Source organism: Astatotilapia calliptera, chromosome 15, assembly GCF_900246225.1.
Source record: "Astatotilapia calliptera chromosome 15, fAstCal1.2, whole genome shotgun sequence".
Lineage (NCBI taxonomy): Eukaryota > Metazoa > Chordata > Actinopteri > Cichliformes > Cichlidae > Astatotilapia > Astatotilapia calliptera.
This window is the reverse complement of record NC_039316.1, coordinates 30,153,081-30,225,169: the sequence shown is the minus strand read 5'-3', so window position 1 is coordinate 30,225,169 and position 72,089 is coordinate 30,153,081. Positions and strand designations below refer to the sequence as shown.

The 72,089-nt window shown below is 39.7% G+C and overlaps 2 protein-coding genes and 4 long non-coding RNA genes across 6 annotated transcripts; 3 read left to right on the top strand and 3 right to left on the bottom strand.

Annotated features, from left to right (window-relative positions):
• The first annotated feature begins 19,926 nt into the window (after nucleotides 1-19,926).
• On the top strand, nucleotides 19,927-21,093 carry LOC113006937 (uncharacterized). The gene is made up of 3 exons (XR_003269829.1): nucleotides 19,927-20,091; nucleotides 20,776-20,864; nucleotides 21,063-21,093. It is a non-coding gene; the product is annotated as an uncharacterized LOC113006937 (long non-coding RNA).
• A 1,058-nt stretch (nucleotides 21,094-22,151) lies between these two features.
• On the bottom strand, nucleotides 22,152-23,721 carry LOC113006982 (uncharacterized). The gene is made up of 3 exons (XR_003269832.1): nucleotides 23,604-23,721; nucleotides 22,346-22,440; nucleotides 22,152-22,226 (listed from the first exon to the last, which is right to left on the bottom strand). It is a non-coding gene; the product is annotated as an uncharacterized LOC113006982 (long non-coding RNA).
• Nucleotides 23,722-29,910: 6,189 nt separating this feature from the next.
• LOC113007031 (uncharacterized) lies at nucleotides 29,911-33,790 on the top strand. The gene is made up of 10 exons (XM_026143352.1): nucleotides 29,911-30,067; nucleotides 30,266-30,383; nucleotides 30,480-30,541; nucleotides 30,694-31,068; nucleotides 31,195-31,296; nucleotides 31,515-31,747; nucleotides 31,845-32,023; nucleotides 32,119-32,212; nucleotides 32,621-33,014; nucleotides 33,665-33,790. The coding sequence occupies exons 4-9, from the start codon at nucleotides 30,762-30,764 to the stop codon at nucleotides 32,993-32,995; spliced, it is 1,290 nt and encodes a 429-aa protein (XP_025999137.1). The 5' UTR covers nucleotides 29,911-30,067; nucleotides 30,266-30,383; nucleotides 30,480-30,541; nucleotides 30,694-30,761; the 3' UTR covers nucleotides 32,996-33,014; nucleotides 33,665-33,790.
• LOC113006958 (uncharacterized) lies at nucleotides 33,748-35,841 on the top strand. The gene is made up of 7 exons (XM_026143238.1): nucleotides 33,748-33,785; nucleotides 33,915-33,993; nucleotides 34,108-34,222; nucleotides 34,593-34,694; nucleotides 34,896-35,063; nucleotides 35,189-35,344; nucleotides 35,579-35,841. The coding sequence occupies exons 1-7, from the start codon at nucleotides 33,748-33,750 to the stop codon at nucleotides 35,791-35,793; spliced, it is 873 nt and encodes a 290-aa protein (XP_025999023.1). The 3' UTR covers nucleotides 35,794-35,841.
• A 2,670-nt stretch (nucleotides 35,842-38,511) lies between these two features.
• LOC113006676 (uncharacterized) lies at nucleotides 38,512-40,160 on the bottom strand. Its single transcript, XR_003269792.1, has 3 exons — nucleotides 40,142-40,160; nucleotides 39,938-40,005; nucleotides 38,512-39,427 (listed from the first exon to the last, which is right to left on the bottom strand). It is a non-coding gene; the product is annotated as an uncharacterized LOC113006676 (long non-coding RNA).
• A 1,503-nt stretch (nucleotides 40,161-41,663) lies between these two features.
• Nucleotides 41,664-42,978, bottom strand: LOC113006759 (uncharacterized). The gene is made up of 3 exons (XR_003269801.1): nucleotides 42,915-42,978; nucleotides 42,271-42,477; nucleotides 41,664-41,820 (listed from the first exon to the last, which is right to left on the bottom strand). It is a non-coding gene; the product is annotated as an uncharacterized LOC113006759 (long non-coding RNA).
• Nucleotides 42,979-72,089: the final 29,111 nt, after the last annotated feature.

Here is a 72,089-nt window from a genome sequence, read left to right as displayed (position 1 = left end):
TGACAGTTTAAAATATTTTACCTATAAGTAGTAAAAATTTACTTTGAGAAACACACAAGCTTTTGAAAGAAGTTTAACCCTTTGGGGTCGACCGACGCGCCGGCTCTTCAAATTGATGTCAGCAATTAAAGATGAATTATCGATTAATTATATTCGGCATACTTTTTCCCGTGCACTGCTGTAACGTTTACTGCAAGACGAGCCGATAAACACCGGATTTTCTAAAGAAAGCGCTCGCATTGCAAGTGAATCCGCACCCACCCACACCCCACCCAACAACACAGCATCCCCTTTCCTATTGGTGGAAAAATTAACCACATCAACCAATCAAAAAAAGATATGGCAACATTTGGTTGCTGAGGCTGAGAGGAAGATTGTGGGAGTTAAGGCGGCAAGCGATTGACAGCGATATTGATTTTGAGTTGTGAAAATTTGAGAAATTTAGGATATTTAGCGGTTTGGGAGTGTGTAGTTAGTGTCTTCTGTAGTTGTTTATTTGTTGTTGTTTGACGTGTCACGTATCAAAACAATGAGATGGCTACTAAATGTTGATCAGGCACTGAAACTCTTTTTTGAGCTGGAAGAAAATGTGGAGGCACTCTGAGCCGGAGAGTGACGAGTGTGACGATGAAGTGGATGATCCACTTTTTGTTCTAGAAGAGGTAAAGAGAGAAGGAGAGGAAGAGCAGCCTCTGACATCTACACAGAGTGTTAGTAGGAGGTCTGCAGAGAGATAGCGAAGGCGTGACACGCCCACCAGGTCCAGATCTCCACTGCCTCAGGCAGCGGAGCCACATCTCAGCTCTGAGCCCTGGAAGTCAGAGGGGGATGCTGACATTACCCCAGAATGTAGCAGGTTTCAGCCACGGAGAACACCAGGAGTCCAGATAGAGACACTTTGTCCCCAAAGCCCAAAATATCTTTTCTTATTGTTTTTTGTTACTGACACAGTCAGTACAATTTGTGCAAACACAAACAAAAATGCTACCAAAACAATCAGCATTTAGGCAAAAAATACAAATGGACTGGTGTAGAGACAGAACATCTCTATCAGTTTTTTGGTCTCCTGATTTACATGTCACTTGTGTCACTTCCAAGTCTCAGAGATCATATCTTGTCTGTGCCCCTTCCATCCAAAGTGATGACGAGAAACAGGTTCCACGGCATATTTTGGAACATCCACCTCAGTGATCCTGAGGAGGATCTAAAAAATGACGCAAAGAAGGGAACACCAGGCCATGACAAGCTTTTTAGAATCAGGCCTCTGTATGATGAGATCCTCAGTGCCTGCCAGGCTTATTACCACCCAAGGAGGGAGTTGTCAGTAGATGAAAGGATAGTGGCAACCAAAGCAAAAACTGGGATGACACAATATATGAAAGACAAACCGACTAAATGGGGGATGAAAATGTTTATATTGGCTGAATCGAGAAGTGGCTACACCATCAGCTTTACCATATACACTGGCAAGAATCAAGCTGCAAGTGAGCATGGGCTGGCCTATGATGTAGTGATGAATCTTATTCAGCCTTCCTGTCTTGGCACTGGATACCATATTTACATGGACAATTTTTATACAAGTCCCAGACTGTTCCTGGACCTGACAAGCGTGAGATTTGGTGCATGTGGCACCTACAGGGAAAACAGAAAAGGGTGTCCCAAAGACAGGGCAAATGCTCTGAACAGAAAATGTCCAAGGGGATCTATGAGATGGATCAGTGAGGGCCCACTTGTTTTTGTGAAGTGGATAGACACACGGGAGGTGTCTGTGTGCTCCACCATCCATCCTGCATTTTCAGGGGAGACGGTGAGGAGAAAGGTGAAGGATAGAGATGGACACTGGGCTACGAGAGAAATCCCCTGTCCCACTCCAATCATGGCATATAACAAAAATATAGGTGGGGTTGACCTGTCTGACCAGCTCATTCAGTATTATTCCACTCACAGAAAAACTGCCCGCTGGTACAGGACCATGTTGCTGCATTTTTTGGACATTGCAACCACAAATGCATTTATCATGCATCATGAGATGTGCAGTGCCAAGCAGGTTCAGCCCATGGCACACAAAGATTTCATGGTGGAGCTGGTGTGTGAGCTTTGTGGCATGGATAAGACAGGTGTTCGCCACAGCAGGAGAGCTGAACACATTCCTGTTCCCATTCTCACAGACACATATGCTGTCCAGAAAGCCACTAAAGGCAGACTCAAATGTAAGCGCTGTCTCCAGGAGGACAACAGGAGGAGTGACACACCCTGGAAGTGTCAAACCTGTGGTGTGCCCCTGTGTCTTGTGGTGGACAGGAACTGTTTTCTTGAATGGCACAAATTATTTGTGTGAAGTCTTTTTGTGACACCTGGTCATCTTGTAAATAGATGGACAAAAACACCTGAGGCATTGGCTGCATTTTTAGGCAAATAGTTCCATATAAGTTTGTTGTTTCAAAAATTGTACATAGGTTTTTTAAAGTTTACTATTTATATTTGCATTTTAAGTTCTGTTTGTGGTTTTTACAATAAAAAATATCACTTTTTTCCTACTCTGATTTTATTTTATTTTTTGTCTGATTTTATATCAATTGTGCCAATACAGTTATTCAAAATGAAAAACTAACTGTAAATTCAGACACGTGAGGTTGTGCTGAAAAAAAGATGCCAAACAAGGCAAAGTAAATAGTTAAAGGTGAAATATAGAGGTAAAATCAAAAGTAGGTAAAAACGGCCAATTATACCCTGGACCCCAGAGGGTTAAGAAAAGACCTCAATGTAACCTATATTAACATAATAAATAATAAATGTCAAGCATTTCTCTATATATGTTATTTTCTTTATTTATTCTCCACTACAGTCTTATAGTCAGTATATGACAATAAAATACATACATGAACAAGATTTGGAGTTTTTAAAATGGTAAATGGCCTGTATTTGTATAGCGCTTTTCTAGTCCCTAAGGACCCCAAAGCGCTTTACACAACCTGTCATCCACACACACATTCACACACTGGTGATGGCAAGCTACATTGTAGCCACAGCCACCCTGGGGCGCACTGACAGAGGCAAGGCTGCCGGACACTGGCGCCACCGGGCCCTCTGACCACCACCAGTAGGCAATGGGTGAAGTGTCTTGCCCAAGGACACAACGACCGAGACTGTCCAAGCCGGGGCTCGAACCGGCAACCTTCCGATTACAAGGCGAACTCCCAACTCTTGAGCCACGATCGCCCTTTTAAAACTTTTTAAAACTAAACTGTGGTGGTGTATAGAGACAACGTAAAAATGTGTTTCACTTTCCAAATACTCAGGTACCCACAACTGTAATTTTATTTATTTATTTATTGTTCTAGTTGTTTGTTCTTCACTGAAAACATGAGTGCCTATCCACAAAACTGCTGAGTGATGCTGAAGATGCAACAGAATGACCTGAATGTCAGCAGACTGAACTGAACTTTACAGCTATATGGATGAGACATCTCTACTGGAATTAGTGTGTTTCCAATCTCTTCTGGGTGAATTCTCTCCCGGGACAAAATTGGGCCACGTTTCACAACTCTGAAAACAAATGTCATGCCTCCCCAGTTTTAAGCAAGAAAGCAATTATAAATAAAAGCAATTCAAAAATATTAATGTAGGGAGCATTTTAAGAAGTGACTGTATATCTCACAGTCAAATTTAGATTTAATCTTCACCTTTTGGATCAAATCTACCCATATGGAAAAGAAATAGTAAAAACTTATATGATTTACTCATGAAAGCGGCCACTTTCATGAGTAAATCATATAAGGCTTACATGATTTACTCATGAAAGTGGCCACTTTCTCATTACTTTCATATATTGTTTCATTAAGTATCCAAAACATACAAGTTTCCTTATATAAGTTTTGTAGGGATCTTATATCTGTTTTCCCTCTTGTATGCTTTTCATACAAGTTTCACACAAGACAGATACAAACTTTATAAGATTTATATATATCTTTTCCATATGGGTAAGCTTGAGCACACTTTGACTGGTGACTCCAAAGAGCGCTGTTTGCAGCACAGTATCACACAGTCACATGGCAAAAGAAACTAGCTGAGACAAAGCCTTAAAATAAATAACCACAACCAAAATATGGACATTGTCTACGATACCTGTGTGTATTTGGTTGTTGGCTGTCGTGCTCCACTGCTCATTTGCATAGCTGAATGACTCTAGAGGACTTCAGGATTTATACTGTGGTCAACCAAAACTTTCTGCTGCAGGCTTCACTGCACTGTACTTGTGTATTTGCAGCCAAGGCAACCATCCAAGAGCTGTTGTACTGCAGCAGAGCAGATCCTCTCAAACATACTGTAAATATAATTCTAAAAAACAACAACAGATAGCACTTAACTGTACTCTGATATATTATTATTATTATTTGTACAAAAACTAAGTTTGCTGAGCACAAACTTCTGATTTATTTTCTTCAGATACTCACTTTGCAGTACAAATTACACCAGGGTACTGGCTGCCATAGCCACTGCTTTAGAGTTTCCCTATTTTATAGTTTTCACCGGAGCAGTTGGAGGCTTATTTTCTTTTTATAAAGGAGAACTCCTTCACAACCCAGATTGTGATCCTAGGGAATTAAACCAGCAATCATTTGATCAGATACTACTTAATCTTCAAGCTTCTGCTGCTTTAGGAAATTAAAAATGATGCATTATACAATCATTGTCCTATAAGATATTTCTGGTTTACAAATATTGCCCTAGTGCATGCAAATAACACTTGGGGTACACAGTCTGCCATCAGGGAATGTTCTGTGGCAAACTTTTCTAATCAAAAGCAGGCAGGTAAAAAAACAACAACTAACAAATAGAAAGAAGTTACACATTACTAAGTGATGAAAATGTGGAACTGTGATGTTTGCAGCACTGTCATAAAAACTGCTATGTATCAGTTCTGTATCTGTCGCACATGAGTTAATTATAACAGCCTTTGAGGAGGCTGTGGGGTCCACTCCCCTTTCCTCTCATTGTGTCACATTCAATTTCACTTTACCAAACATTTAAATGGGTAATATTCTTGTTGTCTTTGTAGCTTTGGATCACTGTCGTCTTGCCAAACAAGCACAACAAATGCACTCTTCTCCCAGTCCCGTCCAGCCAAAGCTGTGTTTCGCATCGACACAAACTCAATTATTGTCAGTAATTACAAGTATCTTGGGGTGTTTGAGTGGAAGCTGAATTACAAAAGCTACAAAACAAGGATTAAATTGCTTGAGCTCTTGATAGGAGCAAAGGGAGCCATAAAACTGTCTCTCAGATACAACTGGCCCAATCTGTCTAAAGCTGCTGGTATAATCAGTAGTGTTTGGTTTATTGTAAGTGCTCTTGTGGTCAGTTTGTACAAATATCCCTTTTCTTCTTCACCCAGGGGTCATGAGAAAAGTCAAGTGTGGATGACATTAGCTTCATGCTCCATATGCCCCTTATGCATACATAAGAATCCAGCCAACCATTATCCAGCCAACATACTTTCTCCCGTTTAGCTACGACAGGTTATGAGGTGCTTTTAATGTCTCTCTGTTAATTTGATTTTCCATGAAACCATGATAAACAGGTTGTTGTTGCTCTTTATTACTATACCAACCCTTTTTTAGCTATGTAAGTATTGGTTATATTGAGAGGTCGCATTTTATTCTTACTTCATTTTGCAAATTTATTTGAATATTCCATCCAATTGAGATAGATTTTATATTGTTGGTTGTAAAGATCTGGATGGATATTTTCTTTTATTGTTTATTTCTATTTTTCAGTTTTATTTTTCAAGACTTTGTAAATTCTCATTTTTAAATAACTGGGCCTACTCTTTTTTAGTTTTGTTAATATTTGCAATAGTGAGAAGTGTTATTGTTGGTTTTGAATATATCCGATATAGGCTATCCAATTAAGGTAAATGTTCTGTTTTTAATTGTTAGAATGTGATTAGCAATATTTCATTTTATTATTTGTATGTTTAGTTTTTTTTGCTTTTCTGTTTTCCCCCTGAGGGATTGCCATTGGTCAGGGGGTTTGCCTGCCTTGGTGACCATAAAAGCTAGACCAGAAGAAGCCTAGCCTTCAGGTGGGATACCGAAGTTTGTCAGGTCTTAGGGTAGTGGCCTAAAAAATTGCAATCCAGTTACATGACAAAAACAGTTATCCAGAGTAGGGCAGCCACAATTAGTCCAATATTCATGATTACGTCGACTATAAAAATCATCAATGGCTAATTTAATAGACGGCGCGTCGTTTGAAGCTTAGTAAGATCCTGAAAGATGAGGAATAAGCAGTAGGATTTAAGAGTGTAATAAGGGACAAAAAAAAAAAAAAGACGGCAGCAATGCATGTACAAGGATGCCAACTGCCGTTAAATGCCAAAGAAGAAGAAGCGGTCTCCGGTATCGTAGCTATGTCCAAATTTAGGGGCTGCATCAACATTACTCTTTCTGGTTCACAAAATAAACTTTCAAGATATTTTCAGGCAAGAATGTAACTGTGTAAATGTCAAATATCTGCTTGATTTATCAAGACATCACATATGTGCAACAGTGCTCCGACGTTTTCAGAGACGTCTGTTACCCACCAGCTCAATAGCTAGCCGGGGGTTCAAGGCTCACTAGAGCCGGCAAGAACAGTGAACTCCTGGCACATTGTTTTCAGACCTCCGCGGTCTTTGGCTACTCAGGTTAAACATGATATATAAGTCACTTAGATAACTTAAACATGTTATTGTTTGCCTTTTTTCTGTGTTTTATTTGTTTCTGAGTAAATCGGTTTGGGTGATATTAAAGTTATTGTTTTCACACAGCTGAATAAACGTCACACAGAAAACTGACTAAACATAAGTCTGAGATGGTCGAGAATTTACTCCAGTGTCCTGTATGTTATATTTTAGATAGCAAGGAGCGGACGGCTGTGTTTATTAAACTCCAGCGAGACAATCTACAAATTTTATTAAAAATTTAATAAACTATCATCTTGTCTTTATTTTTAGTTAGCACATACCTTAAACACTTCAAGCTGTAAGCTAATGATATTTATACAAGTACAGATGCATGCTAGTGCAATAAGGTGTACGTTTTACGTCCAATGGATGCATGATCTGATTAGTCGACTAATCGCAAAAATAATCGGTGACTAGTCAACTATCAAAATAATCATTTGTGGCACCCCTAATCCAGAGCACCTCATCCAACCCCCACACCTTTCTCGCTTCCATTGCCAAAGCAAGTCATAAATATACTAAATGAAAATGCTTCCTTGGTTATCTGTCCTAGAATATGTCACTTTACCAGACTTTACCAGACAGATTTTTAGTTACTTGTCTCCAAAGTACGGGCCAATGCTCGGTATCACAAGAACAGTTGACAAGGTCTACTACAAGCTTCTAACGCATAAATCTCATACAGGTTAAAAACAACCCTCAGTATCAAAGTCCACATTGACCAAAGTAAAATATTTTTCTCTAGGTGGATGTCTCTTCAAGAGGGGGCTACGACACTGATCGTTACAATCTGCCTTTAGAAAAAAAAAGGTTCAGTACACCACTCTGCAGGAACTGCCACACACAGTTTGATGTTCAATCAAAAAGAAGAGATAATTACCTGCACCTGTGCTGATAAATATAAAAAAAAACCCCACCTGACTCTGCCTACAAGAAACAGCAGTTAGACCCATGTTTCACTTCTTACATTACCCCTCCAAATTCAAATTCATAGTCCTTGCTATAATAGTGGATGTGGGACAAAGAACTCTGGGTGCCATAAATCTGTAGTGAGTTGGACGGACAGTCTGCTGTTGACTTTAGCTGTACATGTACATGCCTATTTACTATGAAGCATGCTGTAAAACCACAATATGTCCAATACGAGTCAATATGTCAGTCAACTCACAAATATCCAAATTGCTAATTGTAGTCACCTGAAATGGTTTTCACTTCAGGTTTGCCTTGTCAGGGTTCATTTGTGGAATTTCTTGCCTTAATGGAGTTGGGACCATCAGCTGTGCAGAAGTCAGGTTGGTATACAGCTGGCAGCCCTATTTGACAACTCTTAGAATTCATATATTCAAAATATGACTATCCAGAGTTGGGACCAGGAAGCAGAGTTGCAGTCTTACACGCCTCTCTGCAGCTTCTCTCCTCCTGCTACCCCCCCAAAAACCCATCTCCATAGAGACTGTGTCAGCTTCCAAAAAGACAAAAAACAAACTAAAAACCAGCAACAAACAACTTAAACATAAACAATTACAAAGAAAGAACAATACAGTATCCACATCTGAACCAAAGAGTAAAACAGTGAAGTGTGGATTATTAAATATTAGGTCTCTCTCCTCCAAGTCTCTGTTAGTACATGACTTAATAATTGATCAACAAATTGATTTACTCTGCCTTACAGAAACCTGGTTGCAGCAGGATGATTATGTTAGTTTAAATGAATCAACACCCCCGAGTCATTCTAACTACCAGAAATCTCGAAGTACAGGCCGAGGGGGCGGTGTGGCAGCAATTTTTCACACCAGCCTATTAATTAATGAAAGACCAAGACAGACTTTTAATTCATTTGAAAGCCTGATGCTTAGCCTCGTCCACCCCAGCTGTGAAACTCAGAAACCAGTCTTACTTGTTATCATCTATCGTCCACCTGGGCCTTACACAGAGTTTCTGTCTGATTTCTCAGACTTTATATCTAATTTAGTTCTGAGCTCAGATAAAATAATTATTGTGGGTGATTTTAACATCCATGTAGATGCTAAAAATGACAGCCTCAACATGGCATTTAATCTGTTATTAGACTCAATTGGCTTCTCTCAAAATGTAAAAGAACCCACCCACCACTTTAATCACACTCTAGATCTTGTTTTAACATATGGCATAGAAACTGAACATTTAACAGTGTTTCCTGAAAACCCTCTCCTGTCTGATCATTTCCTGATAACATTTACTTTTACAATAATTGATTACACAGCGGTGAAGAGTAGACTTTATCAAAGTAGATGTCTTTCTGAAAGTGCTGTAACTAAGTTTAAGAATATAATCCACCCACTGTTATCATCTCCAATGCCCTGTACCAACACAGAGCAGAGCAGCTATCTGAATGCTACCCCAACAGAGGTCGATTATCTTGTTAATAATTTCACCTCCTCACTACGTACGACTCTGGATACTGTAGCTCCTGTGAAAACTAAGGCCTCAAATCAGAAGTACCTGACTCCGTGGTATAATTCTCAAACACGTACCCTAAAGCAGATGACTCGTAATCTGGAGAGGAAATGGTGTGTCACAAATCTAGAGGATCATCATTTAGCCTGGAGAAATAGTTTGCTGCTTTATAAGAAAGCCCTCCGCAAAGCCAGAACATCTTACTATTCATCACTGATTGAAGTAAATAAGAACAACCCCAGGTTTCTCTTCAGCACTGTAGCCAGGCTGACAAAAAGTCAGAGCTCTTTTGAGCCAACCATCCCTTTAACGTTAACTAGTAATGACTTCATGAACTTCTTCACAAATAAAATTTTTATCATTAGAGAAAAAATTACCAATAATCATCCCACAGATGTAATATTATCTACAGCTACTCTTAGTACCATTGATGTTAAGTTAGACTCTTTTTCTCCAATTGATCTTTCTGAGTTAACTTCAATAATTACTTCCTCCAAACCATCAACCTGTCTTTTAGACCCCATTCCTACAAAACTGCTCAAAGAAGCCCTGCCATTAATTAATTCTTCGATCTTAAATATGATCAACCTATCTCTAATGATCGGCTATGTACCACAGGCCTTCAAGCTGGCTGTAGTTAAACCTTTACTCAAAAAGCCATCTCTAGACCCAGCAGTCTTAGCTAATTATAGGCCAATCTCCAACCTTCCTTTCATATCAAAAATCCTTGAAAGAGTAGTTGTCAAACAGCTAACAGATCATCTGCAGAGGAATGGTTTATTTGAAGAGTTTCAGTCAGGTTTCAGAGCTCAGCACAGCGCAGAAACAGCTTTAGTGAAGGTTACAAATGATCTTCTTATGGCCTCTGACAGTGGACTCATCTCTGTGCTTGTCCTGCTAGACCTTAGTGCAGCATTCGATACTGTCGACCATAATATCCTATTAGAGCGATTAGAACATGCTGTAGGTATTACAGGTACTGCGCTGCAGTGGTTTGTATCATATCTATCTAATAGACTCCAGTTTGTGCATGTAAATGGAGAGTCCTCTTCACACACTGACGTTAATTATGGAGTTCCACAGGGTTCAGTGCTAGGACCAATTCTGTTTACATTATACATGCTTCCCTTAGGCAGTATCATTAGAAGACATAGCATACATTTTCACTGCTATGCTGATGACACCCAGCTCTATCTGTCCATGAAGCCAGATGACACACACCAATTAGTTAAACTGCAGGAATGTCTTAAAGACATAAAGACCTGGATGGCCGCTAACTTTCTGCTTCTTAATTCAGATAAAACTGAGGTTATTGTACTCGGCCCTGAAAATCTTAGAAATATGGTATCTAACCAGATTCTTACTCTGGATGGCATTACCTTGGCCTCCAGTAATGCGGTGAGGAACCTTGGAGTCATTTTTGACCAGGACATGTCCTTCAACGCACATATTAAACAAATATGTAAGACTGCTTTCTTCCATTTGCGCAACATCTCTAAAATTAGAAATATCCTGTCTCAGAGTGACGCTGAAAAACTAGTTCATGCATTTATTACTTCCAGGCTGGACTACTGTAATTCATTATTATCAGGATGTCCAAAAAACTCGCTGAAAAGCCTTCAACTAATCCAAAATGCTGCAGCAAAAGTACTGACAGGGACTAGAAAGAGAGAGCATATTTCTCCTGTTTTGGTTTCCCTTCATTGGCTTCCTGTTAAATCCAGAATTGAATTCAAAATCCTGCTCCTCACATACAAGGTCTTAAATAATCAGTCCCCATCTTATCTTAATGACCTTGTAGTACCATATCACCCTATTAGAGCACTTCGCTCTCGCTCTGCAGGCCTACTTGTTGTTCCTAGAGTATTTAAAAGTAGAATGGGAGGGAGAGCCTTCAGTTTTCAGGCCCCTCTTCTGTGGAACCAGCTTCCAGTTTGGATTCGGGCGACAGACACTATCTCTACTTTTAAGATTAGGCTTAAAACTTTCCTTTTTGCTAAAGCATATAGTTAGGGCTGGACCAGGTGACCCTGAATCCTCCCTTAGTTATGCTGCAATAGATGTAGGCTGCCGGGGGATTCCCATGATGCATTGAGTTTTTCCTTTCCAGCCACCTTTCTCACTCACTATGTATTAATATACCTCTCTGCATTGAATCATATCTGTTATTAACCTCTGTCTCTCTTCCACAGCATGTCTTTATCCTGTCTTCCTTCTCTCACCCCAACCGGTCGCAGCAGATGGCCGCCCCTCCCTGAGCCAGGTTCTGCCGGAGGTTTCTTCCTGTTAAAAGGGAGTTTTTCCTTCCCACTGTCGCCAAAGTGCTTGCTCATAGGGGGTCATATGATTGTTGGGTTTTTCTCTGTATCTATGAAGCGCCTTGAGGCGACTTTTGTTGTGATTTGGCGCTATATAAATAAAATTGAATTGAATTGAATATTATAGTAAGAACAAATCAGCTAAGTAAAGAGAAACAACAGTCCATCATTACTTTAAGAACTGAAGGTCAGTCAGTCCAGAAAATTGCTAAAACTCTGAAGTGCAGATGCAAAAACCATCAAGTGCCACAATAAAACTGCTCACATGAGGACCACCCCAGCAAAGGAAGACCAAGAGTCACCTCTGCTGCTAAGGATAAATTCATCCAAGTCACCAGCCTCAGAAATTACAAGTTAAAAGCACTTCAGATTAGAGCCCAGATAAATACCACACAGTAGCAGACACATCTCTCCATCAACTGTTATATATATTAGTGCTGTCAATAGATTAAAAAAATTAACTAATTCATCTCACAATTTTCTGTAATTAATCTGTAATTAATAAACACAAAGAATGTATGCTTAAATTCAAAGAGAATTTGATTAGTTTTCTTCAAACTTTAAACACAGGTTTTCTCCTGTGAAATACAACTTTTTAAAAAATCTATATACTAATAGATAAGTATACAATAATATATTAGTGCTGTCAAACAATTAAAATGTTTAATCAGATTCATCACAGGATTACTGTGGATTAATCACAATTAAATATCATTCATTTTTATTCTATATCAATCACATTTCATTTTGCATGAGCAAAGAGACTCAAGAAAAAAGGAAAATATACGCACTTAACATGTTTATTGAACATTTTGTACATTCATGTTTTTTTTAAAACATAAGATAAGATAAGATAAGATAAGATAAGATAAGATAAGATAAGATAACCTTTATTAGTCCCACACGTGGGAAATTTGTTTATTGACTTTTATATTACAGAACAAGCAAAGAATAATAGTACAGTTAACATGAGATTTATATTAAAGAACATAGTCCCCAAAATAAACAAATATAAATTAAAAGAAACAACAATAATAATAATAATAATAAAAATAAATAAATAATAAAATAAAACAAAACCGATGCACAGCATGGGTAAAACAAACAAAGCAGGACGCGAACGAAAAATAAAAACAACAAAAAAGATAACAAAGAAAACAACAACAAAAAAACAAAACAAACAAACAAAAAGAAAACCACACACACACAAAGAAACCCAAAACTCAGCACCAAGTATCACTTTCTAAATTAATTCCCTTCATAATGTCTCAGAAACTCAGTTAAAGGTAACCATATTTCTTCAAAATCTACTCCCTTTCCTCTGACAATATAAGTAAGTCGTTCCAATACAATACATGATGCCATCTCCTTCACCCACATATGACTTGAGGGTACATCCACTTTCTTCCAATACAAAGATATTAAGCACCTAGCTTGCAGGAGGCCAAAGTCAATTAATTTTAGCTGTCTGGTGCTAAAGTCACAGTTCTTTGGATATATACCCAACACACACATTTTTGCTTCAACAGGTATATTTACTCCAACAATCTTAGATAAAGTTTGCGTGATTAATTTCCAGTACTGTTGTAATTTTGGACAGCTCCATACACAGTGGAGCAGAGTGCCCTTCTCGTCTAAACATTTACTGCAGCTATCTGGGATGACAGGCGACCAGCGATTCAGTTTGACTGGGGTTATGTAAGTTCTCATCAACCACTTATATTGGAGGAGTTTCATCCTTGTATTAATTGATTGTCTTTGGGCTTTTAAACATGCAGTTTCCCAGTCCACCTCGTGTATCTCCTCTTGGATGTCAGCCCTCCAACTTGTCAGTGGCAGAATCCCCATCATGTGTTAACAGAGCTGTATAAACTGAAGAGATATGACCTCTGCCCACTGGCTTTTGAAGTATGACATTCTCCAAGTGTGATAATGGTGGCTCAGATACAATCTGTTTATATTTTGACATAATGAAATGTTTAACTTGTAGATATTTAAAAAAATGTTTTTTGGGGATGCTGTATATTTGGCATAGCTGATCAAATGTAAGAAGGTTGCCATCCTTATAAAGATCTGCCACCTTCTGTACACCTTTATCTGCCCAGATTTTGAAACCCCCATCCGCTCTTCCTGCTTTAAAACATGTGTTGCCCCAAATAGGTGAAAAACGAGAGATAGAAGACTTATCTCCCATATACTGATGGGCCCTATACCAAACATCTATTGTGTTTTGTAAAAAAGGGTTATTTGTCATTTTTTTTAATTGCTCAGGCTTGCAGAATATAAATACAGATTTAACTGAAGATTTGTTACTGATGTTTGTTCAATTTGTAACCAGGTCGGGGGTGACTCAGTGGAAAAGCAGAACATGGCTGAGCGCAGCTGTGCAGACCAGTAATACAGTCTAAGATTAGGGAGTTGTAACCCCCCTCTTTCATATGGTAGGTACAACAAGCGAAGTCTTAGTCTAGGTTTTTTATTATTCCAAATAAATCTATTAAAGATACCGTTTAGTTTATCAAAGAATTCTTTTGGAAGAGGCAGAGGAAGTGACTGGAAGAGATATAAAAATGTGGGCAATATATTCATTTTAATCATGTTTATATGGCCAATCACTGATATGGGCATTGTCATCCATTTATTTAAAGATTCCTCCACTTCACTAATCAGAGGATCATAGTTTGTTGCTACAATGGTATCAATGTCTGGGGTGATTTTAACTCCAAGGTACACAAATCCTTCTTTTGCATTAATAAACAGGGTTTGTATAATAGGATTTAGCCTTTCATCCTTGTTCAGAAATAGGATGGAGGATTTTGAATCGTTTATATTATAGCCAGAGAATTGTCCGAATAACTCCATTTGTTGCATTAATTTTGGTATACTAATGGACAGCCTAGTCAGAAACACTATCAGGTCATCAGCATACAGAGCCAATATATGCTCCTGATCTCCAAACTGGACACCAAATATGTCAGTTCTCATTCTAATTGTCATCGCCAGGGGTTCTATAGCTAAGATAAATAGCATTGGAGATAATGGACACCCCTGGCGAGTGGAACGCTCCAATGTAATAGGGTTAGAAACTATGTTATTTGTTAAAACACTAGCTTTGGGATTTGTATACAAAAGTTTAACCCATTTGAGAAAATTGTTTCCAAATCCATATCTTGGGAGAACAGTAAATAAATATGACCACTCTATCCTGTCAAAAGCTTGACAAGCGTCAAGTGATAATAATGCTGTATCTTTAGCATCAAATTTCTCGTGAATTATATTTAGAACCATTCTTATATTGTGAAACCCTTGACGTTTTGGCACAAAGGCATTTTGATCATTATGAACTAAATGTGATATATAGGGGTCTAATCTCCTTGCTAAAACTTTACAAAGTATTTTAGTGTCAACCCCCATCAGACTTATTGGTCTAAATGGTGAACGCTCATTGTACATTCATGTTAACAAAAAACTCTGTAAACATTTATCCACTCTCTCTCTGTCACGTATGGGGAGGCAGTTCAAGTCCTTGAAGCACGGAACCAAAGCTATGTAAACCGGGTGTTCTCAACGATATTAATAGGTCTGCAGTTTGTTGCAATCCACTTGGCAATTGTGTCAGTCAATATGTCCGAGGTAGACTTACTGAGCCCCCGATGCTCCGTGAGTGGTTTATAGCAAGCTGGGTGACGTGTTAGCCAAAGTGCTAGCAGCATCCCCAACTAACGTACAGTATGCTTCGCATCAATGTTATATTTTAAGCTGGAAGTGCTTCGGTGAAAAGAAAATTTGTTCTTGCACAATGTTTCGGTGTCGGACGACCGATGTATTAGTGCTGTCAGCATTAATCTCGTCTGTGTACAAATGAACAACATAGTAACTTACATATAATTTGGAAAAAATAGAACTTCAAATATAAAACAAGTAATAGAAGTCAATAAATGGTAAATGGCCTGTATTTATATAGCGCTTTACTAGTCCCTAAGGACCCCAAAGCGCTTTACATATCCAGTCATCCACCCATTCACACACACATTCACACACATAAGACATACATATAACAATTATTATATTAAATAAGTATAAAAGGAATATACAATTAAAATAAGGCATTCCTAAATTGCAGAATTAACATGATTGTACAACTTATATATAATGAAATGCTTGCATCCGAGCCATTCCAGGGCTTGGTTTTTTAGTATGAGGGGGTCTAGCCAGGACCCTCACTGGATACCAGGAGAGAATTGAACTTGCAACTCCAGCTCTAAAGATGTGTAGTCTTACCACTATACTATCCAGCTGCTAAGTCAGAAGCAGGACTTTTCTTGCCTCCGTTGATCCAAAGTCATCAATAATGTCATCATATGAAATCTGGCCAGCAATTGCATGATTGATGCTGATGATGGCAAGGCCACTGAGGCGTTTCTTAAGACATAGTGGACCTCAGATATCTCTTCACAAGTTTCAGCTTTGAAAAGCTCCTCTCTGCTGAAGCCACAGTTGCAGGTAGAGTGACTGAAATTCTCAGAGCAGTCCACAAATGTGGCTATATTTCTGAGAGTTCACTGTTGACGCACAAAGCTCAGCAGTTCCAGAGGAGTCATAGATTTTGATGGCAAGTCAGGCAAATTCTCCTGTGCAAGCTCTCTGGCATCCCAGTCGGACTGGTCCTGAAAAAGCAAAGTAGCACTGAGGGCCTTGCACTGTTCAGTGAGGTTATCATTTAAGAGATATGTGTCAGTACTCCCACATTTTTCAACGTGGTGAATCTCTCTTGGATGGAAAACACTGCAGTATCAACAACAACATTAAAAAAGGTAACGTCCAGCTTCTTTGGGGCATCACTCAATGGCTCATCAAATGATACATAAAGAGAAGTGCCGTTTTGTAGATCTCAGTCTTTTCTGTTTCAGAACAGCCTCTACGTTCATGTCCTCATACATATACTTGGCTGATATTTGTGCAGATGCAAAGCCTATTGCACTGTAGTTGTGGAGACCCTGTGGCCTGACAGAAGTGGACTGAAACTGACTTTGTGGACTGAAACTACACAGCACCCATGCTATCTTGCATAGATGGAGCGCTTTAGGTTGAAGTTGTAAAATGTTGCTTTTTTAAAGTGATGACATCCTTGCATTACATACTTTAGGTTCATTTTCTGCAGGCAGGTTTCTGACAGAGAACAGGCAGATTTACACTATAACATGCAGCGTTCTATAGATGGACACATAAAGAAATGAAAAATTACATGTATGTGCTAACTTTCTAAACACTTTGTTACATTTATGATAAAGTAGATAAAACACATTTATGTCGGCCTTGGCTCATAGTTCTTGTCTTTAAAGGAACTTTGTGTGTGTTTCAGGTCCTGCACTCTCAAAGACTGAATGAAACAGCATTGCAGCCATGGGTCACTGTGAGCATCACAGGGAAGGTTGAAGCCGCCCACTGCACCTGTAAGGCCGGAGTCGCGGAGACCTGCACCCACGTTACTGCTCTTCTGTTTAATGTAGAAGCAACAGTATTGATCTATGGCACAAGGACTGTTACAGATGAACCTGCATACTGGGTTTTGCTGGGTAATGTGACGGTTGGCCATAAGATAGACGTCTCCTCTTCAGCTGCCCAAAAAAAGGCTCTCGATCAAAACATAAACAGACATCCATATTGAAAGGTAAAAGGAGCCGTCCTCAAAAAAGAAAAAATCCCACCTGCTACTGTGGAGGAGTTGTCACTGCTATAATGCCATAATGTTTTATCTAGGGGTCTAGATTTATGCCTGTAGTGCACTGCCGTGTAAATAATTTGCATTTACTGAATATGTACTGACTGAGTCCCACTGTTCAAAAGTTGAATAAAGAAACAAACTAATTTTTGCCTCTTTTTTTTTTTTTATTAAAACCACTTTATAGAACATCACATCAGTTACAGTGTAGAATCCATGTCATTTATAGTTTATAAAAGACAAAATGTTTACATAAAATCATGACAGTGTTTACATGATATCACCCACTACTAACATTACTTTATTTACTGTATCTTTTGGGGGAAAAAAATACCGCTATTTATACAGCAAAAGACTTAAGAATATTTAACAGGAACAGGTTTCATTTTTCCCTGGTTTTATTATCACACTGTTCACCAAACGCAGCAAACCTTCAACATCTTATCCTGAAGGGTCACCTCTTCACCCTCACATGGAAGAAGTACCGTATTTCCCGGACTACAAAGCGCACCTGAATATTAGCCGCACAAGCTAAAATCAGGGGAAAATCCTGTTTTGTACATACATTAGCCGCACCTGACTAAAAGGCGCAGGTGTTTCAATGTTGACTTATCATATGTAAGAGAATATGCACAAAGGGAATTGTCAGGAAAGAGATGGCTGTTTGGAGACACACCCCTTTTATTAATATTTTGAAAAACAAGTTATGGGTACATATTTGCATAACTTTTTAGGTATATGTACAAGTACCGGCAATTACAAGTACGAAACATGTACTGTGCTTCATAAATGAGTAACAAATTTAGTACATAACAATAACCTACGGCACACCAGAAAAATAGATTCGGACTACCTTTTAGGCTCAGGTGCAGTGACACGGCTTTAACAAGAAGAAAAGTCAGTCATTCACCACCATCTTTCTCTTCTTCCTGCACACTAAAACCACCAAAGTCCTCTTCTCCAGTGTCGGATATGAACAGGCTCAGGATGGCTTCGTCATTCACTCTCAGCTTCTTTCCTTCGTTGTCACTTTCAAAACCAAACAAATCCTGGTTGTCAGTGTCAGAGTCGAACACCCTCTGAAGGCGGTGTCCTCCTCTCCATCATGCAGCAGTCCAGCCCTTCGAAATCTGTTGGTGATCAGGGTTTAAAGCTTGTGCAAAAAGTAGCGGCTTATAAGCCGACAATTACGGTAATCTGATTGGCATGGTGGTATGTTTGAAGCAGGTCCCTTGTGTAGCGCTGGAACCCAGTCATGATGTTTCATCCATTTCATAGGCTGGTTTGCTGCAATAATGCTAAATAATTAGCAACTCTATAAATAGAAGGTAGTTCTGCAAAATCACTCAGTAGGATGTTTGTTCTAATTTGCTATGAGCTCAGAGCGCATCGAAAATAAGACTAATAGGCTATAAAGAGTGATATGAACATATTTAGAACTTACCGGAATGAAAATGTCTGAAGCACCAACAGATATTAGGAGATGGAAGAGAACTGGATATCAGCTTGTCTCACAGCTGCTATCCAGGCTAGACGCCTTCGTTTGGTAACATCGATACACGAGCTGCCTCATGTTGCTTCCAGGTTGGGAAAGAATGAAAAGACAAACCTTTTTCAAGCTTATTCTCTTGCTGCGATCGAACATTGCAGCAGACCACACAGCAAATACGAACCATGGCTGTTGTGTGTGCCTTCGCTCCTTTTTCGCTTGCGCTTTGTTTAGACCCCCAAAATGGCGGATTGGGCCAAAATCCTTTTGACGCCCACCCCCGTGACATCACGCTCCAAAGCCCTATATGGGGTACAATGATAGTGGGTCCATTCTTCATCAATGGAAACCTCAAGGCCACTGGATATTTGAAATTGCTACATGATGATGTGTTTCCCTCTTTATGTACTGAAGCTGGCACGTTCCCTGAGTTTTTCCAGCAAGATGGTGCACTACCACATTATGGGTACCAGGTCCGAGCATTCCTAGATGAACAGTTTCCTGGAAAGTGGATTGGTCGTCGTGGGCCAGTTGAATGGCCCCCAAGGTCTCCCGATCTGACCCCCTTAGACTTTTATCTTTGGGGTCATCTGAAGGCAATTGTCTATGGTGTGAAGATACGAGATGTGCAGCACCTGAAACTACGGATACGGGATGCCTGTGCTGGCATTTCTCCTGCGGTGTTGCTATCAGTGCCCCCTCACATATACTAATGTGCCACAAACAGGACTTTAATATCACCAACCATTCCCATTTTATTACGGTGTATCCATATAAATGGCCCACCTTGTACATATCTGTGTTAACGCAGATTAAGCCGTCTAATCTGAGCTGCTGTTAACGTGTAATTTCTAAGGCTTGTTATGGAATCAGAACGATGCCACCTTGAAACGAAACCGAAAAATGGATTGAAACCGAAAAAAAATATTGTAACTGAAATAAATGTACTGAAAAATCTTGTATTGAAACCGAAAAAAAAATTGATAGTGAAAAACAATTAATTGAAACTGTAATTTTTTTGTTTTCGCTTACAATTTTTTTTTGTTTTCGGTTTCAATCCATTTTTCGGTTTCAATCCACTTTTCGGTTTCAATCCACTTTTCGGTTTCAAACCATTTTTCAGTTTCACTCTGCTTGCACTGTTTTGGCGTATGGGGGCGCGCTGGGGGGCGGGGATTCCGACCCGCATGTATTTGCATATATTATAATGCTGACTGGAGAAAACACTGACGACGCGGCTGCGGTCACGGACAAACTCGCACGTGTCTGTTCGGGAATGGCAGATGCTGAGAGGTCCAGCGTTTACATTACCGACTATTTCAAAGTGACAGCCTGAGGTGTTCTTCAGTAAATTGGACTACCGGACAGGAGGACCTGAGGCCCCACCGCATTATTTTTGGTAAGTTAAATGTGTTTGTAAGCTAATCCGTAATTTAGGTCCTTAGCTAGCTACCTAAGGACCTAGCTAGCTAAAATGAGCACTCGGCTGTCGGGGAAACATGTTTTGTAAAGTTCGTTTAGCTACCCCGTGCAGGTGAATGAATTTACCCTGACTAAAGAAATCAAGAGAAACGCACCGGGCTGCTCAGTGACTAACCACAGTTACTGTACTTTTATTATGAGTATTATACTGTAAGAGCAACAGGCTGGACTCTGCTTCTGCTCCTGTGCAGAGCTGATTATTAAATATGTGCAAACAGCAGCATGTTTTCTGTCGCTTTCCACATGTGGAAGGACATTAAAGCCAACTTTTAAATTCCCCTCATTAGTCAATAGCTACGGATTAAATAGCAAAGCCCGATACTTATGTACTGAAACCAACTCCTTCCGCTTGTCAGCTTAAGTTAAAATGTTACATTTTTCCTCTGATTATTTTTTTTAGGTTTTTTTTTTTTTTTTTTTTACTGAGTTTGTTACAAATATTCAGGTTAAAAAACTGTCCAAATTATTTTTAATGAATTATGTTCACAAAGTCACATGTTCAGTACTCTGTACAGCTTGCATTCTTTAGGACAAATAATTTGAAACGTTAATATTTCTTGTTCAATACTGAGCTGATAACACCTCTGTATGTTGTGACCAGGATGCAGCAGCAGACTGAACCTCGACTGAAACCTGCTCCATCATCTCATCTTTGCAGATGTCCATTTATAAAGCATCAACAACTCAAAGGTAAACATGATATTAGAAAATGTGTTAGTAAAGCCTTTAAAACAAATAAAAAAATAAACAGCTGTCGGCAGAACTGTAGGACTGAACAACTTCAGATCCCGAGTGTGTGAGGCCGGAGAAGGATCAGCTGTATTTCAGATTTGAGAGATAAACTTTATATTTCAGTTTGTGATGATTCTGTTCTGTTTGTGATTACAGGAGCTGTCCTCAGATTCAGACCTCAGCACCACCCAGTGACAGCAGACAGATCATCCTATATCTCCAAAATTAACTGAAGAAAACAGTACAAAGGTTAAAGTACCACATGTGCTGTCAGTGAAAGCTGCAGCTGTTTTATTGATAAATTTAAAGACAAAAAGTCAAAAGGATTAATCACCCCTGTAACTGTGTCACTATACTTCAGCATTAACAGTACCTCAGTTTGGTGTTTCAGAAAACTGCTGATCTCAGACCTGCACAACTTCTGTTTTAAACACTGAATGTATTCAGCTACATGAAGAGCACATGATGTTTTCTCTGACACAATTAAATAAAACCTGATTAAAAGTCAAAGGTTGTTACTTGTATTTGAATTAAAAACTTGTGATCTGGAATTCTTTCACTGTTTTTTGACAATAGTGTGTTATTTATCATAAAGTAATTCAGAGTCATTCATACCAGAGTAACCAGTGAGCACAACATATATTTAACTTTCTACAGGACTCAAAGCTATTACTATAGCTTATAGCTATTACTTAACTGCACTACTGTATAGTTCTGTGTAAATAATCATTCTGTACATATGATGATTTTTAATCCTACAACTGTTTATAATTTGCATAGTTCACATTTCTGTATAACTGTATATCTCAGATTTCTGTAGTTTTTCATATTTATATCCTGTACATAGTTTGTACTCACTACAGCCTGTACATACTTATAGTTATAGAATATTCACAACATACTTCATACCGTGTACATTGTAACATACCATAATAGACCCATTTCTGTAATATACTTACATATCTATACTATTGCTAATATATATTGTAATATATCTATATCATGGCTAAAGGCACTTCTGGATGGATGCAAACTGCATTTCGTTGCCCTGTGCATGTGCAATGACAACAAAGTTGAATTCTATTCTATTATATTATGTAAAAGTCCAGACCCTCTGAGGATTATCTGAGTACTTCTAACATTACACAAAGCAAAGGTCTCCATCAGTGTTCATGAAATGCTGGGTTTATCCTTCTTGTGAGGGAGCTGCTGGTGAAGATCACGAGCCCTGCTTGATCCCGGCGATGAGTTTTAGTCTTCCTGGTGTTTCTGAAATGATGCCTCTCACTGTGGGTCAACAGAACTTCTGGCACAGGACAGCTGTAATGAAAGAAATTGAAGTTTTGGAAATGCCCTATATGTGAGAAGCAGATTTTGTATTTACTTTTCTTTTGCCAATCAAGATAACAAAGTATAATTTTCACCATACAATTACTAACCTTGTCATCTCCTGCACTGTCTGTTTTGGACTCTGGGCTCGTCCTTCCCAGCGCTCATGAGACTGCTTTGATGCACTGTGGTATGAGGTGCTAACCTGTTGACAGTGTTGGGAAGGTTAATTTTAAAATGTATTCCACCAAAGATTATAGAAGTAATGTATTCTGAATACTTTACAACTACATGAATGTGCTATTGCTGTGTGATTTATTACTATTACTGAAGGCTACTTGCCATACCAACACCAACTAGATGTTAAAATCTTAATATAAATGAGTAACAGTAGGTGGACATTAGGTAAGGCTGCAGCGATCTCGTATAGAAAACTATTCAGCGCGTATATAAAACAGGTCAGCGGCTCCGAACCGTAGTAAAGGGACCTCTGGCTAATACGTCCAGTTCGTGTCGGGCTCATAGCTGAAAACTAGCTTTACTTTGTTGTCTGGGTCAAGTTTGCTAGCGAGAGACAGAGAGAGGCGTTGAAAGGCTGCTTATTGTTTCGGAGGAAAACACGAACACAGTGTACAGTCGAGTCTTAACAGTTTACTTACAGCTGGGCTCGTCAGGCACTCTTTTTGGCTTTAGTGGTTATTATTATATTTACATGCTTCCAGCTCCCGTTTCTGCTCCGTGACAGCTCGTACTTTTCCTTTTTCTCCCTCCTCGCTCACAGACACATAACGGGTATGGCAGTCCATTCTCCCTGCAGCACGGACTACACTGCCCATGAGGCTACATTGTTTAGGGCGATGCCTGTAACACTCTGCTATTGCCTTCATATTAAATCATTTTTGTATAATAATTTTTAGAGGCTCTTATTGTGTGTTTTGTTTGGGTTTCCACCGGCGTGGAATTACCAAAAAATAGAGAGACCATAGCCTAACATATGAAACAGGTAAATACCGCCATGTAATCCATTTATTTCAACAAACTAACTGTATTCTCAATATCACCTATTGAACAGTAATTGTAACGGATACATTTACTCATATTTTGTATTTTAAATACGTAACGCCGGTGCATGTATTATGTTACTGCCCAACACTGCCTGTTGAGATCCTGAGATCCACTCCTAGAACACCGGCCTCCAACTCCTGAAGAGACACGGGTGTCCCTAAATTTAGCAAATATTAGCTTCAGGCTAGCTTGCTACGACGAATAGGCTAATACCAGCATTTTACCACAACTTCACCAGATGTAGCTAAAAAAACTAAACTAATGCGGGACAGCAAGAAAAGATGACAAAAAATGATTACTTACTTGCGGTTTGGAGGTTCAAGCTGAAATTGAAGCAGCCATTGAAAGACGGGAAGAGAGAAAGATGGCAGCTTGGTCAGCACTAGTGGCCTCTATAATGTATGCAAATACATGCGGGCCGGAAACCCCCCCCCCCCAGCGCGCCCCCGGACGCCAAAACAGTGCCAGCAGATTGAAACCGAAAAATGGTTTGAAACTGAAAAATGGTTTGAAACCGAAAAAAAAAAAATTGTAAGTGAAAACAAAAAAATTACAGTTTCAATTAATTGTTTTTCACTATCAATTTTTTTTTCGGTTTCAATACAAGATTTTTCAGTACATTTATTTCAGTTACAATATTTTTTTTCGGTTTCAATCCATTTTTCGGTTTCGTTTCAAGGTGGCATCGTTCTGATTCCATACTTGTGACTTGGATGAATTTATACTCAGCAGCAGAGGTAAGTCTTGGTCTTCCTTTCCTGGGGCGGTCCTCATGTGAGCAATCTTGTCGTGGCGCTTGATGGTTTTTGCACCTGTACTTCAAAGTTTTAGCAATTTTCTGGACTGAATGACTTTCAGTTCTTAAAGTAATGATGGACTTTTGTTTTGCTTTAATTAGCTGATTTGTTCTTACCATAATGTTCAATAAGCATGTTAAGTGCGTATATTTTCCCTTTTTTCCGAGTCTGTTTGCTCATGTTAAATAAAATGTGATTGATATAATTTTTGAATTATTTTTAATTGTGATTAATCCACAGTAACCCTGTGATGAATCTGATTAAAAATTGTAATTGTTTGACAGCACTAATATATTAGTGTATACTTACCTATTAGTATATAGGTTTTTTTGTTAAAGTTGCATTTCACAGGAGAGAACCTGTGCTAAAGATTGAAGAAAACAATTCAAATTGTCTTTGAATTTAAGCATACATTCTTTGTGTTTATTCTCCATTTACTTTATTATATTGCATAAATGTCTGTTACAAGCTTAAATATAAAGTTGAAAAAGTATAATTTCAGCCAAAAAGTGTAACTGCTATAATACAGTACACAATGTAATTATTTACAAAAACAAACAAACAACCAACAAAACCCTAATCTAAACTAAACTAAGCAGTGTAGTTACATTCATTCTAAAGTGGTCAACTTGTCATGCCTCATAACCATAACCAATAACCACATTTCCTGGATATATTGGGACTCATCAATAAAATGATTAAAAAATATTCTGAAAGATTGCACCTGGTAAAAAAAAAGAATGCATCTCAACCGGTTCACTGAAGAAGTCTCATCAGAAGAGTTGCTTACAAGACATGAACACAGCTCTAGCCACCATCCCAATATCTCTAAAAAGAATCACATATGCCTCTTCCCCAGTAATCTTAGAAACAATGCATACTCAGAAACAGTATGAGCTCAAGGATGCATGTAAACAAACAATCTCCCAGAAAAGGACCCAGTCAACTTGACAAAAGCAGGTGTCCGACCACTAGTCTTTGGAATTAAGAGCTGGACAGGAGCAAGAAGTGACATGATCCACACCTATGGAAGAAGAAACTAATGGCACTCCATGAATGACTGGCAGCACAAATAGAGCAATTGGTAATTAGTGATGTGCGATACCACTGATTTCCTTTCCGATCCGATACCAAGTAAAATTCAGGGTGGTATCAATGATACTGATCTGATACAATACAATAAATAAAATAAGTTTTTGTACAAAGTATCTTTTATTGTATCTCAAATTGTAGCATCATAATGATTACAGGACATCAGATTACTTGTTCTCATCACTTAATAATGCAGAATTCATCATATAGAAATAAAAAAACTGAAGTTGTGCGCTATTTGAGCATGTTGCCTGCCTGCAGCACTAAAGGACTCCGTGAGAGACGTCTGTCTCGCCCTAGCAGCACCTGTCCCTGTCCACTCCTCCTCTTCAATTCACCTCAACATACGCTTGTCATTTTCTGTGATATGATTTACTCTGAGATGTTTGACAAGGTTAGTGGTGTTGCCACAACACCTCACTTTCTTGCCACATGTATTGCAAACCACGTCTCGGCTGTTTGTGGATGTAAACTACGTCAGCACATGACTCCAATTACGCTCAGCCATTGTTGTGAGTGCGCATGCCAAGGGGCTGCGACACATTTATACAGCCGTATTTTGCACATGACTATGAAAGGTGGAAGAGGAAGTAGTTCATTCCAATGTAGACAATCCGAATGACATAGTTTCTTTCCACTGTGTTCCTGTTAATGATAAACTACAAATTTACCCTAAATTACTAAAATATCGATATTTTAATGTGAGAATCGATTCCAGAACATAAATGACTGGTATCGGAGGAATCGATATTTCAGTATTGATCCGCACATCACTACTGGTAATAGGAGGTGCTCACCCAGATTGGCTCACAGTGTTACTGGAGCACAAGTATCTGGTTAGGCACCATGTTTCTAAATTTAGAGGCAGGAAATGTCTTTAAGACATTTCTGAAGTTTAACTAATTGGTTAAACTGCAGGATTGGTAAAAATGGTTTAAAAATAATATAGTCAACAGAATTAAATGCTGCACAGAAGTCTAGCAAGACAAGTACAGAGATTTGTCCACTGTTAGAGGCCTTAAAAACCTTATTTGTGACTTTTTCCAATGTTGTTTCTGTACAGTGATGAGTTCTGAAGCTGCATTCATCATATTTAATATTGAAGCATTAATTAACGGTATGACTCAAACAGTCTTGTAGGAATGGAGTCTAAAAGACATGTGATGGTTTGGAGAAAGTAATAACAGAAGTTAACTCATAAAGTTTCATTAGCTTTTTCCTCTACTCATTTCCAGTTAAGTCCTTTCTAGATTTTGATCCAAAAACACACATTATAAATATGTATAACGAGTAGAGAGTCTGCTTGTATACCTGTCTGCATTATCTCAGGTGCATTTTGCTGCAGAAGCACATCCTGCTGCAAACTGCAGCAGCAGCAGAAGCTGCATAGACTGACCCACTTTTAGAACTGAGTGGGAGTGCAGTGTTTGCTTCTCATCTGGATGGGAAGAAGGGGTGCTGAGTGCTGGATAAAGGAACAAATGTCATCTGTAGTTCACCAACATCCCCTCAGGTCACATCCAAACACATGTGCAACCACATCTGAGCTTGGCATGGAAAACGTCGGGGTGTCAGATAGTCTGACAGACGCACTGCTGGGCCCAGCAGTGTACTCTCTGAAGGCCTGTCACTGTCATAGCTCTTCTCACCGTTACTGCGCTAATCACTTAGCCTGTCCACCACCTAGCGCTCCACTATGCTGTTGATCAGCTTTCCATCTCTCGACATTCTTTACCACTTTGTTTTCCTTTTTCAGCAAGACATCAAATAGTTTTATCCACAAATGTGAATCGTGATAATTAATGGCACACAATGTTTCTCATTTAAAATCTAATCTAAAAGAGGTGGACACAAATTATCCAACCCTAATTGAAAAGCTAAAAGCAATAAAACAGCCTTCCTCTACGTTAATGTGATTCTTGAATGGGTGGGGAATGAAGTACTGTGCTTAGAGGTGGGTAGTATCAGTAGCGGTGAGGAAGTTTCAGTAACTTTGGTGCTGCTTTTTTACCCAAAGTTCCGAAACACCGTCAGTGGGCACATTTTCAGGGAGCAAAATTACAAGAGAGCTATTTGCGTTAATATTAAAATTGCTGTCCATATTTCTGCTGAGGATGGCTTACAAAACTGGATAATGCACATCTGTCTCAATAATTCACAATTGTTTATGATCCTTTTTACAGCCACTGTTCAGCTACGAGAGTGACTGAGCTCATGAGACATTCACAACACAAGAGAAATATTTGAAATTATTTTTATTTTACCCAAAGGGATGAAACTATTTCCAAAAGGTAAAAATAAAGTAGGGGCAGCAAGATAGTACGCTGGTTAACAGTATCAAGTCAAAGCAAGAAGGTCCAAGGAGGTCGGGAGATATGAATGTGAGCATGAAGGATTATCTGTTTTCTGTGTGTTGGCCAAGTGATAGACTGGTGACCTGTCCATAGTGTATCCTTCTTCTTGACCCTATGACAGGAATTAGTGATAGGAATTCCGGCTCTTTTTAGAGAACCAGCACTTTCGGCTCGGCTCACTTGTCGCTTTAGTTAATTTATTATCAACAACAATATAAAAATATGCACAAAAGAAATTACTAATGTAAAAAAAGGGTGGTTTTATTTATATATGTTTATATATAAATATATACGGTGGCCCCTAGAGACAAAGCACGTACAAACTCCAAAACACATTGCCAGCGTTAACTGAACTTCCAAAACAGAGCTACCTAGATCACTTAAATTACACAATTGAAAGTATATGTCTATTGTTTGTGTATTTATACACAAACACTCATATATACCCATATGAAATGGCCACTTTCTCATTACTTTCATACATTGTTTTAGTAAGTATCCAAAACATACAAGTTTCATTATATAATTTTTCAAGGGATCTTATATCTGTTTTCACTCTTATATGCTTTTCATACAAGTTTCACACAAGACAGACACAAACTTTATAAGATTTATATATATCTTTTCCATATGGGTATATTCAAATAATTTAAAAAAAATCCTCATTTACCTGTTACTACTACCAGTGTTGGTCAAGTTACTTGAAAAAAGCTATCAGTAACTAATTACTGATTACTTCCCCAAAAAAGTAATCCCGTTACTTTACTGATTACTTATTTTCAAAAGTAATTAATTACTTAGTTACTTTTTAAAAACACGATTTACAACCTGAATAGGTGATAAAGCGACAGATCTTTCAGCCCAATTCTACTTTTTCTACATACAGGGAGTGCAGAATTATTAGGCAAGTTGTATTTTTGAGGAATAATTTTATTATTGAACAACAACCATGTTCTCAATGAACCCAAAAAACTCATTAATATCAAAGCTGAATGTTTTTGGAAGTAGTTTTTAGTTTGTTTTTAGTTTTAGCTGTTTTAGGGGGATATCTGTGTGTGCAGGTGACTATTACTGTGCATAATTATTAGGCAACTTAACAAAAAACAAATATATACCCATTTCAATTATTTATTTTTACCAGTGAAACCAATATAACATCTCCACATTCACAAATATACATTTCTGACATTCAAAAACAAAACAAAAACAAATCAGCGACCAATATAGCCACCTTTCTTTGCAAGGACACTCAAAAGCCTGCCATCCATGGATTCTGTCAGTGTTTTGATCTGTTCACCATCAACATTGCGTGCAGCAGCAACCACAGCCTCCCAGACACTGTTCAGAGAGGTGTACTGTTTTCCCTCCTTGTAAATCTCCAACCCGTTCTCACTCCCGACGCGTAAAATAATGACGATTTGTCACGTCCCTTAACTTCTCATGCTGACGCCTAAGGTACCCTTCCACGTTTTTATGTGACGCTGTGGGTTGTCAATTCATTCCAATATGAACCTGCTCGCGGCGATCAGAGACGCTTCGAGCAGAGGCTCCAGCCATCCATTTACTCCAATAATAACCCCGTCACGGCGAAACATGACGCCGTGAAGCACAATCTAACTGGAGAACCGGGGACCCTCTCCATGAACGGGTTTTTCTCCCTAATTTAATGCTTTCTTTTAATGACATCGTTAACATTTCTCAACAAAAACACGAAAGTATCACTGATAATTCAACAATAAAATCGCTTCATGTTGTGGCCATCACACAGTGTTTTCCAAACTGATTCACGATCTGAAAGTGCGCAGATTTAACGTACATAATCCTTTGTTAGGTTTATTATTTTCATTTCACACGTAAAACACATTTATAGATTCATTCACCACTCCTGTTAGTTTTGGACGCGCTCGGCTCCAGCCAATCAGATGCAACCTGTGTAAGCAAAGGCTGATGGGAGAATGGAGAGACCCATTTATAAGAATAAGAAAATGAGGTGGAACTGATTGATTCTAATGCAGGTATGTAAAAAATACATATATTTAAAGTAATACCTTGATGTGTGTTTCAAAGTTTGTTTTTTCATAAAAGCTTCAAACAAACAGAGGTGACTGATCTCGGAAACGGTGTAATGTATTTAAAAATGGCTACAGCTACCGTCAGCATGCTTGCTAGGTAACGACTACACGTGTCTACTGCAGCATTAGCCATTTAATCCAACGATGATGGATTAAATCTATTACAAACGTTAAAGGACTTGTGTGCTGCAAAATACCCTCACATGGTGCGTAAAGCAGTTTTTGCGCTAAGAGTTCTGCTAGCTCTTTACAAACTGATGATGCTAACATTAATTGCTAACATTAACCGGAGCGCCAAGACTGAAAATCATTTGAATTGCGTTAGTTATGTGTTTATGTCACTGAGTTCTGCAAAAATCTCTTTCCTCTTTAGCTTGAAAATGAGTGATTCAGAGGATCCCGAGCTGGAGGAAGAGCTTCAGGCTGCTGACGAACTCCTTCAAGATATGCAGGTAACATTTTTAGTGGAAACAGTTGTTAAAGAGGGAACACGCTTGTCTAATATTTTGTACGGAGTAAATGTTATGTTATTTGAATTTTTTTTAAAGTTTATGTCAAATTAAGTTGGTTAACTTAAGATGTTTGATAATCTTTGCTTTAATCATAGACTGTATTTTAGGTGTTCCCTTTTTTCCTTGTTAATTGCGTAGAATGATGCACAGAGTGAACCTCAGCCAAGACCAGTGCGCTGGAAAAAACGTGACAGACAGGGAGCTTTTATTCCTCAAAGACCATCAACCAGTCGAAGTACTAGTTGCATGCCACGTGGTCAGTGTTCACACAACCATTGATTTTATCTCACAACTTGTTTTCACCAAAGAATTTCAGTAAGTAAATATTCTTCATTCCCCCCCCCCCGTCCAGAGAGCAGCATCAATGTCCACGTGAAGAACCTAGTTATGTTGCCAGTGTCAACCCAACAAAAGGTACTTTACCTTCTTGTATATATTGTGATTTCTGTTTACTTTTATATTTGTTGTTATAGTTGAGTTATGCAGGGCTTTTGTGGAGTCCTAAGAAACATACTGCCTAGAGTGTTTTTCAGAGTTTCTTCCTTTCTTTATTTTTTTTCTGTTAGTGTATGGAACTGAGGTGCTTCGTCAGGAGCTCCTTCAGTTGTTGGAGGATGGAGAAGAGGACGCAGCCATGACTTGTGAGACGTCGTCTGAGTCAGCTGCTACTCACTGGGCGATCAGAAATATGGTGTCCTCGCAAAAGTGGAAAGAGGCCAGGCCTTGTCTTATAGACAATATGTTAGCTACTCTGGATCCACAGTCACACCGTGTGTGTCAGTGTGGCAAACAAGTAGTTGTGAGGTGTCTGGACTGCCTGCCTCTTCCATTCCTTTGTGCTGACTGTGATATTGCAGTTCACACACGCTTTGTCCTGCACAACAGAGAGGCAGTAACAGGAGGGTTTTTGCAGCCTTCATCAGAGTTTCACAAGCCAATAGGTACAGTTTTTAAGTCTTATGCATTTCTTGCTATGTATGAGTATGAGTGGGTGCTGTTATTGTATATTTATTGTGTATCAGTTAATTTCTAATTCTTTTTATATATATTGTGTGTTTTAATGTTAGTTCGGCTGTTGCCTGTGCAAAGGCCAGACCATGTGTGTGACTGCCCAGCAGGTAACGTTGAGGTTTCACCCGGCGCAATTGTGGCTCTTGTAACCATAAATGGTAAGTTGCCCTTTTGTCACACACTACATACACAATAGATGTGTTTGGAGGTTTTATTGCAAATTGTGCATTGCTATCTTGGTTTTAATTACCCTCGGCCCGCAGTATATGTGGGCACCTGTCAAAGGTTATTTGGATTTACCAGACCGATTTGAAAACAACATGAAAAAAATTAATGCTTTGAGCCATGACTGAATTTATCCTTATCCTTTCTACAGGGCGTTATAACCTTGCACTGCCAGTGGTGAGCTGCACCAGCTGTGGCCTAATGTGGTCCCCCTCAGTTAAGGACATCCTGGGTAGTGGATATTGGCCTGGCACCTTAAATTTCTGCACCCTGTTTTCAATGGATGTCTTTCAGTCTTTCTATGACATTAAGAAGGCTGCACCAGGGATGTCACTTAAGGCATTTGTCAAAATGCTGGATGAACGAACAGCCCATTTTGGAAGGGTGAGTTTCTAAATTTGCTAAGTTTAAGGAAATTGTGCAAATCAATGTTTATGATGACTGTCCTTGAATATTCTGTTGTATGTCCTCTATGTAAAAGAATGGCCGAATATCAGCTGATGCCTTCAGTAAAAGTTTCTTGGAGTGGAGTGCTGTAAAGTTTGAGGTGGACAGGATGTGCAAGGAGCCATGCTTTAGCTGCCCTGCCTGCACTCCAGACATGCTTGCCGTCTCAGTTGATGGAAACCGCAAGCTTTATCGCTTTCAGTCTAATGCAAGGTACGTTATGCATTGTGTACATAAGTCAAATATGGATTTGTAGAAAAATGTATTTTAATGTTTCTTTTCAAACAACTGTCACTGTGTTCGTTCAGCACTTCAGAGCAGGGGAACTTTGAAGGTGTCTTCATTGAAAAAGATGAGGAAGTTGCTGAGTTTGTGAAATACATCCAGAGACACACAAATCATGTAAGATACACATATATATATTAGTGCTGTTAGCGTTAATCTTGTTAAAATGATGTTAATGCCGTAACCATATACACATACGTGTGTGTGTGTGTGTGTGTGTGTGTGTGTGTGTGTGTGTGTAGACATATATGGATGGGTCGATATTTTTTTTATTTTTCTCTTGGTGTTGTCGTAATACTATTTACTTTACTTTATCTTAATGTTTACTTAATTTTGTCACCATGTGTATTTAAAAAAAACAACATGATTTTTATTTTGTGTTATCAGTGCTGTCCTGGGGAGATCTGAGGTCTTGTGTGACTCGAGGCTAATTCAGCTAATTGTTATGCATTTGTTTTAAAAAGTTTGTCCCTGATAGGGCTTAATCATGTCATATCTTTTATGTTAAAATCTTTGAGTGTATAGGTCCCGGGGAAAGGGTTGTGCGGATCTTCATCTTGGACTGCAGCAAAGGAGTCGTCCAAAAAGTCCACTGGGAAGTTGGATGAGGAGGGCATGGAAATAGCTGTTTGTCGCCACGGAGTCCTCTTAGCTGCATTGAACATGTTTCGAGGGGAGATCTTTGCTTACCCCCTTTTTCTCCAGAGGAAGTTGGCAGCTAGCATCCCAGGACATATTACGTTCCTTTGCTCCGATGTGGCCTGTAAATATTTCCCCTATTTAACCAAGGTGGCTCAGCAGTGCCCTGAGCTGAGGAACCTCTTGTCAATGCGTCCTTTTCTCTCCGTCATGCATGCAAAGGCTCACACTTGGAAATGCGAGGTATACTGCAGCTTGTAGTTTTGGATTAGTTTGAGACATTTTGTGTCACAGGCTGGGTCTCCGACCCAGCACTCTGAGTTTTCTTTGTATTTTTTGATATGTTATTAGTTTGTGTTATTTCCTATTTGCCTTTAGTTTAGGCAGGTATTGTTCCTGGGTTTTCTATGTTTTGGGGGTTTTCTATTTATTTCATCACGTATTAGGTCTGTTAAGTTGTGTTGTCATTTCCTGTTTTATTCTGACAATGTCATGTGTTCTTTGTTCATTGTATTTAGCTTTCCTCTCCTGGTCCTGTCATTAGGTTTATGTCTGTCAGCTGTTTTCCCCCATGTGTCGCCACTTCCCCTGATCACCTCATGTCTGTATTTAAGCCTTTTGTTTTCTTCATGCCATTGTCAGTTCGTCTGTTTATTCTCACCAGAGTTACAGTCATAGTCATAGCCTGTTTATTTTCCACCTCGGTCATAGTTATAGTTTTTGGTCTTAGTACCTTTAGTGTTTTGTTTCTTAGTGTTTTGCCAGCTCAGTGTTTTGTTTCTTAGTGTTTTGCCTGTTTGCTTTGGTCTCTTGGTTCATTTCCTGCCGTCATCGCAATAAAGGTTCACTTTTCTGTTAATCATTACTATTCCTCGTCATCATCTGCTTTTGGGTCCTGTTTCCGCACACATCGGCGCACCCCGCCGTGACATTTTGTTATAAGGTTGAATGAATTCAGCAGTCATGTATTGTGACCTCCTTTCTATAGATCAAATGGGGAGGTGCGTTTCAGGATGGGGCCGGTTCAACAGTTGGAGAAGAGGTGGAACAAGTAAACAGTTTCCTGTCTAGGGCGGCCATCACAACGAAGTACATGTCTAAAGCAGGTGTGTGTCCGTGTCTGAGATTCCACTCAGTCTCCTGCTCATTAATTCTAATTTGTATACTAACTGAAATGCAGGGCGAACAGACATGCTGACCCTCCTGGCTTTGGGGTGGAACAAAAGGAAAGTGGAACAACTGGGCCGCACTTTGAGCCAGTGATATCTAAAGGTCATTTTTTCAACACCCATTTTAATGTGTGTGGTAATGGGGGGAAAACACCAGTACTCTTTTAATGTCAATATGAATGACATTTATGAATGCATTCTTAGATCATAAGGATCCTTAGAGAACAAGTGGAGAGCCTGAATGCGACCAGAAATGAGCTGGGTGTGGATGACGACACACTGCAGCAATGGGTGGCCGATGTGCAGAAATGGGCTGAAGGTGAGTCTCAATATAATGCACTCATGTATAACAATAGGACCCACCATGGCCTCATTAAAGAACTTAGAGTTAAGATCTTTCTGACAGTGTCAACAAACAATGAAAAATAAGCCTTGGAAAAGCAAATTTATGGCAGAGTTGTTGCGTTTCATCAAATTGGATAGAACCTGGGTTGAAATGATGTCGTACTAGTTGGTTTTATAAACCTGAACACCAACATACTTGTTATCTCATGATTATCATGAGATAGCAGCACATGAAGGCTCCAGATGTCTTATAATGAATGTCATCAAGTCAGTGATTACAGAGTCCACTGTAGTTTGGTGACTGTTACTCATCCTGTATTCTGATTAATATTCCTCTCACTTAGAAAGTGATCAAACTGATGGCAGCCTTGGAGCGTTGCAGGCACGAATAGAGGAGCTTGTCGTCATCATCAGAGTGCGAACACAAAGTCTTTACAGACAAAATGGTACGTCCCAGTTTCTTTGAAACGGACCGTTTGATGCTCAGTTTGTACAGCTTGTGCAGCTACTTTGTAAACAGAATCAAATCAGATCCAGGTTTGTTTAAGCTGGATGTGATTTGTTCTAGCAAACAAATTGATGAGTGTAGATTAAAATGAAACTATATACATTATGTGAAGGTGTGAATTTTTTATGATTATTTACAGATAGCAACAAGAGGCGACACAGAATTCGCAAGGTCATCTTAGTTGAGAAGAAACGCTTGGCGGCTGCTGTTGACGACTACAACAAGCTCGCTGAACCAACAAAGCAAATCGTATCCAGTGATGCCCTCATGCAGACCGATATTTGGCCCTGGCAGAGCACAAGTGAACGTAAGCTCTTGATTTATAAATATCCTTTTTAAACAAGCTCCCAGTATCTGAGCAGTAGTTGAATGTTTTGTTCTTGAATCATAATATGCTGCTATGTTTTCCCATCTGATGTTGTTAAACTGTAGCTGCTGCTGACCTCCGGACAAAGAGAAAGGTCTTTGAGAAGGTGATGGCTGTGAGGCGCCTGAGAGAGGAGGAGATGATCCTTTGCAGGGAGATGCGGCATCACTGGACAGTGTTGCGAATGCGTTCTGTGGTGTTGGGGACAATCTCCTCAGACTGTAAGCACTTTATTTATTTATTAATTTTTTGATGAATCGATTGAAAATAAGAGCAGATGCTAAAGTCTTACTGGATCTTTTACCTATATCTAGATTGCTAGCTAACACTGCCTTCTCCCTTTTAAAAAAATGTTTAATTACAGCATCCTAATTCCTTGTGTTTATGAGGTGATTTTTTTTTGTTGTTTGTTTTTTTTACTTTTCTCATATTTATTTGTTTTGTTCTTTTTACAGCCTCCTTTGTTGGCATGTCGGAGGATGCACAGAAGGGACTCTGTAGCCTGGTTTTAAAAAAACAAAGTGAACTGAAAGCTGAAATGCTCAAAGTAAAGGACGTGTACAAGAGAATCCTCAGCCACCAACCACTCCTGGAAATGGACTCGGAGGAGGAGGAGGACATTCCAGACGATGCCACTGAGAGTGATTTGAGCACTTCTGATGAAGACTGATTGTGTCATCATTGATGTTATGTTTGGTAAAATAAAAAGTTAATCACATCTCTGTTCAATGTGATTTTTCAACAGACATTTTACATTTTGAGAAGAAAAATGGAATTTCCTTGGTGCAGTTGTTTACCCTGAATCATTATTTCCCATCTAATTTAATGACTAGTGTACATGTTCAGATACGATAACATAATTTAATTTATGGGATGCTTTCTGGGCTGCTCAAATAATCACAAAATTTAAAAGCACCAGGCAGCACACTCACAAGTAAATTTTTTGTTCAGTGTTTTGTCGAAGAAATCAACAAGTACAACTGAGATGTTTGCTGTAGTGGTGTGTTTGTTAAGAAGCATGCCAGCACACTGGTGAACTGACAGTCCCAGAATGCACCCGTGCCATTGACTCGCCCCAGAGCAAATGAAATTGCTTATCTAGAAAGACAACCGTCATCAAAGAAGAAGTAAAAGAGTAGGAAACAAATGGTAAGGGAAGGTACTGTGGGGTAGGAAAGAAAGGCCAGAGCTGTGCAAAATGACCTCCAGCAGGCCACAAATGTGCACGTCTGCTCAAACGGTCAGAAATGGACTCCATGAGGGTGGTATGAGGGCCCGACGTCCACAGGTGGGGTTGTGCTTACAGCCCAACACAGTGCCGTATGTTTGGCATTTGCTAGACAACACAAAGATTGGCAACTTTGCCACTGGCGCCCTGTGCTCCTCACAGATGAAAGCAGGTTCACACTGAGCACTTGTGACAGTCTGGAGAGGCCGTGGAGAACCTTCTGCTTCCTGCAACATCCTCCAGCATGAGTTTGGCAGTGGGTCAGTTTTGGTGTGGGGTGGCATTTCTTTGGGGAGCTGCACAGCCCTCCATGTGTTCGGCAGAGGTAGCCTGACTGCCATTAGGTACTGAGATGAGATCCTCAGACCCCTTGTGAGACCATATGCTGGTGCGGTTGGCCCCGGGTTCCTCCTAATGCAAGACAATCCTAGACCTCATGTGGCTGGAGTGTGTCAGCAGTTCCTGCAAGACGAAGGCATTGATGCTGTGGACTGGCCCGCCCATTCCCCAGAACTGAATCCAATTGAGGACATCTGGGACATTATGTCTCGCTCCATCCACCAACTGCACCACAAAATGTCCAGGAGTGGGCAGATGCTTTAGTCCTGGAGTCTGGGAGGAGATCCGTCAGGAGAGCATCTGCCACTTCATCAGGAGCATGCCCTGGTGTTGTAGGGAGGTCATACAGGCATGTGGAGGCCACACAGACTAGTGAGCCTCATTTTGACATGTTTTGAGGACATTACATAAAACCAGATTAATGATTCTGTATTGCATTGATCAAGGAACCAACCCAATAGGAGCTAAAGGAATCCTCTTGACATTACTTCACTCAGTAAGTTTATACTATGTTTAATGTGCATTTTCTTCATCAGTTTAGAACATAACATGTTAGCGCTCCCTGGTCCTTTTTGGAGACAGATCCTGAGACAGCAGGCAGCTTTGGAGAACTCGTGTCAGCTGTGGTAATTAAGGAATACTTTGATTTAATATTGATTTCATGACAACTATCCTCTGGCACATATTCCTGGATATATATAATGACATAAGTAAACTCCCATTTTAGAATCATTGCCTTCTTTGATCTGACTTATTGCCTCAGACTTTGGCCCTGTGTCCCCAAAAGTATAGAAAATCCATGACACTGAGTAAGAGGCCTTTATCATGTTATAAGTGAGAGAGTTTGGTGTAACAGTGGTTGAACATGCCAAATCAATCCACAACATACTGCCATTCCCCAGCTGTAACCTGCATATGCATCAAACCAAAATCCAGTATCATAGCCACAAAAAAGACATAAAGATTAGGTTAAAAGGGTTGTCTCATTTTGCCAGATAGCTTCATCCCAAAAAAGATAAACATTCTTCAAAAACAAAAGTTTGTGAATATTTGCTGTATTGCCAGGCCTAAACCAACCTGTTAAACTTATCAAATTATTGTCATAGATACAAACCTATTGATTGAAACAGAATAATCCATTGAAGCCTCCATCATCATCCACAATCACTGTTACTGTTCAGATTATTTTATCTCTGTTTTCCTCTAGAATGTTTTGAAAATCAGCATTTGATCAACAGACTTTTTAAAAGTTTATTTTGATCCTATTGTTTACGTGTGTAATTGCATTTTTATTGAAATTATGACAGGAAAACCCTCAATCAAATTGTATCTTTGATATCTAATAATAATATTAACAATAATGTTACATATGTAATATGTACACAATAATATTGTGCAAACAAACAAGAAAAATAGCAAAAAATGTCAATTTTTTTTAATACCCTGTATATAAAGACCACATATGACCACAACTCCAAATGTGCAATTGTCACTGCATCTAAACATGACATATTACAAAAAGGTAGAAACATATAATATACAATATGTTCTGAAGCTGGTACTGGTGCAGTTAACTTTGCTTTAGGCTCCCATACACAGTAGGTGTTACTTACTATACGTGCAGTGCAGTATTACTTTACCTTGTAATATGTTATAATAAGCAAGTCACTTCTATATTTATGAGGATGTAGACAATAATGTTGGCTGATATGTAAAACTATGAGATGTCGAGTGCAGGGAAGATATTATTGATCGATCAGATTCATGAATATGTTAGGTACTTAAGCCACAATTAGAGAGTGAAACAGAGACTGACACTGGTTGAAATGTATAGTAAATATTTTATTTTGAACTTTTATGCTGAACTACAAGCTGTGAACTGTGCGATCTCTGCGACCTGTGGTGCCTGGTTTACTGTGTGTAAAACTGCGCAGGTTCCCATGTGTCATCCCACACTTTGCCACTGTCAGGAGAAAAACATAACAAACAACAAGGACAACCACACACAAAATAGGACAATTTAGGTTGTGACATATGACAATTTTTTAGGATGAAATATCTTCTATATTCATGTCATGCTTTATACACCTTCATTGTAATATAAATTAATCAAATCAAGTCAGAGAGTATTAATATATGTAGTAGATGTCAAGCAGGACCACAGCAGCAGCCACGATCCATTGGAACCTGCTGGATGAGAGAGCACAGAAACTCCAGGGAAGAAGTTTAGTTAGTAACATGCATGAACTGCATTACTGAGACATGTATGTTTACAGATGGTGGTGAGGGAGAGGGGGAGAGTTTTCAGTAAAAGGAGACGTGACTGCATCTTCAACCAATACTGAGCCTGCATAACCCTGAAAGAGACAGAGAGAGAGGGGGGGGACACTAACCCCCAGCAGTCTGGTCCTATTACAGCATAACTAAGGGCTGAGCTGAACCAGCCCTAACTATAAGCTCTATAAAGAAGTAAAGTCTTATGCCTACTCTTAAAAGTGTTGACCATGTCCACCTCCAAAACTCATAATGGACTTTGGAGGTGGACAGCTATCAAGCTCCTCACAGAAGAGGAGCTCGATAGCTAAAAGCTCCCAATTTACTTTAGTCCAAATACATGAATTCAAATTGAGTTGATAACTATTTATCAACAATATGAATGTCTGTTCCCGTCCAACAAAGTTGTTACTACATACCATGTTGAGCAAGGCTTCCACTTGACTTTAACTTCTTCTTTTTCCTGAAAAACATGATATAAACAAACAATTAATTAAGAAAGACATGCAAGTTGCATACAAAAAGGAGCTTATAAACATTTGTGTACTATTGAATGGCTCAATATATTATACAATTAGTTTACAAAAACATAAGAACCACTACAATGCTTGTACTGCCAGCATCGAGTGCATGTCAGCAAAGCAACACTGCTTACATTGTGGCTCACAAGCAAAACTAACTGAAGCAGATGTTACTGAATGGGAAGGAGCACCTCCACATCAATCACTCCTTCTGAGCATGATGTCAGGAGGACTTTAAAGAACGTAAACATCAGGAAGGCAGCATGACCAGGTCGTATCAGGTGGTCTGTTCTTATTTAATGTCCTATTTGGAGTGAAATCCTGACTCAGTGGCTGAATTAGTGTAGATTCATCAAATACAAAAGCTTATGGATATTCAGTCAGGCACAGTTCAAATCCGGGAAGTCCAAAGACGCAAACAAATCTGCACAACAGCAGGCTAAATTACTTACATTTACAACTCTCCTGTCTACTATCTCTTCATATTTGAAAATCTTCTGTGTACGGTGTTTTCGGCATTCTGAAAAATAACAAATGAAATATTTACATGAGTTCTGTAAAACTGGAAAAAATGCAAAAATTAAGAAAAAGAAATCTTAACAAACTTAACGAACATGTCATGTGTTTCGTACATTTACAATACCATAACGTCTAACCTTTCCTTGTCCTTTTTTTCTTTGGGACATCCGAGGTGTACACCGTAGAAATTGAGGGAGATGCAGGATGTGGAGATGGAGAGGAGGATGCAGGAGAAAGCAGAGATGAAGAGGAGGATGCAGGAGGAAGCAGAGATGGAGAGGAGGATGCAGGAGGAAGCAGAGATGGAGAGGAGGATGCAGGATGAAGCAGAGATGGAGAGGAGGATGCAGGAGAAAGCAGAGATGAAGAGGAGGATGCAGGAGGAAGCAGAGATGGAGAGGAGGATGCAGGAGGAAGCAGAGATGGAGAGGAATATGCAGGAGGAAGCAGAGATGGAGAGGAGGATGCAGGAGGAAGCAGAGATGGAGAGGAGGATGCAGGAGGAAGCAGAGGTGAAGAGGAGGATGCAGGAGGCTGACAGAGGGAAGATGTTGGTACAGGCTCTAAATGAAGAATAAATTCCTCGTTTAGAGCCTCTGGGTCTGGGACTGGTCCAGCATCGACACTGTCAGCAGAGGATGGTCCAGCTGCTGGTGTAGAACTTTTAGCAGGAGGTGAAGCTTGTAATTCTGAAAAATTTTAAATATTAAACATTCATTAAAATGGGTTGAAAAAATGTACAGTACACATAAACACATAATAAGTAGTGATTTGCATGTTTTCAGTTAAGTTTTTACTAAAGATACAACTGGTAAATATTGGCATCAAATAAGTCATCTCGCACACTCACTGACCCAAATAATTCAGTACAAGTGCCCTCTAGGGTAGTGTGACATCTGTAGTGCTTTTCTACATTATACATTAATAAATTAATGAGTGTGACTATAAATCCAGATAGATAATGACTTTTTCCTCTGATGACACTACTTTCCTGACTTTGTAGTGAATAACATTTGACACTTCAAGCTAGTACTGTGACTTAGGAGTTTTGTACAATGGTGATGCTAACTACCTCAGGGAGGTAATCAGGTAACCTCTTAAGAAGTATATAAGTTATTTAAGAATCTTGGTGTTCATATTGGTAACATTATATAACATTTGTTATACTAGAAAGTCTCGAAGAGAATTATCAGGTCTGGTTTTCGTGAAGATTTTTAAAATTACATTTGTATATACATGAGTGTGAAAGACCATACTATACACACACACATACAAAATTGTTCAGGTGGGTAACACCAGAGGTTCAGTATGGCTAGCTTTGGTGATGTGACCGACGCATGGGGAGGTAATAAGGCAGATATAACACTATTTTCATGTTAGCAACAGGACATGTAGGGCAGCTGTCACCTCACAGCAAGAAGGTTACTGGTCTGAACCTTGGCTGAATAATAGAATAGAACAGAATAGAGTAGAACAGAATAGCTGGTGACTGTTAACTATCCTCATCCTCACCATCTTGTTTGTCTCTATGTACCCCGTGATGATCTGCCTTCTTATCTAGGGTGTACCATGAGTATCACCCAAAGACAGCTAGGATAGGCTACCTGATAAGGACACCTGGTTACAGATAATGGACAAAGCATATCTTACTTCTCAGAAGGTGTTCATAAAGCTTACTCATCTTCATGAGGATGTCACGTGCAGCACCTTCCGCTGGTTCGATCTGAGTGATCACGTCCCCTACTATACGGCCCTTATGGTCAAACTGTCCAAGAAACAGAATTGGTTGGTAGCCCAGGGCATGTAGCTTTGAAACCTGCAAGAACAACAAAGAAAAACATGCAGCCAGTCTTTCATGTAAGCAAATTGATGTATAACAAACCTTTAAGTTTCACATCTTTGTTGTTTTATTGTTGTCGATAGTTAAAAAGTATTTATGGTGACCAAACCTGTAAATGTATGATAAAATCCATCTTGAAATGTTTTGTCTCTCAGTTAATAGCCGATTAAATTAAAAATCAGAAGTAGCTTGAATAAAAATAGTTTTTAACAAGTTTTTTCTAGTTGGATGTCTTTAGTGTGATGATGTTATTCTGATGTGAATAACTTTTTTATTTATGCTCTTTTATAAATTAATATTTTATGTGTATATACATGTCTTGTTAGTTTCTTACTTCATGATATACAAGAAAACATTGACAACTGTGATTAATAAAGAATTGTCTACCAGACTAACCACTTATTAGATCAGAACTTTTAAACTTACTGACAACTGGGCTGAATTAACCACCCTGCTCGCATTTCTGTTTTTTTTAACAGAGGCAGCCCAGTTACTGTTTTTAAACTGTTCTTGTTTTTTTTTTCAATCCCTCCTTTAGGTTCAGGCTGCCCAGGCATCCACTGCATGTCTTCCTGTTGCAGGTGTTTGGGGCCTGACAGGAAGGGCATGGTTTGGTTTTTGGCTTTGTCATTTCTGCAAATGAAAATGGAACATGTAGGGATTATTTCAGGTCTGTTTTGGTGAAACGATTACAAAAATAATTTATGACCAAAGAAATAACTTATATTACGAGGCAGTATTACACCATATTTAGAAAAAAAAATCAATTACGAGATTAAAGTCATTAATATTGAGTTAATTACGTGAATAGGGTTAAAAAAAAACCCTGAATTGATTACAGAAAAGATACATTGCTAAAATAGAGCAGTACTAACATTAGCTGGGTGGCCAAGCAAGTGTCTTACACATGAGAATACATCACAAAAAAATTTAAATAAACTTTTGCAGAAGTAGTTCTCTTGGTACACAGACTGCTCTGTGAAAACATTTCAAGTTTAATATCAGTTTAATATCACTGAAATTAATATTTCAGTGAACATGCAAATTACCCACAGTTTATCACAACTTACTTAGCTAGGATCTGCCTCGTGTCCAGTCGAAAACTTCGCTGCAGGACCGTGAGTTGAAAGATACATTTACTATGACTCCCAAGATGCATTGCAGTAAAAACCATCCAATCGCCTTGCTTAAGATCTGTTGACGTGTCGCTAAAGGCGCGCTGTAGATAAATATTGCAATTTGTAAAAAATAAAATACTACAATTTGCATTTTTTAATGACATAATTAAACACTGGGCCAGTTTAATTTCGTATTATCGCTGGTTATTATTTTAGAGTAAATAAAGGAATAATGGGTAGCACCAAGCTGTTGTTATCTTCATTTCCATAGCGACGGCGGTTGAGGATTATGGGTAGTGTGCAGTTACGGGATTAGTGCGTCTGCGTAAATTGGTCTGATTGGTTGGAGCCGAGCGCATCCAAAACTAACAGGAGTGGTGAATGAATCTATAAATGTGTTTTACGTGTGAAATGAAAATAATAAACCTAACGAAGGATTATGTACGTTAAATCTGCGCACTTTCAGATCGTGAATCAGTTTGGAAAACACTGTGTGATGGCCACAACATGAAGCGATTTTATTGTTGAATTATCAGTGATACTTTCGTGTTTTTGTTGAGAAATGTTAACGATGTCATTAAAAGAAAGCATTAAATTAGGGAGAAAAACCCGTTCGCGGAGAGGGTCCCCGGTTCTCCAGTTAGATTGTGCTTCACGGCGTCATGTTTCGCCGTGACGGGGTTATTATTGGAGTAAATGGATGGCTGGAGCCTCTGCTCGAAGCGTCTCTGATCGCCGCGAGCGGGTTCATATTGGAATGAATTGACAACCCACAGCGTCACATAAAAACGTGGAAGGGTACCTTAGGCGTCAGCATGAGAAGTTAAGGGACGTGACAAATCGTCATTATTTTACGCGTTGGGAGTGAGAACGGGTTGAAATCTCACATTTGATGATGGACCACAGGTTCTCAATGGGGTTCAGATCAGGTGAACAAGGTGGCCATGTCATTAGTTTTTCTTCTTTTATACCCTTTCTTGCCAGCCACGCTGTGGAGTACTTGGACGCATGTGATGGAGCATTGTCCTGCATGAAAATCATGTTTTTCTTGAAGGATGCAGACTTCTTCCTGTACCACTGCTTGAAGAAGGTGTGTTCCAGAAACTAGCAGTAGGACTGGGAGTTGAGCTTGACTCCATCCTCAACCCGAAAAGGCCCCACAAGCTCATCTTTGATGATACCAGCCCAAACCAGTACTCCACCTCCACCTTGCTGGCGTCTGAGTCGGACTGGAGCTCTCTGCCCTTTACCAATCCAGCCACTGGCCCATCCATCTGGCCCATCAAGACTCACTCTCATTTCATCAGTCCATAAAACCTTAGAAAATCAGTCTTGAGATATTTCTTGGCCCAGTCTTGACGTTTCAGCTTGTGTGTCTTGTTCAGTGGTGGTCGTCTTTCAGCCTTTCTTACCTTGGCCATGTCTCTGAGTATTGCACACCTTGTGCTCTTGGGCACTCCAGTGATGTTGCAGCTCTGAAATATGGCCAAACTGGTGGCAAGTGGCATCTTGGCAGCTGCACGCTTGACTTTTCAAGTTCATGGGCAGTTATTTTGCCCCTTGGTTTTTCCACACGCTTCTTGCGACCCTGTTGACTATTTTGAATGAAACGCTTGATTGTTCGATGATCACGCTTCAGAAGCTTTGCAATTTTGAGACTGCTGCATCCCTCTGCAAGATATCTCACTGTTTTTTACTTTTCTGAGCCTGTCAAGTCCTTCTTTTGACCCATTTTGCAAAAAGAAAGGACGTTGCTTAATAATTCTGCACTCCCTGTATAATCCATCATACAAAATGTAATGAAATGGAAAAGTCCCTTTTTCAAACTTGTTTTATTAGTTTTAATCTTTTAACTTTATGCATCAAGCAAACATTTAATTATATGCAACATTCTCTGACTGGAAGAAATTTGTTTAATATTTAAACCTATTTTCTGCACATTCCAGCACATAAAATATATTTTTTTGGTGTGTTTACACTCACTCTTTCAAATAGATGAAAGTAAAACACAGCAGAAAATAAATAAAGTCAAAGACTAGCGGTCCTGTTGCTCTATTTTCACCTGTAAAGCAGGAGTAGCGTAGGCAAAGGTTTACCCTGGTGCAGGTGTGCTGCGGTCAGTTGAAGAATCCGCGAGTTTCTCTGTGAATTTCCCATTACGTCAAAGCGCACTCGGTGCTTGCTTGGAAGTTTAGGGGTTTTTTTTCGCTGTAAAAAGAAGTTTTCTTCCCATGCACAACGCTAATGGACGCTAATGTTTTTGTCACCTTTTATGGAATCAAACTTAAAGTAAGGTCAGTACTTCCACGCTTTAAACGCTGCACGCCCATACTCTCTCCCGCACTCGATATATGATCCACTGTTGATCTGCACACAGCTGTTGTCATGAATGGCGCACTCGCTTACGTCACTGTCATGAGACAGTCTCGCAAAAAAATCACGGTTTTAGTAACGCAGTAACGCAGCGTTCCTACGGGAAAGTAACGGTAATCTAATTACCGTTTTTGCAATAGTAATCCCTTACTTTACTCGTTACTTGAAAAAAGTAATCGGATTACAGTAACGCATTACAAGTAACGCGTTACTGCCCATCTCTGACTACTACACACCAAATCCTGTCGTTGGTACCTTTTGTAGCCACTAGGTAACAAAAGCTCGACACTGCCCCTAGCATCCTGGAGCACTTCTGTTGTGCTTCGGAGTTTGTACGTGTTTTGTCTCAAGGGGCCACTGTAAATATACTTTTATTTATTCACTCCACATAAAATGTCATAAATAAACTATAAAACACTGCAAACCAACAATTTACATTTCAACTTTTAACTATTTAAATTTTCAGCTTTTTCCTTTTAAACAAATTTAAAGTGAAACAACACAAAACACTGCAAACCACAACACAATACAATATAAATTAAAATATGCAAAACAAAAAGAAGATGCACATTCTCTGTCATATAGCCTGGGATGATTTTTTGGGAGCAGGGCTCGCAAAATTTCACAATCCCTGGTAGCCCTTCGGGCAGGGACTCTTCAGTATTTGGTAGCCCAAAATAAATTTAAGTAGCCCGAATAAAAAAGAGAGCAATTTTTTGATTGATGTTTTGTTTCCTGTTTTGTTTCCTTTACAATATTATACATTAAAGTATAATATTGTAAAGGAAACAAAACATTAATCAAAAAATTGTTGAAACACAAATTACAACATTGTATGAAAATTACAATCATCAACTCAAATACTTGGTTCTAATTGAACAGAAATTTCTATGAACTTGTAAGAACTGTGTAGGGGAGGGTCTGTGCTGACGGACGTGGGTTACTGACCTGGCAACCTGGCTGCCCCTGGGTGGGTCCGGGATGGGCGTGAGGTTCTGGGGGCGCTCCGTCTCTGGGCTGGGGCCCGGGCCGGGCCTCGGGGGCTTGGGTCCTGGTTGGTGTGTTGCCGGGGTTGTGGGCGGGTGGGTGCATGGGGGCCCGGCCCTGGAGCAGGGTGCTGCCGGTGCAGCCCCCCCCTCCCCGTCCCCTTCTGGCTGCCTCTGTCTCAATTTTATCCCACAACTTAGACATTCACATTGTTCACACTCTCATTACACATACATATAGGATCTTGGGGGTGGGCACAATCACGGAGTCCAAATCACCATCAGGGTGTATACCTCACCCCTGACGTCGTTGCCCACCTCTCAATTTTAAATACACTTAGTCATTGAGGGCTAGCAGGAGGGACTATGCGCTTACCTGCTGCTCCTTGGCAGGTAGCTCCATGCCCTCCTGGGTTTTAATTGCACCTTAGAACACATATGCATCAACACTACAATGAGCGGGTGGAGGGAGGTTTGGAGTCTTCTCCCACCCCCATTCTCTGCGGCCTGCTGGAGCGGGAGGGCTAGTAGGAGAAGTTGGCCGTCCGACTGCGGTCTGGGGTGTGGGGCCTCCCTGCTGCTGCGGAGTCGGGGTGGTCTGCCTCTCCCCACCGCAGGGAAAAGGGTAACACCACCTGGGTCTGGGTGCAATTCCCCCCTCCAGGGGCAAGGGTACCTAGACCCGGTTTGTAGAGTACGCTTGAGGAGTGTGATTGTGTGTACAGCGTCTCTTTATGTCTGTCTCCACGTTGGTTGAGTGTGGAGTGAGTGCATATGAGAGCATGAGGGTGGGAATGGATGTTTGTGTCTGTGTGTGCCTGTATGTCTGTGTCTATATGTCAGGTTGGGTATCAGACGCCACCTCTCTGGGGACACCTCAGGCCCTCCAAGGTTTGGAGGCCTATCTCCACCCACCACCACTTCCCCTGCCGGTGGCGGACTCCCTCAGGTGTCGGTGTGTTGGTGGTTCTTTGTGTCTGGGGGTGGGCGTCCGGGTACACACCGGCTCACTCCTTGGCGGCCGCTTGTCGGGGCCTGGGGCCTGGGGCTCGCTCGGGCCCCTTTGGAGGTGGGGTGCCCCCGGCCTCTCGGCCTGGGGCTCGGTCACTCAGGCACAGCTGGGGGCCGGCGGAGCTCACGGGCGCGTCACTGCAACTCCCCCTGACTTCTGCTCCGCGGCTGCTGGGCGAGCCCTCATCTGGGACTCTCCTCAGCTCTTACTGGAACAGTGGCGCGGCTGCCCCTCTGTTGGTCTTCCATGGTCTCTTGTGTTCTGGGGGCCTCTGGATGTCTGGAGTTTTGATCTCCTCCATACCCGCTTCACAGCCTGGAGGACGGGGCTGTGGCCCCCCCACACTCCCTAGCAGATCATTACATGGAGAAACCTTTGGAATGCAAGCATGCTGATCCACACAGGTATGCACACATGGGTATTCACAGACGCGGACTAAAGCTTTCTTGGCTGCTGCCTCAAAGCACACTGTGCGCTGTCTATCTTGCGTGCTGCACAATATCGTTTATTATTTAGTAAATATTGATATCTATGACTAGCTAGTTTATTGTGATGGTGCTTTGTTTTCTCTATTATTATGTTACTCTTTGTTGTTTGCTGTCTCCTCTGTTTGTTTTTTTTGTTTGTTTTGTTTTTTTTCTCCATACAGGTGACCCAGGAGTTCTTTTTTTTTTTTCTCTCTCTTCCCCCCCCTTCTCACCGTCTCTTCTCCCCTTTGGTTTTCTTTCTTTCTCTCCCCCTCTTTCTCTCATTCATTCCCCCTGTCCTATTTATTAAAAAAAAAAAAATGACAAAGGATGAACTGAAGCTCTGCCATCACGTAATGTCGCATACTGCTGTTTCTGATGTCATTTAAAAAAAAAAAAAAAAAAAAAGAACTGTGTAGGACATGAATCAGTCTGTGTCAGATCCTGAATTAGAAATTTCCACTGAAGTCACGGGTAAGAGGCAAGTTGAACCAAGATCTAGGACATTTGCTTTTTGAAGTTTGCAAAAAATTTTGCCAGTGGTAGTTCACTCTTTGCAACATAGTACGCTGTTCTAAACAGATTTTTCAGGTTTATTTTTAGTATGTTATTTGCAATTGGTGTTTGTTCTGGGAAAGATATTGCAGACTGAGCAATAATGCATTTCTTGCATTTCTCATGGGTTCTAATGGGGGCCTTTCTTAAAATTACTGGTCCCAGTAACAAAGTCGCTTGTCGACTCAGAAATCGAGGGAAAACCAACAACACACCCGGCAGAACATTATGTTATTTACACGGGTGCACATAAGTGGTCCGCAGGTGCGCATTCGCTGTCAAAATAAAAAATGCACCCAAGATAAGAAGTTGCAACGCGTGTTTGCATCCATATAAAAGGCAGTGTTTTTGTCCGCTAGAGTGGGATTTTCATTGCACATTCCGCACCAAATCTCTGTGCGTTCATCATTTGTTTGAAGCCAGCTCACCTCCTGCAACCATTTTTCCGAGAATACGCGCTTCTTTTGTGGTTCAGACTCCTTCTGACATTTCTTTGGAGGTGGAGGAAAACCAAAGTAATTGCTTAAAGGAGCTTGCTTCTTCGACATCTTTAAGAGTTCTAAGCAAATGTCTGTCCTCCTCCAATAATCCTATGTACACAAACACGCGTTGCATCTTCTTATCTTGTGCGCGTTTTTTATTTTGACAGCGAATGCGCACCTGCGGACCACTTATGTGCACCCCTGGTGATATACAGGGAGTGCAGAATTATTAGGCAAATGAGTATTTTGCCCACATCATCCTCTTCATGCATGTTGTCTTATTCCAAGCTGTATAGGCTCGAAAGCCTACTACCAATTAAGCATATTAGGTGATGTGCATCTCTGTAATGAGAAGGGGTGTGGTCTAATGACATCAACACCCTATATCAGGTATGCATAATTATTAGGCAACTTCCTTTCCTTTGGCAAAATGGGTCAAAATAAGGACTTGACAGACTCAGAAAAGTCAAAAATAGTGAGATATCTTGCAGAGGGATGCAGCAGTCTCAAAATTGCAAAGCTTCTGAAGCGTGATCATCGAACAATCAAGCGTTTCATTCAAAATAGTCAACAGGGTCGCAAGAAGCATGTGGAAAAACCAAGGCGCAAAATAACTGCCCATGAACTGAGAAAAGTCAAGCGTGCAGCTGCCAAGATGCCACTTGCCACCAGTTTGGCCTTATTTCAGAGCTGCAACATCACTGGAGTGCCCAAAAGCACAAGGTGTGCAATACTCAGAGACATGGCCAAGGTAAGAAAGACTGAAAGACGACCACCACTGAACAAGACACACAAGCTGAAATGTCAAGACTGGGCCAAGAAATATCTCAAGACTGGTTTTTCTAAGGTTTTATGGACTGATGAAATGAGAGTGAGTCTTGATGGGCCAGATGGATGGGCCCGTGGCTGGATTGGTAAAGGGCAGAGAGCTCCAGTCCGACTCAGATGCCAGCAAGGTGGAGGTGGAGTACTGGTTTGGGCTGGTATCATCAAAGATGAGCTTGTGGGGCCTTTTCGGGTTGAGGATGGAGTCAAGCTCAACTCCCAGTCCTACTGCCAGTTTCTGGAAGACACCTTCTTCAAGCAGTGGTACAGGAAGAAGTCTGCATCCTTCAAGAAAAACATGATTTTCATGCAGGACAATGCTCCATCACACGCGTCCAAGTACTCCACAGCGTGGCTGGCAAGAAAGGGTATAAAAGAAGAAAAACTAATGACATGGCCACCTTGTTCACCTGATCTGAACCCCATTGAGAACCTGTGGTCCATCATCAAATGTGAGATTTACAAGGAGGGAAAACAGTACACCTCTCTGAACAGTGTCAGGGAGGCTGTGGTTGCTGCTGCACGCAATGTTGATGGTGAACAGATCAAAACACTGACAGAATCCATGGATGGCAGGCTTTTGAGTGTCCTTGCAAAGAAAGGTGGCTATATTGGTCGCTGATTTGTTTTTGTTTTGTTTTTGAATGTCAGAAATGTATATTTGTGAATGTGGAGATGTTATATTGGTTTCACTGGTAAAAATAAATAATTGAAATGGGTATATATTTGTTTTTTGTTAAGTTGCCTAATAATTATGCACAGTAATAGTCACCTGCACACACAGATATCCCCCTAAAATAGCTAAAACTAAAAACAAACTAAAAACTACTTCCAAAAACATTCAGCTTTGATATTAATGAGTTTTTCGGGTTCATTGAGAACATTGTTGTTCAATAATAAAATTATTCCTCAAAAATACAACTTGCCTAATAATTCTGCACTCCCTGTAGCTTGTCATATTGCAGCCACAGAAATTCTTTTGTCCATGAAACCATAAAGCTGCACTTTCTTTTTGCCTTATAGTCTGATTTGTCATAACTTTTCCGTTTTGTGGTAAGCTTTTCTTTGGCTGTCCCTTCTTCACCCTGACCTGTCTTATTTGGCTCAGCAGAACTAAAATATATATCCTGCTGCTTTTACACACGTACTCAGCGATCCTCTGTGCGATCAACCTCTCACATGTTTAAGCTTGCTGCGGGAGATTTCACTTGTCATGTTTGCATAGTAAGCTAACGATTGATAAGACGATGTCAGAGGAATCGGTGCGCAAATTATCGTCACTCACCAATCAGTACTGTCGCTCTCTATACACAGTTCGCACGATTGCAAAATGAGAGCAAAAAATATATTGACAGTGGCTCACCGATGCCAATGACATAATTACCCAGCTACATTTCCGAAAGAATGCAAAAGCATTGACATATATTTTTCATTCCTACGATAGCCCGACGGGCAGGGCAGAGATAGATTTTGGTAGACCGACTGGAAAAATCGCTAGCCCCAGGACGTCGGGCTAGTGATTTTGTGAGCCCTGGGGAGTGTTTTCCTGCTTGGAATTGCATACATAGGATTCACTGCATGAATAAACTTTCTGAATCCTTTATCATCTACAACTAAAAACAGTTGTAGATTACTATACCTTTCTAATGTGACGATGTTGTCTCTTGTTGTTGTCCCTTGCTCTCTTTCTCTCTCTTTCTCTCCCCCCTCTGCTCAGCACAAGCACAAGGCTCACGTGCGGAGTGAAGCAAAAAAATGTGCGAGAGAGAGGGTGAGAGAAAGAAAAAAAAACCATGGCTCCCAATAAGGAGCCGGCTCGCGTCATTCACGTCGAAGATCCGTTTCGTTCGCGACCAACACATCACCACTGACCAGAGCCAGACAGAAACACAAGGGTAAGGCAAGGTAAATGGACTAATTCTTATATTGCACATTTCTGTTCTACTTGATCACTCTTTAAAACTTGCATCATTTTACACAAGCTCTTTTTTTTCTAACCCTTAATGCAGTCTAACCATGAGACTCTAACGACCTAATCAGAGAACAACTGGGGGAACAATATATTGCCCAAAGATACTTTTGCATGCAGACTGGAGAAGCCAGGAATAGAACCTCAAACCTTCCAATTACTAGATGAGCTTCAACCCCCTCCCCCCACCCCCAACCACCTCAGGTACATAACAAAAAACAAAACACTAACTAGAAAGAAACAAAAGCACCCTTTTAGTTAAAACAAACTAAACATTATTAAAGATAAGCTTTTGTGGATAGTATTTCTCTTCATAAGAACTTTTTATGATTTTTTTATTTTAAAATATGTATTTAATAATTTAGTAAGGAGCCCTGCAAGGGAACACTGTTTAATGTGGAAGAAGTGATAAAAATGTGGTGCTGAAAAGCTAAAAGAGAAAAAGAAACAAAAAATAAATGCAAAAAATGTGTCAAATTAACCGACATGTTGTTTATTTATTTGATCAATCATGGTGGGTCATCTGGACCAAAAACGTCAAGCCCAAGGCCATTTTTTGTCCTAGTACAACCCTCGAAACAACCATAGCTCACCTGCGGGAGAGATTCATAGATTTTTATTTTGAGCTTGGCCTGAAGTATGAAGACATTGAAACAATGTTTTGCAGTGCAAATGGTTTTTACATAAGTGACAGACATCAGAAGAGCGTTCTTGGTGTAAGGGGACACACTCATGGAAGGCGTATTCTGACATGGTGGTTTTGGTTGAATTCAGTGACAACCAGCTGCAGTACCCTGGACAGCTTCACAGGTTTCAGATGGAAGTATGATAAATGCAGGGGAAAAGATCTTTCTCAGGGTCTGGCAAACCTTTTCAGGATTGCTCCAAAGTACTTCTTTTTTTCCCCAATGTCCATTGTGAGGCTCCGTAATTTAGGAAAGGGAAGGAAAGTGAAATGTTTTCATTGAATTATCTGACTAATATTGTGGCTTCTGTTGTGGCCAGTACCATTAAAGAAGTGTGCCTAGCAAAATTCTAGTATTTTTTCAGCACTAATATGTATGTATGTATGTATATTTGTATGTGACAGAGACACATACAAAAATAGCCAGAGACAGAGTAATAGAGTTGTGATGACGCCATACCACTCCACACCTGCCATAGGCAGATGTGGATGGAAAGAGGGGGGAAAAAGCCACTGTGAAGTTTCCCACGGGGCCCAGGGCTGTCCACGGGCAAGAGTGCAGCTGACAGATAAAGCATTTGACAGTGACACATTGCTATGCGATGACAACAAAAATGACTAGAATTTTAAAATACACTTTGTCTATTCCCACTATTATCCCTTCCCTCTCGCTCTTATCCTCACCAGCTCCTTTGAGTCACTTTGCTCTCACTTGATTTTACATAAATAAGTGGAGAAGAAAGGAAATCACATAAAGGGACTGACATTAAGGGTCTGTCTGTGTGAATTATTCCATCCTCGTTTCCTCTCACAGACATAATTTGCCTGATTTTCTTTCAGGGAAAACTACTTTACACTCATTCACCCTCCATAAATTCTCCAATTATTGATCATCCAAATGCTCTTTATTGAGGTTATATTCCACTCTTTGAAATAATCTCACCACTAGACATGACTAGAAGTAACACTGCAAATTAAAGACTCACATTACCTGGGTTCTTCTATTTAAGACAACAGTCACAATGAGGGTTGGGAAGGTTACTTTCAAAGTGTCATCTGCTACACAGCACTGAGTATCGGCTTCAAATGATGCTTGGTAATTGAATAGAGAGAAGAACTAGACTAAATACTAGTGCAATCGTATTGTCTCTTTTAGATAGCCTGCCTTTCCAAATGCATATAATTGTGAATTTAATGAAACATAAAATTCTAATTTACAAGCCTTATTTTGTCGCATATTAACAAACTACAACCACTATTAACTATGGGTAAACTTGCACTGGAACTTACCAAATTAAGACATTTTATATCATCACTAGGCAAAGACACAGTACCAAACAAAAACACTGAACCAACAATTTACAAGTGCAAATAAATTCTATAGTATGTGTATATTATACAGGGCTCTAGAGTGTGACCAAATTTTTCAGTGGTGCAACTAAAAAAAAAAATTTTGTCGAACTGTTCGGGTAACAAAAAAAAAAAAATCTCTGCAACTCTCCGTGTGGTCAACAACAGACACACATTATGCCCCTATCGTGGACTAAACCAATCAGAAATAGTCAGGGGCGGGACCTCTCTGATTGGCCGTGGTCCAGTTGGAAGTGCAGGTGGAAGAGAGAGGTGAGTAGTTTGAATAAGGCGATATCAATTCATTAACGGATTCCACACAAAGACGTAAACACAGAGCGGACCCGACGCATCAGAATCAGCTTTGTCTTTCTCGGCTTTCTCACCCGACGGCCCGGACACGGACACACTGAGCTGCAGGTTTTGTCTCTCTCCAACCAAAATTCGCAGAGCCAGCAGCAAAAGAAGCAGCAAACTGCGCTTCACTTGATCAATGTCGTCATGAATTCCCTCTGACTTTTGCGGTTTTGCTTCCACCACGATAAAAATTACACTTCATACACAGCTCTCTGTGTGTACTTCAAGAACAGTATCCTGTCTCAAATCGCTTATTACCCACCAGTCTATCGTTGTTTACAGCGCTGTCTTTTTCTTTTTTCACTTACATGATCTCGGGACAAGAAAGCCTAATTTTTGCTGTTCAATACTGAAGAAATTTAAACTTCTTAAAATTATGCAAAATTGCAGAATATTTTTAAGGTTATCTGCTATAAAAAGCCAGACCAGGAAAATCTCCTTCATGTTTTTCTGTGTTTTATTCTCAGTTACTTTCACACAAAGGCATCTGCTGTGATGTTCACAATTCTGATGAAGTCTCAGTATCAGTACCGACAAATGATCAGAATTATAATATTTCTGACTGTCTGAGGCTAAATTGAATCTAATCAGGACTTTGAGAACCGGAATCGAATGGATTATAGAAATCAGTGATGATACCCATCCCTAGTGAGCAGCCTACGCCCGACAGAAGTGGATGTAGCTGTGGGTAATGAGAAAAGAACGATTGATAACTTTTTTGTTAAGGCCTGAACCATCTGAAATTCATAGCCAGTGCTCTGACACAGTGCCATCAATCTTTGAAAGCTGAAAAAGCACAGTATATCCAGAAAACACATTATATGCTGCAATAAATGCACTGCCCAAGTGCATGTCCCCTCTCCCCAATGCCTTTCAGCAGCAGACAGCAGCAAACAGGTCGTCAGAGGAGGCCGAGATGATGATTAACTTTAACATTTTCTACAATATTGACAAAGCACTTTAAGCACAAGTTTGTTACTTAATAATTTAGAAATGAATATTGTCTGTATGGACTTCCCCCCCAAAGAAAGTGCACATGTAAAAGTGCAGTGATAAGCGATGCAGTTGAAAAATTTGAGTGTGCCTAACTTTTGTGCCGGTACGCCTAACTTAAAAAAGTTAGGCGTACCAGTGCGCCCATGTCAAAAAGTTAGTCTAGAGCCCTGTTATATATAATATGTATATTAACTTATGCGGTGTTATAAGGAATTTGCTCACATTAAAAAACAGGAACTTCTAAGTTTACCATTACTGGATACATTTGCAGGTAACAGCCCCCATTCCCAGTCTAACTGAAAATGTTGATCATCCTTATACCCTACCCTTAACACACTCATATGAATGGTCAATGCAAAACCCCTGATTAGTGACTTTTCCAATTAGTTTCTCTGGCTATGCATGCAAACCTGTCATGCAGGATTACGTATTATTGTCAGTGGAGCATTTATATATTTACAGCAATCAGATGGGATGTCTTCTCTCTAGGTGCACACATTTTCCCCTTAAGTCTGGTTTAAAAGTTCCCAACTTTTGTGTGGGCAGTACATCACTGCCATTTCTCTGGCTGTGACAAAACTAAAACAATTTTCTTTAAACATACGCAATCATTGTGATTGTTTTCACTATGTCACAGAAGCATGTAAAAACGATTAAAATGGAAATGGAAAAAGAAGCAGCAAAATACATGAAAAACAAACTTTTTGCCACTGCCAAAACTTTTGGCCATGACTGTAGTGCATTCACACATAACAGTTGTAAATGAGGCCCCAGAGTACCTTTTCAAATAGGATCAGTTTGACTGATGCCAGCAGTTAATCAAGGATGAATACAGCCATACAGCCATCTATTAATGGGAGGACCAAAAATGCTTCATATGGCTTGAGGGCTGTTGCTGATGTTACCGGCACCAGACCTACGGGAATCTGGACCGGCAGCAAGTGGCACACAGGCTAGAGAGCACTGCGTAGCCAAGTTTGAACAAACTGTGGATTAATAGAGAGGACACCGAAGTTAGCGTCTTGCTCAGGCCAGAGTTCATTTATTTCTGCAACATATACACAGTACCATTGTTGGGAAGGTTACTTTTAAAATGTATTCCATTACAGAATACATGCCCCAAAATGTATTTTGTAACGTGTTCCGTTCCGTTAGTCAATGAGAGTAAGGTATTCTGAATACATTGGATTACTTAATATATTATCATGCTTTTTTACAACCACATGAATGTACTATTGCTGTGTGATTTATTACTATTACTGAAGGCTACTCGCCATACCAATACCAACTACAGTAGGGCTGCCACGATTAGTCAACTAGTCACGATTACGTCGACTATCAAAATCGTCGACGACTAATTTAATAGTCGACATGTCTATTGAAGCTTTGTAAGATCCCAAAAGACGCAGGAATAAGTAGTAGGATTTAAGAATGTAAAAACAGACTGAAACAGAAGATGGCAGCACTGCATGTACAAGGATGCCAGCTGCCGTTAAACACCGAAGAAGAAGAAGAAGCAGTGTCCAGTATCGTAGCTGTGTCCAAATTCAGGAACCGCATCCTCCTGTGCCCGCATTTGTATTCGAAGACTCCGACAAATGCACCCTTTGTTTCCCCAGATTTGAAGGATGGGTCGGGTGTATACTTCGTGGCCCAACCTATCCCAGAATTCATGGCGTGGCCCTGCTCAGTTTCCAACAATGGCGGGCTGCTAGTTAGTTTTAATATTACTCTTATTATTCTTTCTGGGTCACAAAATAAACGTTTAACATATTTTCAGGCAAGAATGTAGCTGTGTAAACTTCAAATATCTGCTCAGTTTATCAAGACACCACATATTTCCAAACGCGTCTGTTACCCACCAGCTCGATAGCTAGCCGGGGTTCAAGGCTCACTAGTAGTGATGTGTCGGTCGCGAATAAAATGGCTCTTTGACGTGAACGACGCGAGCCAGCTCCTTATCGCGAGCTGTGGGTTTGTTTGGTTTTTTTCTTTCTCTCACCCTCTCTCTCGCACATTTTTTCCGCTTCACTCCGCATGCAACCCTTGTGCTTTGCGCTGGGAAGAGGGGGGAGGAGCGGTAGTTACACTCGCAGTAGCACAGGAACAGAGCGGGAGGGAGAAACAGAGAAAGAGAGCCAGGGACAACAACGTCACATTAGAAAGGTATAGTAATCATCCACAACTATTTTCAGTTGCAGATGATAAAGGATTCAGAAAGTTTATTCATGCAGGCCCATATGACAGAGAATATGAATGTTCTTTTTGTTTTCATATTTTAATTTATATTTAATTGTGTTGTGGTTTGCAGTGTTTTGTGTTGTTTCACTTTAAATTTGTAAAAGTACGTGCTTCAGGGTTTGTACGTGCTTCAGGGTCTGTACGTGCTTCAAACTCCAAAACACGTAAAAAAAAATCAGAAGCACATAAAAACTCAAAACATGTACAAAAGACCAGAATGCTAGGCGCAGTGTTGAGCTTTTGTTACCTAGTGGCTACACAAGCCAGCCAGTACCAACGACCAGATTTGGTGTGTGGTAGTAACAATAATAATAATAATAATAATGGATTGCATTTATATAGCACTTTTTGGGGCCCTCAAATCGCTTTACAATTCCACTATTCATTCACTCTCGCATTCACACACTGGTGTAGGCAAGCTACAGTTGTAGCCACAGCTGCCCTGGGGCAGACTGACAGAAGCGAGGCTGCTATATCGCGCCATTGGCCCCTCTGGCCATCACCAGTTGGCGGTAGGTGAAGTGTCTTGCCCAAGGACACAACGACCGCGACTGTCCGAGCCGGGGCTCAAACTGGCAACCTTCCGGTTACAAGACGAACTGCCAACTCTTTGAGCCACGATCAAAAAGTTGGCAGGTAAATGAAGATTTCTTTTTAATCATTTGAATATATATGAGTGCTTGTGTATAAATAAACAAACAATACACATGCTTTCAATTGTGTAATTTAAGTGATCTAGGTAGCTCTGTTTTGGAAGTTCAGTTAATGCTAGAAATGTGTTTGTACATGCTTTGGAATTTGTATGTGCTTTTTGGAGTTTGTACGTGTTTTGTCTCTAGGGGCCACCGCATATATTTATATAAACATATATAAATAAAACCACTTTTTTTTTTACATTAGTAATTCCTTTTGTGCATAATTTTATATTATTGTTAATAATAAATTAATTAAAGCAACAAAACAACCTGAAGAGCTGGTTGGAAGGCGAAAGCCGGCTCTTTTTAGTGAGCCGAGCCGAAAGAGCCGGTTCTCTAAAAAGAGCCGGAAATCCCATCACTACTCACTAGAGCCGGTGAGAACACCGGACTCCCGGCAAATCATTATGAAACTCACCGCCGTCTCTCGCTACTCAGGTTAAACATGTAATATAAGTCCCTTAAATAACATAAAAATGTTACTGTTTTGCTTTTTTTTGCTGAGATTAAATTTATAGTTTTTACACAGATGAATAAATGTCAAGCAGACAACTGATTATCAGAAGTGTGAGATGCTCGAGAATAGGGCTGGGCGATCCCATATGGAAAAGATATATATAAATCTTATAAAGTTTGCATCTGTCTTGTATGAAACTTGTATGAAAAGCATACAAGAGTGAAAACACATATAAGATCCCTTGAAAAATTATATAATGAAACTTGTATGTTTTGTATACTTACTAAAAAAATATATGAAAGTAATGAGAAAGTGGCCACTTTCATGAGTAAATCATGTAAGCCTTATATTATTTATATATGATTTACTCATGAAAGTGGCCACTTTCATGAGTTTGGAGGCTCTCTGAATATTATCTTAAAATGTATTTCTAAAGAAATCAATATGTTTACAGTAATTAGATGTCCCCCATACCAATTCAATAATTTTACATAGAAAAATGACATAAAATCACACATTTTTACTCTCTTAAATCCTGAAATGTAACTAATGAATGAAAGCAATCTTGTCATTTTTCATCAAAAATTTTGTTTAACTAAGAATTGTAATCAAAATCAATGATCAGATGATAGTGCTCAATATTTTAGACAGAAATCCCCAAACATTAAATTATTTTTTCAACATTTTAACAAAATAATATATGAAAATGTAGGTGTGACAGGGTTGAGACTAGCATAACAGGGTTGAAGATGGTAACAGGGTTACAATTAAACTTGATGAACTGGTTGAAGTAATAACAATAATAATCAGTTAACGATTTCAATGTGTCTGTGTCAGAGTGTTTTTGCATGTGTGTGCCTGCATCAGTGTGTGTGTCTGTATATATGCATGAATGTGCCTTTTGTTTCATGAATTCATCTTTTGAGTCAGTTCCACACCTCTTTCAAGACTTCCACACTTTGTCACAGCCCATGGGGGTGGAATGAGTTCAAGGACATCATCAAACAGGTACCAGAAGATATCATCCTGATGCGGCCAGAACAATCGGTTTGACCCAACACGATGCATGCATTTGACCTGGACTTGTGTTGTTTGTATGTTTAGAATGATGCCTGGATACTGTTAAGGTTCAAAATTGAGGAAGGAGAGTACAAACCACCCATGGTCCAGAAGCTCTTGGTCAAACAATGATTTTAATGAACACACACGTGTGGGAAGACAACTCTGTACGCAGACAGCAAGTGGTCTTCAACTTAATCAAAGCATACACAGATTTTTATACTGTCAGGGCTTAAATTTAATGACGCCCCTTTAACGTCACAGATACATTTTATACATAGATCAGATCAACACCACAATGACTTTTAACCCAATTTGAAAGAACATCATCTTCTATTTTCATAGCCGGCACTTCCTTTCTACCTTTCAGTTCCTCTTTCTTGCCGAGACGACAAGGACGGTTCCTCTTTTACCGAGACACTTTCGCAGTTCCAACCAGACATGACGAACCTTTTTCCTATAAATAATTCTAACTCATGTGTGTGTGTCACGACCTCACTCAGCCTCTATGTCACCTCTCGCACTTCTGACCTTTTACCAGACCAGAGGCTCACTGAGACTATGTGTATGTCTTCTACTAAATAAATGTTTTAACCAAGAACCTCTACTAAAAGCTTAATACAAGAATGTGAACATATAAAAGATATTAAAATGAACTGTTGTGTAAGCATGTATTGCAATTCCTTCTATGTTCTAGTTTTCCCTCAGCATGGATCATCTAGACACTCTCACTAGTGAAGCTTTAGACCATTAATGAACCTGAACATCAACTCAAATAAGCACAGATATGCAATATGTATAAAATAGCCATAACTGCACCTGAAATACAAATTTAACATCATCATAAACATCTTAAGGCCATCTTAAAGCTATCTGTTACATTGTTAAAGCAATGATCGTCTTAGCCTGCTGCTCAAAATAACTTCCTGCTTTCACTTCTGCAAACTCTCTGCAACTTCCTGTCAGCCTGCCACTTAGTCTTTCTGAAAGACACACACTGTTCAACCCGTGAATGCAATATAAACTCCAGATTATATTATTAATGCAATGGTAATAATGATGATTATTTAACAATAGCAGTAAAATAATTTCCCTGCTCCACAATACAAATCATCATCATATCTGAGAATACACCATTTACCAACCAGCTCTGGACTTTCCCACTGGATTTCTTTTTCCGGTATCAAAGTCTCCTCCCCTGACATGTTGTTCTTCAGCGCACGGCAGAAGGCATACCGCTGCTTGATATTAAAGTGATGCATTTTAATAATAGTTTTATATCTTTTTTTCATGTTACGGTGTTGAGTCATTGAGGTTGACGACCACAATATCACAAGATAAATGACTAAAATAAAGGAAAAGATGGGAGCAACTTCCCTGTCTCTGTGGTCCTGTTGTCCAAAAGACTTCAGTGATGTCACTTCCTGATGTATATGAAATTCTGGATCACACCATTGTATTTATGGGGGTGGGATCATTCATGTAACGGGGTTGAAGGGTTAGTCAGGTACAGGAATAATTGTGATTTTAATGAATAATTAACAATTAATTTGAAAAAAAGAAATATCAACAGCAAAAGAGCACAAATAGATGTTTAGGTTGATACCAAAATTTATTGACTTTTTAAATTGTTTTATTTGGTATTTTCAAAGTAAACTTTCATCAAGGCCATGAGGGACATGACAAAATAGGTGGTGTCAAATGAAAAAACTGTATTATTTCCCATGAAAAGATAAAAATTAGTTCAGTTTTTTTACACTGTATTAAAGGGTAAATTTCAATATATATGTAAAGCTGTTTAAATAGAAAGTTTGGTGACCCAATAGATGAAATACACCATAAGAGGTGAGAGGGACTCAAATTGTGCCATTTTCATGGAATATTCTTTTATTCTGTATAACGTATTTTACACACTATAAGGCACACTTAAAAGCCTTTAATTTTCTCAAAAATCGACAGTGCGCCTTATTTGTGAATTCTGGTTGTGCTTACTAACCGATTTTATGTAGTACACCGCTCGCAGAAATCTGTCCAACATGTTTCAGTACGACTTTGGTAAGATATGAAGGTGCACCGTTTGACGGATTGCCGGAGCATTACAGCTAAGGTAGTCAGGAGTCTCGCGGAGTAATATAGGTCCAAAACTCCATCTGTTTCAGGTCCCAAAGTCAAACGAACACTGCGGCATCACTGAGAGTTGAAAACTGTCTAAATTCTTTCATCTTTAATAAAATGATCAACGTTGCTGCTTCACCAGGTGTAACAATTAAGTTTAACATCCAGGCATCCATGAAAACAGAATTTATTAAATTTAACGGAGTTAGAAGTTAGCAGAAAGTTAGCTTGCTAGTTTCCACCTAAACATGATATGCCATGTTCTGACTGAGAGATTTCTGAAAAAATTAAAAAGTACAGCTCTGCTGTCACTTCCAACATAAATGAAGACAGAAGACTGAACAGCAGTGACATTTGTAGGGTTACTGAAGTTGAGCTATATATATAATGATGTGCTACGTGATTGCTAGCAAAACAGCCATGTTAGCATAACATTAGAACAGTGAAGCTAAAGGATGGCCGCTAACCCTTTTGCACTTGATAAAAGTTTTTTTTTTTTTCAATTCAATTCAATTTTATTTATATAGTGCCAAATCACAACAAAAGTCGCCTCAAGGCGCTTCATAGATACAGAGAAAAACCCAACAATCATATGACCCCCTATGAGCAAGCACTTTGGCGACAGTGGGAAGGGAAAACTCCCTTTTATTTATTTATTTATTTTAATATGGTTAAAATATATAAAAGTTAACGTGAGGGTTTCTCGTGGTTAGGGACAAATGTAATTGCATGGCAGGATGCTATAAACGGACCAAACTTAGTCAGGAAAACAACTGAGATAATCCATCCACAATACAAGGTAGCAAGATAGCAAGGACCAGACGGCTGAGTTTATTAAACTTCACCGAAACAATCTGCAAATTTCATTAAAACTTAATAAACTATCATCTTATCTTTATTTTTAGTTAGTACATACCTTAAACACTTAAAGCTGTAAGCTAATGACAGTTGTATAAGAGCAGATGCATGCTGGGGAATATAAGCTGTACGTTTTACGTCCAATGAATGCATGATCTGATTAGCCAACTAATCGCAAAAATAATCGGTGACTAGTCGACTATCAAAATAATCGTTTGTGGCAGTCCTAAACTAGAGTTTTAAATCTTAATATAAAATGAGTAACAGTAGAGTGGACATTAGGTAAGGCTGCACGTTTTGCAGCGATCTTATATAGAAAACTATTCCGCGTGTATATAACAGGTCCGTGGCTTTGAACCGTAGTAAAGGGACCTCTGGCTAATGTGTTGGGTTATGTGTCGGGCTCGTAGCCGAAAACTAGCTTTACTTTGTTGTCTGGGTCAACTTTGTTAGTGAGGGATAGAGAGAGGCGTTGAAAGGCTGCTCTAATGGAACTTATTGCTTTGGTGGAAAACACGAAAAAAGTGTACAGCCTAGTCTTAATAGCTTACTTACGTACTTCTATGCACAGAGCCTATAGCTAGAGTCTCTCTGGTAGTTCCACAGCAATGCAAGAGCACCATCTACTGGCATAATGAGATATAACCTTGGTTTGGCAATGCATAACAATGTCAAAATAAGTCACAATAATAAACAAAAAATAAGGGGGTATTTGGTTTCCTTACAAAGATAAACATGTAGCCTTTTCCAACCTGCTACACTAACAGTATGCACTTTAACTGATACGGTCATCTACACAGTGACAGAGAGCTGACAGAGAGTAAACACCAGATAATTCTTATACAGACAACTTTTGAAATTAAATGGTCGTTTGTAAGACTGTATTAGAAGTTGTAGAAGTTAGATTCAAATCTGGGTAAAATTGTCTCAATGCTGAGTCTATGGGTCACACAAATGGGACCAAGAGGAGGGACACTAATGAGTTAAGTGGATGGTTGGCATTTTGGAGTCTAGTATGTATTTGTTGTCTGTGAAGGTTCTCTGTTCTCGCAGTCTAAGGAGTCTGGATTTCTTTAAGTTTCATGAGGATGGTCCACCTTTCATCTTTAAAGCTTCTTCAGTTCTAAAAGCGCCACAAACCAGTTTATGTCTGAAAATATTTTCATGGACCAGCCTTTAAGGTGTCGCGGATAAATACAACAAAATAAAACCAGTACCGGTACCAACAAAAAAGAAGATTAATTCATAACACACAGGAAAAAACCCAAGGGAAACCAAGTTAATGATAAAAACGTTTTAAAAAAAATAATGATAAAAAACAATAAAACCCCTGAAAACCATAAATTTCACACCCGACCCTCAACTCTCATGGCCCAGCACCGAACGACTCCTAGGGGTTGGGGACCGCTTTAATAGATCATACGGTGTGTTATTATCCTTTTTGACTCTGTAAATGAATATCATGTTGCATTCACACTGAGATTATACTAGCAATCATGAACTCATCCAGTAAGTCTTTTCAGCAGTCACAGAGCAAGGGAGCTGAGACTTCAACACAAGATGACTTATTTTTCCTGTCACAGAAGTTCACCCTCTCTGGCTAGTAGGAAAAAAATGTTTGCCTTTGCTAAATGACTAAAATTACTAAATGATTTTCATACTCATTTAGTACTGTACAATGACTTTAGTAGTCATTGTACATTTGAGCATTATATGCTATTTTACAGATACAACGTACAGTTACTTACTTTTGTTGGAATGACTGCTCTCTTCTTGGATTGACCTCGGGTGGTGAAGTCCTCCATTTCTCAAAATGATTTTTGGCAATACCCACAGGGTCTCTCTTTAATCTAGGAACATAATAAGTTATACCAGTTGAACAGCCAAAGAAAAGAGAATAATATTTGGAAGTGTTAAACAAAAAACATTTTTAAAAAGACATCAATCCTAATTTGCTGTTTGTAAGAGCAGCACAACTCCTTGTGGAGAGTTTTCCTTTAGTTCCAGCAGAATGTAAGTATCTGTGTGAAAAAGAGGTAAGTTGTTGGATAAAGTTTTAATTCCATTTCAACCCTGTCAAATGAACTCTGTGTGACCAATCAGTCAACAGTTGCATGACAGAGTTAGTTCAACTTGGCATTGACAGAACATGAGTTTTCAGTGAAAAAGTTTCTCTTGCCAAAATGTAATCAGTTTGGAATTTATTTAATCCTGGATTCATAGGGCGAATAGTAATATGTCTTTTCCTTAATCATTGTGTCTCCAGCAGAGTCCAATAGCAAGCTGCATTCCTCCTCCCCACATCTCAGCCTGTGTGCACAGAAAAGCCTTTCATAGCCTGTCACATCACTCTGACAACAGTATAAAATGCATGGAAACATCTAAGTACAGCCCAGCAGTCCTACACAGTGTTGGTTCAGCCCCAACAATAATCCACCTCAGATCCTCCTAATTCTGTTAAAACAACAGATCAGGGCAGCCACGTCTGACGGGAAGATTTCAGAAGCTTATCTCCCACCTTTCCAGCAAAAGAAAAAATATATTCTTCTCTATATGGGATTTTTTGATTATGTATGTCTGTTTGTGAACACTTGTGTATGGTGTCTGAAAGTACTGCATACATTCAGTTCAGTTTACATGCTTTTCTGTGGAAGTTTCTTTAAGGAATACTCTGTTTAGTCAGTACTCAGCTGCAGGTGACTCATACGTATCTTTTGTTTTCTTTGTTAGGCAAATAATGTGACTGTGACATCAGACTTAGATACTGTCAAAGTGTAAATTTATTATATTTCCGTAACTTTAAAAAAAGAATGGTCTGTTCACATGTATACTGGACACAGAGCATTTTAGTGTTCATTCCATTCATTTCTGGTGACGTTTTTGATTTCTTTATCTAAAAAACAAACTGACTGATATTAGTTCTTTGGTACTCTGAACTAAACACTCAAAACATGTTTGCTACACCAAATTGACCAATTCATTATTTTAGTATGGCTTTAAGTGCTTTTTTGAATTGTCATACACATTCAAATTTTGGTTGATGCATCAGGAACAATTTAGGGATATTTCGTGTAAGAATTCCCTTGGATATGAACAGGAGAAACCAAGGATCAAATCACTGACCTTCTGATTACAGTGAACAAGGCATGTCATTGACATAATGCTTTCCCTAGCCACTTACCTTAACCCTAACCATCAAAAATGAATGCCTAATCCTAGCCCTCACCCTAAAGTCTACAAGAAACAACACAATACAAAAACTAACAAAAAACAGGGCTCATCAGGAGGAGATGAGCGCCTCACAGTGGACCACGGTCTGCCAAGGGAAGAACTCTTCCCAGAACTTTTTCTGGGGTTTTGACGGGGCAACCCATTGGGGGCACGGACAGTGCCCTTCCTGTCTCTGGCTGGAGACAGGCTCAGTCCTCACTTCCTAAACCTAACCATAACCTAATTGTAAACCTGACATTAAAACCACATTTTAAGCCTCAAAATTGCCTTAAAACACGGGCACTTTGTCCCCATAAGTGACTGTTGGTCCCCACAAATATAGTAGCATGCCAATTTTCTGTCCTCAGAAAGATGTCGAAACATGTACACACACACCCGCAGAGCTTATACTGCCCAGCTTAACCTGCACATGCTCTGTTGGTTTAACAGATTGCATACATATTTTAACTCAAAGCTCCTACAATTTTGGCTCACCTCCACTAGTGGAAGCATTCTTATTGTCTGCATTTAGTCACAGAGGATCCTGCATCCCCTCCGTTCTGCTTGCATCATGTATTGCCTTCATAAGCTTGGGACCTCTGAGCTGAATAGCACCTGACTAGATATACTGTGGTTAGACAGAAAACACTAGTCTTTTATCAGTGTTTGTACTAAAATCCAGCACTGTTAAGAACGCTCCATCCTTACTTCTGAAAGTCAGATTATGTATCCTAAGGGGCCACTAAGGCTCTAAACCCCAATTACTATCCTACCATTTGATCTATGGGTTTATTTTTAATGACACATTAAAATGCAATTAGCATTTGTAACCAGAACAAATCATGTGCATCCAATGAAGGTCTTTGAGAAAAAAAATGACAGATTCCTTTTCACTATATCTCCAGAAGTCTTTTTGGCACACTAGCCTCGCAGTATTTTAGCACTTACTTGAATGAAACTGCTCTGCCTTTAATGGGAGTCTATTAAAGCAACATATACTGACTCCTTAAACAGTACAGCAGGGTAGAGAAGTTCTTTAGATAAAACTAGCCCTACACCGCAAAGTAAGTCAGACTTGATTTCTCTTTAGTTTGCAAACATTCCTTGATGTCGTTCATGGCATTGCTTTGTTCAGTAACAAACCTATCCACAACACTTGCATGCAAACATACTGTTGGAACATATTAGTTTTAAAATGGTTATCATCCACTCTGACAAGGATGCAGTGAATTCTCCAACCCTTGACCTCAGGAACTGTCACTGGATTTAATACGCTTGAACACGTTATCAGTCAATACTGCCACAGACGTAAACAGAACATATAGTGTTCTTTAGAAAGCCAGCTTTAGATGCATCACAAAAGCAGAAATAGCAGCATGATCAGCAGCCTGCATTCCTGCATGCTGTGCTGCATGCTGATTGAGCTGCCAGTATTGTAATCTCATAAAAAATGGATTAACTTTACACAGGCCAGCAGACAAACCATCTTTGACAATCTTCCTATTCTCAAGCTTAAGAGCAGTTTTATGTGTCTGTTGGTAAAGCTTTAATATCCAGACTAGTTAACCTTAGCTTGGTAACAAAAAATGTTGGGAACAGTCAACTTAGTTATGACTGATATTAAGGCTTTCTTATGGCAGTCTATGAAACAGACATACTTCACAGATTAATTTGAATTGATCTGTTTAATTTTTATGTGTGATATTTTATGTGTGAATTTCTGCCATCACCTAACAGAATGTACATATTGCAGAGTCAAAATTAAACCCCATTCTACCAACCCCAGAGTTATGTCATGTCTGACAGGTGTTCTATCATTTCAGTTTTTTATGACTTTGTCATTTTGTCAGTGGTGTGTGTGCGTATCTATGTGTGTGTAAGCTGGGCAGTATAATGCCTGTGTGTGTGTATGCTCCAGACAGCATGTAAACAGCATGTTCATGCTAAACATGAGAAGGAGAACTGACATCACTACCTTGCATGCACTAACCTGGGCAGCAATACCACTCCTGCTGCACTGAGCAGAACAAGCGCGAACAACGACTGTCAGAGACTTAAGAAGGTCCTAACTAGAGCTGTTTCTGTGCTAAAATACATTATAAACCCTGACTGAATGTTACTTTCCTGGATCAGTGACCCAGTGTTTTGATTTTTGTATTACTGTTGAGCTTTGATTTCATCATGGTTTATCGTTACTAGTCTTTTGGTTTATGGTTTTGTATTTCTAGCTCTAGTAGTTCTCTTTTCTGTGATTTCTAGTCCTTAGGTTTTGTGTCTGTGTTCCCTCCGTTAAGTGTCAAATCCATGCCTCTGTGCTTTGTCATGTGTTTCCTGTTTTATTTTGATAGTCCCTGACTTTTGTGCAGTGTGTCTGGTTCTGCTTCCCTTGTCTCGTTAGGTCTGTCCCAGTTGTGTTTCCCTCCTATCTCCCATTTCCTGATTGCTCCAGTGTTTATTTAAGCCCTTGCTTTGTGTCGCGTCGTACCCTCATACCCAGCTGTCTGTTCTGTCTGCCTGTTAAGCCTTGTTATAGTTCCCAGTCTATTTGGTTTTCAGGTCTTTTTGCTGTCCAACTAATAAAGTTGAGTTCTGAGTATAATTTTGCCGTCTTGAGTCCTGCACTTGGGTCCTCCATTCCTGCCTGTTGCACACAGACCAGGATACTGAAACTGTTTAAACAAACCATTATTTTGCAAATCATCATTTCCTTGTTTGGAAACTACTCTTTCAAGCATTTTTGGAATAGAAGAAAGGTTAGAAATCAGTGCATGATTAGTTAAGATAGCTGGACTAAGTAAGAGCTTTCTAAGTAATGGTGTAATTATTTCTACCTTAAAAGCATGTGGTATTAAACCTGTTAATAAAGAGAGATTATTTGTATTAAAATTTGAAACATTTATTAATGGTGAACTTCTTTGAGCAGTCTTTTAGAAATGGTGTCTAAAAGACACATTGACAGTTTGGAGGAAGAAATTATTTGAAGTTAACTTTCTTAACATAAAGAGAGAAAGAGTCAGTAAATGTCAGCGGTTATTTAAGTTGCTATGCTTATGATAGCTCTGTGGGACAGTTGTGAATAATGTTTTCTCCAAGAGTTAAAATTGTATTTGTGAAGAAAATCATAAAGTCATTGCTAGTTATGGTAAAAGGAGTACTTGTGAAATTTTGACAGCTCGGCAACAGTGCTGAAAACAAACTTGTGGTCATATTCTTTGATTAGTAATGAATAGCTTTTTAATAGAAGCTGCAGTACCCAGAGTCGTATGCATACGACTCTGTTAACAAGATAATTATCCTATGTGAGAGTTTAAGTTGCTGTTCTGCACTGAAGATGACAACAGTGGAGGAATTGCTACTGTAACGTAGGTACAGCACTTTCAGAAAGACATTTAATTTAAGTAAATTTATTGTCCAGTGCTGTGTAATTCGTTATTGTAAAAGTGAATGTTATCAAAAAGTATAAACAAAAGGAGGTGTTCAGGAAATACTGTCAAATGTTTAGTTTCTGTGCAGGACAAGATGCAGCATGTGATCAAAGTCAGCTTTCTTGTCAAAAACCGCTCATACACAGGAATTTGAAATTGCAGTGCTCTCACGGCCCTCACGAAACAACATAAAGATAAAAAGGGTAAGAAGCTCGTGTGCAAGTGGGGTACGGGAGTCAGTGAAAGGGCAATGTTGGAGGTTCAGAGTTTTGTATGTCTAGGGGGTGGGGGTTTAGAGGGAACAGGTGAATGCAAAGGGCTTTTTTTATGCAGAAGCAGATGCAGTAGTAACTTTTATCAGTAGGTCCCAGTGCAGGAGCCATACCACACAGTGATGCAGCTGGTAAGGATACTCTCAACGGTGCATCTGTAGAAGGTGCTCATAATGGGGGTTAAGGCTCTTGCTCTCCTCAGTTTGCGGAGGAAGTAGAGTCACAGTTGGGCTTTATTGACCAGTGATGTTGTGTTTTTTGACCAGGAGATCTCTTCTGAGATGTGCACACCCAGGAACTTGGTGCTGCTTACCCTCTCAACAGCAGCACCATTGATGGTTGGTGGGGTGTGCAGGGAATGAATCCTCCTGAAGTCTATGATGATCTCCTTGGTCCTTTTCACATTCATGGACAGGTTGTTGTTGCTGCAACACTCGACCAGATGGTTAACTTTACTCCTGTAGTAGGTCTCATCATAGTTGCTGATGTGACCTACCACAGTTGTGCCATCTGCAAATTTGATGAATTGGTTGGAGCTTTGTGATGGTGTGCAGTCATGGGTCAGCAGAGTGAAGAGAAGGGGGCTTAACACATATCCACAGGGAGCCTCCATATTCAGTGTTCTTATGCTGGTGCTGTCATCCTATCAGGAAATTCAGCAAGGTGCTGATCCCCAGCAGATCCAGTTTTGTGAATGAGTTGCTGGGGAATGATCTTGTTGAATTCTGATCTGAAGTGAGTCACTAGTATCCAGATGTGTGAGGGCTGAGTGAAGGGCAGTTGAAATTTGGTATAGTGGTTTGACTGGTTTGCAAACTGAAATGGATCCAGTTTGGGGAGAAGAGATTTTTTGATTTGATGCATGACTAACCATTCAAAGCAGTTCATAATGATGGAGGTGAGTGTGACAGGACAGTAGTCATTAAAGTGGGAGGGTTGATGACTTATTTAGTACAGAAATGATGGCTTTGAGGCATGTGGGAACGACATCCTGGCTCAGTGATGTATTAAAGATGTCTGTGAAGACATCTGTAAGTTCTGCAGCACAGTCCTCGGAACGGACAGCAATCTGTAGTGTGGGCTTGTAGTCTGTAATGGTTTGTTTCCCTTGCCACAGCCTCTGAGTAATCAAAATGATGAGATGGATCATTTACAATTTGAGAGAAGCCAGTTCATGTCTTTTTTCACATCTACGTGGAATCCTTGTCTGAGCTCAAAATCTGCCAAAAAAGTCTAATCAATCAGACTGAAACTCTGAGTAAGGGCCAGAAAGATGATTACAACTAAAACTGTTTTTTGACTCTTCCTATTAGGGTGAACAAGGCAAGGGGTCAGGCTTTCAAATGAGTTATAACAGTATGTAGGTCCTTGCTTGACTGAAAAGCTAGAGAAAAACTGCACCCACTCATCCTCCTTGGTCTTTGCTTCTAGGATTCTGACAGGGAGTATAACTTAGGGGTGTTGATTCATTTAAACTAATGTATTCATCCTTCTCTAAGCAGGTTTCTGTACAGCATAATAAATCAATAGTTGATCAATTATTAAATAATTTACTAAAAGGAACTTGCATGGATGCAGATACAAGCAATGGGAATGAGCTTTCCCCAGAGAGTGTCTATTTTCAGCAATAGATACAGGTTGAGGAGATTGGTCACTCGGGAGTTTGACTCAGAGCAGAACTGTTTTTTGGGGGTTTTTGCCTGTCTTGCCTGATGGCTCTTTTGCCATCAGAATTATTGTCTAAAGGTGAAGAAAGATGCCCAATGGATTTACTTTACCAAATGGACCATCCCAGCCTTGCCGTAATGGTCTATTTGATTCGCCTTTTATTATTCATTTTATTTTATTTTCATTTGCTAAATACGGGACAGACTTGACTGGGGAAAAGGAAGGGGAGAAAGAAAGAGGGAAAGAAAAACAGTGGAGAAGAGGGACGGGGATAATGGGCAAAAAACAAAAACCAACAAAATGATTGATGGGGCGATCGTGGCTCAAAGAGTTGGCAGTTCATCTTGTAACCGGAAGGTTGCCGGTTCGAGCCCCAGCTCGGACAGTCTCGGTCGTTGTGTCCTTGGGCAAGACACTTCACCTACCGCCTACTGGTGATGGCCAGAGGGGCCAATGGCGCGATATGGCAGCCTCGCTTCTGTCAGTCTGCCCCAGGGCAGCTGTGGCTACAACTGTAGCGTGGCTACAACTGTAGCTTGCCTCCACCAGTATGTGAATGTGAGAGTGAATGAATAGTGGAATTGCACAGCGCTTTGAGGGCCCCGAAAAGCGCTATATAAATGCAATCCATTATTATTATTATTATTATTATTATTATTATTATTAAAATAAGCAGACGAACAATACATATATCGATCACCTGGATCACCTGTTTAGAAAGAAAAAAGAGAAAACAAGCAGAAGAAAAAGAGAGCAATATAATAAACAACATCACGATGATCTATGAGAATATAACAGTGAATACTAAATATTAAGCATTATTGTGCAGCACGTAAGATCAACAGCGCACAGTGTGCTTTGAGGTAGGAGCCAAAAAGGGTGTCCACCTCTCCTATATCTCCCCCTCCTGCAGAGTGAGTTCCTGAAGAGAGGAGACCTCCTGCAAGATGTAACAGCCTCCCCCACCAGTTGAAGAGCCCCCCAGGTGGCTCGATGCACTGGCGGCACCCTGCGCCAGGGTGGTGTTTGCAATTGTGGTGTTTGCAGTTCAACTTGACCCGATTTAAATT

What these genes read in the sequence shown, in the direction of transcription:
- LOC113007031 (XM_026143352.1), top strand. Translation starts at nt 30,762, where the DNA reads ATGACTTGTGAGACGTCGTCTGAGTCAGCTGCTACTCACTGGGCGATC. An exon ending in GGCTCTTGTAACCATAAATG is followed by an intron (nt 31,297 to 31,514) that starts GTAAGTTGCCCT and finishes TCCTTTCTACAG; the next exon opens with GGCGTTATAACCTTGCACTG. An exon ending in TCCAGAGACACACAAATCAT is followed by an intron (nt 32,213 to 32,620) that starts GTAAGATACACA and finishes TTGAGTGTATAG; the next exon opens with GTCCCGGGGAAAGGGTTGTG.
- LOC113006958 (XM_026143238.1), top strand. Translation starts at nt 33,748, where the DNA reads ATGGGGCCGGTTCAACAGTTGGAGAAGAGGTGGAACAA. An exon ending in TTGGAGAAGAGGTGGAACAA is followed by an intron (nt 33,786 to 33,914) that starts GTAAACAGTTTC and finishes ACTGAAATGCAG; the next exon opens with GGCGAACAGACATGCTGACC. An exon ending in CTGGCAGAGCACAAGTGAAC is followed by an intron (nt 35,064 to 35,188) that starts GTAAGCTCTTGA and finishes GTTAAACTGTAG; the next exon opens with CTGCTGCTGACCTCCGGACA.